This window comes from Salvelinus fontinalis, chromosome 40 (assembly GCF_029448725.1).
Source record: "Salvelinus fontinalis isolate EN_2023a chromosome 40, ASM2944872v1, whole genome shotgun sequence".
Classification (NCBI taxonomy): domain Eukaryota; kingdom Metazoa; phylum Chordata; class Actinopteri; order Salmoniformes; family Salmonidae; genus Salvelinus; species Salvelinus fontinalis.
Window position 1 is genome coordinate 6360739 of NC_074704.1, and position 71576 is coordinate 6432314.

General features: G+C 42.0%; 3 protein-coding genes and 1 long non-coding RNA gene across 7 annotated transcripts; 2 read left to right on the plus strand and 2 right to left on the minus strand.

The window, feature by feature from the left end:
* Positions 1-2646: 2646 nt before the first annotated feature.
* LOC129839214 (uncharacterized) lies at positions 2647-29334 on the plus strand. Its single transcript, XM_055906521.1, has 7 exons — positions 2647-2730; positions 2818-3588; positions 15501-15590; positions 15671-16560; positions 26651-26753; positions 26947-27018; positions 27982-29334. The coding sequence occupies exons 1-7, from the start codon at positions 2649-2651 to the stop codon at positions 28935-28937; spliced, it is 2964 nt and encodes a 987-aa protein (XP_055762496.1). The 5' UTR covers positions 2647-2648; the 3' UTR covers positions 28938-29334.
* A 4576-nt stretch (positions 29335-33910) lies between these two features.
* LOC129839666 (uncharacterized) lies at positions 33911-47118 on the minus strand. 3 transcript variants are annotated; one of them, XM_055907212.1, is made up of 9 exons: positions 46975-47118; positions 41529-41692; positions 37392-37722; positions 37053-37201; positions 36035-36096; positions 35728-35883; positions 35435-35517; positions 35208-35301; positions 33911-35078 (listed from the first exon to the last, which is right to left on the minus strand). In XM_055907212.1, the coding sequence occupies exons 2-9, from the start codon at positions 41690-41692 to the stop codon at positions 34090-34092; spliced, it is 2028 nt and encodes a 675-aa protein (XP_055763187.1). In that variant the 5' UTR covers positions 46975-47118; the 3' UTR covers positions 33911-34089. The 3 variants fall into 3 exon arrangements, with proteins under 3 accessions (XP_055763187.1, XP_055763189.1, XP_055763186.1); XM_055907214.1 differs by lacking the exon at positions 46975-47118 and adding an exon at positions 42998-43154 and having other exon boundaries at positions 35208-35253; XM_055907211.1 differs by lacking the exon at positions 46975-47118 and adding an exon at positions 42998-43150.
* A 1321-nt stretch (positions 47119-48439) lies between these two features.
* LOC129839671 (uncharacterized) lies at positions 48440-51460 on the plus strand. 2 transcript variants are annotated; one of them, XR_008757060.1, is made up of 3 exons: positions 48440-48547; positions 49522-49595; positions 51356-51460. It is a non-coding gene; the product is annotated as an uncharacterized LOC129839671 (long non-coding RNA). The 2 variants fall into 2 exon arrangements; XR_008757061.1 differs by lacking the exon at positions 48440-48547 and adding an exon at positions 48604-49027.
* Positions 51461-52738: 1278 nt separating this feature from the next.
* LOC129839216 (GTPase IMAP family member 9-like) lies at positions 52739-58409 on the minus strand. Its single transcript, XM_055906522.1, has 3 exons — positions 58388-58409; positions 57348-58001; positions 52739-52869 (listed from the first exon to the last, which is right to left on the minus strand). The coding sequence occupies exons 1-3, from the start codon at positions 58407-58409 to the stop codon at positions 52739-52741; spliced, it is 807 nt and encodes a 268-aa protein (XP_055762497.1).
* Between the last annotated feature and the right edge of the window lie 13167 nt (positions 58410-71576).

Sequence of the window (71576 nt, forward strand, 5' to 3'; positions counted from 1 at the left end):
AGTATACTGTACCTTGTTTAGTGCAGAGATAGTGCAGTATACTGTACCATGTTTAGTGCAGAGATAGTACAGTATACTGTATCTTGTTTAGTGCAGAGATAGTGCAGTATACTGTACCTTGTTTAGTGCAGAGATAGTGCAGTATACTGTACCTTGTTTAGTGCAGAGATAGTACAGTATACTGTATCTTGTTTAGTGCAGAGATAGTGCAGTATACTGTACCTTGATTAGTGCAGAGATAGTGCAGTATACTGTGCCTTGTTTAGTGCAGAGATAGTGCAGTATACTGTACCGTGTTTAGTGCAGAGATAGTGCAGTATACTGTGCCTTGTTTAGTGCAGAGATAGTGCAGTATACTGTACCTTGTTTAGTGCATAGATAGTACAGTACACTGTACCTTGTTTAGTGCAGAGATAGTGCAGTATACTGTGCCTTGTCTAGTGCAGAGATAGTGCAGTATACTTGACCTTGTTTAGTGCAGAGATAGTGCAGTATACTGTACCTTGTTTAGTGCAGAGATAGTGCAGTATACTGTGCCTTGTCTAGTGCAGAGATAGTGCAGTATACTTGACCTTGTTTAGTGCAGAGATAGTGCAGTATACTGTACCTTGTTTAGTGCAGAGATAGTGCAGTATACTGTACCTTGATTAGTGCAGAGATAGTGCAGTATACTGTACCTTGTTTAGTGCAGAGATAGTGCAGTATACTGGACCTTGTTTAGTGCAGAGATAGTGCAGTATACTGTACCTTGTTTAGTGCAGAGATAGTGCAGTATACTGTGCCTTGTTTAGTGCAGAGATAGTGCAGTATACTGTATCTTGTTTAGTGCAGAGATAGTGCAGTATACTGTGCCTTGTTTAGTGCAGAGATAGTGCAGTATACTTGACCTTGTTTAGTGCAGAGATAGTGCAGTATACTGTACCGTGTTTAGTGCAGAGATAGTGCAGTATACTGTACCTTGATTAGTGCAGAGATAGTGCAGTATACTGTACCTTGTTTAGTGCAGAGATAGTCCAGTATACTGGACCTTGTTTAGTGCAGAGATAGTGCAGTATACTTGACCTTGTTTAGTGCAGAGATAGTGCAGTATACTGTACCATGTTTAGTGCAGCGATAGTGCAGTATACTGTACCTTGTTTAGTGCAGAGATAGTGCAGTATACTTGACCTTGTTTAGTGCAGAGATAGTGCAGTATACTGTACCTTGTTTAGTGCAGAGATAGTGCAGTATACTGTGCCTTGTATAGTGCAGAGATAGTGCAGTACACTGTACCTTGTTTAGTGCATAGATAGTGCAGTACACTGTACCTTGTTTAGTGCAGAGATAGTGCAGTATACTGTACCTTGTTTAGTGCAGAGATAGTGCAGTATACTGTACCTTGTTTAGTGCAGAGATAGTGCAGTATACTGGACCTTGTTTAGTGCAGAGATAGTGCAGTATACTGTACCTTGTTTAGTGCAGAGATAGTGCAGTATACTGTGCCTTGTTTAGTGCAGAGATAGTGCAGTATACTGTATCTTGTTTAGTGCAGAGATAGTGCAGTATACTGGACCTTGTTTAGTGCAGAGATAGTGCAGTATACTGTGCCTTGTTTAGTGCAGAGATAGTGCAGTATACTTGACCTTGTTTAGTGCAGAGATAGTGCAGTATACTGTACCGTGTTTAGTGCAGAGATAGTGCAGTATACTGTACCTTGATTAGTGCAGAGATAGTGCAGTATACTGTACCTTGGTTAGTGCAGAGATAGTGCAGTATACTGTACCTTGTTTAGTGCAGAGATAGTGCAGTATACTGTACCTTGTTTAGTGCAGAGATAGTGCAGTATACTGTATCTTGTTTAGTGCAGAGATAGTGCAGTATACCGTATCTTGGGTCAACACCCATCATATAGCAGGTTGTTGCTGTGAGGGACACACCTGCAGGTTTTTATCAGTACTGACTAAGGTCACACTGCTTAGACGTTGCATGAATCAACCAATGGTTGACTGACAGATTGCTGAAACACATGATGTGGTTAGCTGATATGTAAAATACCTATCCAGGCGTTGTAAGATCTGGTGTTAGCAACGTCTGAGCAGAGGAACAGAGGAACACATGCTTTGTGTTCAGACATCTCTTGATTTACACATTAAGTACTGGTTTCAGTTATACTGATTCCACTTGTTTATTGTCTGAACTCTTCCTGTCTGTCTACACAGTAGATGTGATGTAATGTAATGTAATTATTGTCTGAACTCTTCCTGTCTGTCTACACAGTAGATGTGATGTTTGATGGTAATGGGACACAACCTCTAACTGGTTTATCTGGTTTTAACAGCAGCAGCCAGGCAACGGTAGAATAGTAGCCATGTTTAGAATGTCATTTGATATGCATGTGGGTAAATTATGTACGCCCTATCTTAGGGAATGTACTGTGTTTTACAACAGAAGTACCGCATATCATTACTCTTTTTATAGTTTATAGTTTTATCGTTTTTATTGTTTAGAAGTCAAATAGCTGAAAAAATTAATAATTTAGTCTTTCCTCATCTGTGAACGTTGGAACTTGGCCAAACGCTTTGGATGAGTCACTGAAGAAATGTGGACTTTGTATTTTGTAATGAGGTCATTGTCTGTTTCCATGTGTTTGATTGGCTGCAGTAGTAGAGATGGAACAAGGGACAGGAGGGACTCTGAAGATTATGTTCCTGTTGACACTCTGTCTGCATGACTTCACTGGTCAATGCCAAGGTACACACACACACATACTCTGCATGAACACACATAGTGTCTTGATAAATGGCTACTGAAAACTATCAACCTTTTGTCTGTTTCCAGTTTCAGGGCATCCCTCTAACCTGAGAATAGTTCTGGTGGGGAAGACTGGATCAGGGAAGAGTACAACAGGAAACACAATCCTGGGTAAAAATGTGTTTAAAGTGGAGGCTTCTCCAGTGTCTGTGACTGCACAGAGTGAGAAACAGAGTGGAGTGGTGAATGGGAGGAAGATTGATGTCATCGACACCCCGGGGCTCTATGACACAAAACTGTCTCAAGAAGAGATGAAAAGTGAAATAGAAAAGGCCATCTACATGTCAGTTCCAGGACCCCACGCCTTCCTGCTGGTGATCAGACTGGGGAGGTTCACAGAGGAGGAGCAGAACACTGTGAAGTGGATCCAGGAGAACTTTGGAGAAGATGCCTCAATGTACACCATCTTGCTGTTCACTCATGGTGATCAACTGAAGGGCAAAACAGTCAAAGGGTTTCTGGCTGAGGGCAAAGCGCTACGGAGACTCATCAATATGTGTGGGGGCAGATATCACTCCCTAATCAATGACAAGAGAAGAGACAACACTCAGGTTAGAGAGCTGCTGGAGAAGATCGAGGAGATGGTGGAGGAGGACAATGGAGGAGAATACTACACCAGTGCTGACTATGAAGAGGCTCAGAGAAAGATCAACGATATTACGTTTTACTGTAAACTGGCAGCGTATGGTGGTCTAGCCGCAGCAGGACTAGGGATGGTGTTTGCTTCACCAGTATTGGTGGCAGCAGGTGTAGCTGTAGGTGTCAGCCAAGGGTTTGAATGCACTAAGGAGATGCTAGGCTTTTAAAACACCAGGGGTACGTTCAGTTGGTCTTAACGTTTTGCTACGTATGGCAACGGTACTTACTGAATGATATAACAGTTCTTTCAAAACCATTTGCAATGTTCTAGATATGCTAGCCGTGTGGCAGGATGGCCCTAGCAGGGTGTGAACGTGGAAAATGTTAACAAAACACTCCTGCTGCACTGTACACAATCACCCTCTCATCACCCATAGTTACAACGTTCCTCAACTCAAATCATGACCGTTTTTGAAAGCAGCCCAGGTGTTGACCATGTTTATCTTAGTGTATTTAGTGTGGATATATAGTATTGTCGTGTCTTTACTATGGATTAAATGATATGACATGCTATTTTATCAAATCAATTCTCTGTAATTAATATTACCTGATTTAACTAATCATGTAAATGTAATTAACTAGGACGTCAGGGCACCACAGAATAATGTTTATAGAGCTGTTGTCTTCCTAATAAACTCTTAAAGACCAGGTAATCTTTTACATCAATAGCAGTCAATTATTAATCGTCACCTTGTTCAGTCTCATCTGAACGTCGAAAAATTATTGGTTATCTTCCCGAAGCCTGGCTAACAAGTTGAATCTGCAATACAACATGTGGTTTAATTATTTATTTACTAAATAACTAAATAGTCACACAGAACGACATATACACAGGATGGATCATACATTGATTACTAATTATGTCATAAAAGAAAACGTCCCAAGCGGATGAATCCGATATGACAGCTAGTTACACAAAGAAAGGGGGTTGGGTTTGAATGAAAGTGCGGGAAGACTGAGGAACAAAAGTATTGGGTCTCTATCAGACCTTTATGCTATCGTAAATACAGAATCTTATGCATTCTAAATAACCGCCCATTCGGAAAAGGAAAATGCAAGAAATATATTTTCTCTAAGCTGTGCTTCGATAGATTGGTCGAAGATGGAAGGCTGGGTTGCCCAGCAGAGATCTCCCTTGTCCTTTGAAGAGTATTTCTGGGCGGATACGTTGTAGTCGTTCGTCTGGTGGTAGAACGGATACGATGTAGTACCCTGTCATTCCTTAGAGATTATCCGTCCCTTCCCAGGCCACACACGTCCACAGCTGCTGCTGAAAACTCGACGGCCAGGATGTATCACTTCTTTAGTGAACATAAGTCCCCCCTTGTTGGGTTCGATCTTGCTATTAACCTGCACGTTGCAAACCAACATAAAAATGACCGTGGGTTGTCCTGGTTGTGGACCATTGTTGTGGTCCCCCTCTGAAGGTTGACCCAGGTAGGGTTTATGCGAATTAAGCAGGCCGCTCCAAGGCTGGGCAGCGGATGTCCAGTTGGTGATCACTGTTGCGGTCCCCCCTCTGGTGGTCTACCTTGGTAGGTTTTCTGGCAGCTGCAAAGCATCATAGGAATGGCCAGGAGATGTCCGGATTGTGGATCGACATTGCAGTCCCCCTCTGGTGGTTGACCCGGGCTGGACTTCTGCAAATGACGAATTCCGCTCCAAGGCTGGGCAGCGGATGTCCGGATTGGGATCGTCGTTCCGGACCCGTCATCTGGTCGTCCAGACTGGAAGATCTGGGCAGTAACTTAAGCAGATGTTAACCTTTCACGGGTCTCTACCCCGGGTCCGGGAGCAGCCCCCACCCCCCCCCCCCACACTGAGTAGCATCGCTAGCATAGCGTCACAATTAAATAGTAGCATCTAAATATCATTAAATCACAAGTCCAAGACACCTAATGAAAGATACAGATCTTGTGAATAAAGCCACCATTTCAGATTTTTTAAATGTTTTACAGGGAAGACAAAATATGTAAATCTATTAGCTAACCACGTTAGCAAAAGACACCATTTTTCTTTGTCCACCATTTTTTCTCAACACCAGTAGCTATCACCAATTCGGCCAAATAAAGATATTGATAGAGACTAACCAAGAAAAAACCTCATCAGATGACAGTCTGATAACATATTTATGGTATAGGATAGGTTTTGTTAGAAAAATGTGCATATTTCAGGTATAAATCATAGTTTACAATTGCAGCCACCATCACAACTCGACTAGAAAAAATACAGAGCAACGTGTATTACCTAATTACTAATCATAAAACATTTCGTAAAAATACACAGCGTACACTAATTGAAAGACACAGATCCTGTGAATCCAGACAATATTTCAGATTTTCTAAGTGTCTTACAGCGAAAACACAATAAATCGTTATATTAGCATACCACATGTGCAAACGTTACCAGAGCATTGATTCTAGCCAAAGAGAGCGATAACGTAATCATTGCCAAAATGTATTAATTTTTTCACTAACCTTCTCAGAATTCTTCAGATGACACTCCTGTAACATCATATTACAACATACATATAGAGTTTGTTCGAAAATGTGCATATTTAGCCACCAAAATCATGGTTAGACAATGAGAAAAGTTGCCCAGCTGGTCAGAAAATGTCGTGCGCCATATTAGACAGTGATCTAGTCTTATACATAAATACTCATAAACTTGACTAAAAAATACAGGGTGGACAGCGATTGATAGACAATTTAATTCTTAATACAATCGCTGAATTACATTTTTTTAATTATCCTTACTTTTCAATACAGGTTGCGCCAAGCGAAGCTACACCTAACAAAATGGCGGCATAAGCGTTTCACATTTTTCGACAGAAACACGATTTATCATCTTAAATATTTCTTACTATGAGGTGATCTTCCATCAGAATCTTGGGCAATGTATCCTTTCTTGGGTCTAATCTTCTTTTGGTCGAAAGATGTCCTCTTGTCTGTCGAAATGCCCACTAACGTTCGACCGGGACCCCGAAACGTGCCCGGCGCTTAAAAGTGCACAACAAAGCAATGCCTCAAAATCGCACTAAACTGATATAAATTGCTATAAAACGGTTCAAATTAACTACCTTATGATGTTGTTAACACCTATAACGAGTAAAAACATGACCGGAGAAATATTACTGGCTAAACAACAGGTTGGAAGGAGGCGAGTCCGACGTCCTTCGTGCGTCAGGCGCAGGCAGCCAAAGGAAGTTACTTCCGGTATTTGGTGATTTATAGAGGCCATGATTGCGCAATCAACTCCATTCAAAGCGTCATCACGTACTGACATCCAGGGGAAAACGTAAGAAGTGTCTGTTTCTCCATAGCATTTACACAGACCTTTAAACCGACCTGGGATCAGGGGCCAAGATGTCTGAAATCTGACTCCCTGTCATGAAAAGTGCTGTAGAAGGAGTTCTGTTCCACTCAGAGACATAATTCAAACGGCTATAGAAACTAGAGAGTGTTTTCTATCCAATAATAATAATAATATGCATATTGTACGAGCAAGAATTGAGTACTAGGCAGTTTAATCTGTAGAGCAAATTATGCTAATGCGAAACAGCACCCCCTATAGTCGCAAGAAGTTAATCACCTAATTGGACTGTATTCTATATAAGTCCATGGTCTTGGCAAAATGACCCTATCGTGGCATTGTCTAATGTCATATCTAGGGCTTTCCTAATTTGCGGTGTGGTACTTAGGGCACTATCCTAAGTTGATAACTATATGATAAGTCTACAGTTGTAAGGCACTAGTTTTGGGCAGTCTACATGGATGACCTATGGACTTCTGGGAAGAAAACTGGTGAGTACTGTAGCTGTAGAGTCAAAGGCCTCAAAGTAAATGTTCAACTTTACTAAGGCTGGTATTTTGCTCGGACCCTTAAGTGATCCTAGCATAAATCCTAACTGGATGTTCCATTGTACATGTGCGTTTATGCTTACACAAGCTCGCATGTCAAGGGAAGAAAACAAAGTATCCTGGTAGACTACGACTTGTTCAGAATGAGTCTGATGTAATCAGGTAATTTTCAGGTCAATGCCTTGAGGTCAGTCAGAATTGGTGTCGAGGGAGTCTGTAGTGGTTTTACTGTCTTCCACTATTGCAGTGGCGGTAGGTATGAAGAAGTCTATTTCATAGCTATGTTATCCACGGAGGAGCTAACCTCACGGCGGAAGTACTCTCTAAGCACTGAACCAGTCGTATGCGGTGTGATCCTGGTTCATGACTTCTAATAACTTTCCTCCTGAATGGAGGGTTCTATTAATTAGTGGCATGTGTGTTGACCATCAGCAGAGTGTTTTGGTAATTCATTTACACGTGTTGCAATCTGAGTGACTACTAACTCCTCTTTCGCTATTATCAATAGAAATTTGACTTGCAAGGACTCTAATCCTCTTACTGATTGTCGCTGGACTGACTGTGGTATTGGTACTGGTACTCAAGGGGACCAGTTGTCCTACCGATTTATTCTGAAATGTTCTCCTGCAGGAACACATGATTAGAGCATTTTACTAGTTGTCTTGTAGTGGCTACTACACATGGCAAGGAATGATTATTGTTGCCATTTGTTTTGGAGGTGGACAAGTCCACTGGACGTCCTTTACGACCAGTGTGGTACACTGGTACACCTCAGTAATATCTTAGATGTGTTCCTCACTGTCAGGGGAGCTCACAGGGGAGTTTACAACTAGATTTGTTTTATGCTCTGGTGGCCTTGTACAGTGTTGCACGTAGTCTCGTCCCTCACACCGGCCTCGATGAGGCTCATCATGGGTTTGGGCTACTATTCCCCCCTTACTATTCCCCCCTTTTGTGTCTCTGGACCCCCCCACCAGCGGGTGGTTTTGGTATCCGAGGCGCAAACAAAAAGGTTGGACCCTATGTACGAGTTGTCAGTGGTCGCACTGTTATGAGAATGGCTGTACCCTTTCAACCAAATCTCCTGGTGTTTGTGCACAACGCTCAGTGGCTGTCGAGGCCTGTCAGTCACCACACCATCGCATGTGGCAACCTCTTCAGTACCTGCGAACTGAGACGAGGATATCTGTCTGTGATATTTCAAGGTGTTTCACCAGTGGGAGTCATCGGGTCAGTTGCTGGACTAACACCGTTAGTGTCATTGTAAGGGGTGACAGTCCCCCACAAAGCAGAAGAGGTATCATCGGAAGCAGAGTACCCTCTGCGCATCAACGTTTTTCTTGCTGAGGTGCTTGCGGAAGTGTCCGAAGGGCAAGAGAAGTTAACTACTGTATTGCATGACTGCAAGGAGGAGGGAAGTTGCTCATTCCCAGATGCAGCTGGCTCAAAATCATGAAAATAATGGTCAATCAGGTTTGCTGATGGGATTTTTTGAGATATCGTAATATCTCCTTGGATCCGATTCTGTCCCAAGAGGTTTCGAAATGTCTTTTTCCCAAGGGGTGATTTCGACAGATACCCCTCGTGGGTGACTTCATTGCAGCTAGCATTAGGAGAAGACAGTGTGGTCAGTGGAGAAGGCACTGTGACCTGTGACCATACATGGTTGGTTTTCCAATCTATTAGTGGGAGTAACCGATCCATCGAGTCTGCTCCAAGTAGCAGAGGTTCAAATTCGAGGCTGGTAACATACACAGGGTGAATGAGCGATACGTCCTGGAAGTGTAGTTTCAGCATGACTCTCAATGTGAAAGGCGATGTAGTCTGAGTGAAACCTCGAAGTGTAGTGTCGCATCGTTCCACTTTTAACCAACTTTTAGTTGGCTTCAACGCCATTTTGAGATCATTGAACAATGTTTGAGAGATGACAGATATTGTCACACCCGAATCAATTAGCGCATGACAAGTTAAGCAGTCCTCCAGGACTGTTTCCAGGTATGGCCGTTTAGAGTCGTGTCTAGTGGACATATTCCCCACAAAGTGGAGTGGTCATTCACAACGACGTGATGTGCAATTTCTGTTCAAGGTGAAAGCAGATTGACTTTCGGATTTTGAGTGAGCTTGGCTTTAACGAAGCTTTTGACCTTTTTCTTTGCAACCTATGTATCAGAGTCTATAGACAAAGCTTATGGGCTTGTTTCTTGATCAAGCGGCCGTGGATAGGGTCTCGAGTGACAGTGGTAGAATTTTTTTTAACGTTAAGATTTTTAACGTCCTTGCTAAGGGTGTTATTTCCTGCGGACCTGGTGTCCGGCAGTTCCCCGTCTAGTCCTTGTGACTTATCTTTTACCTATTTCTCAAAATCTTTCTCCCTTTAGTTCTTCATGCAGTGGAACATTTAGAGAACATTGGTCTATGTTTTGATCATCCTTTAACCCTTTGTTACCCTTGTGCTCTGACACTTTGTGTGGGTTGGGTGCAGGAACAGGTCGATTGTAGCGGTTGTCGTTTCGATGGCGACGTACTTTACAGTTATTTCGACCACGGTGGTTATTGGATTCGTGGTTTCGTGGTAGAAACCGTTGTTGTCTCTCAATGCTCCAATACCTGTTAATGCACCCTTTAACTGGAGTGAGTGCTCCTGGTCAAACTTCACAACCGAGTGGTCAGGGCTCTTAGAGTTGCCAGTTTTTGATGCCTCAAAAGCTGTGCTTGCAAGCTCTCTGAGTTGTAAGATAGGCAAGGCAACGTGGGCTGCAGGGCCCAAGTAGGTAATGAAGGTGGGATACATGTTCGATAGAAACATTTGTTTAAATGGTAACAGCTCTTCCATTCCTGTTTCAGTGAGTAGACCAAAGTAAGCTGAACGAAGCCTATGATAGTAAGCTTTTAGGTGTTCATTCCGAGCTTGTTTGACAGTGTTAGCCAGTGAGCTATCGTGTTTGCGAGTCGCAGAACCACTGAATTCTAATTTGAAAGCTGTGGCAAGTTTAGCGTAGTCATTTAGCACGTGTTGCTATTGTAGACGAATGAACCTCGTCACGTGTCTATTCAACGTTTGCTTCAACAGGTAAACCCTGTCAGAACCCGTAGCGTTCGTGTAGCCATCCAATGCATCCTCTATGTCAGCTAGGAACATCTCAGTATCGTTTGGCTTACCTAAAACGGGGTCAAAGGTGGGAAATTCGTCAAGCGGGCTTCATCCTGTGGGGAAGTTGGTGCCGAAGGGCCAAGAGGAGAAGGAAAGCTTTGGCTTTGTTGGCGAAGAGGCGCCATATTACTCAGTGCCAAGTGGCCAAGAGAAGACTGAGGGACACCAGAGGGAGGCAAAATCTAAAACCTATCGTCTTCCCTCCTTTGAGTACCGGACTTCGGTTGCTTGGTTAGGTAGTCACGCTGTAGCTCGTGAACGTTCTGGAATTCCACCAGGTTGTACCTAAGGGTGGTATTCTGCTGCATAGCAGAGTCCACTTGAGTGCTTAGATTACTGAATTTGGACATGTGAGTGTCGCACTTGCTCCTTTTGGTCTCAGACTTGTCTGTCATGGTTTGCAGATCTAGGTCTTGAGTACGGAGCGAGAGATTCAGTGATGAGATTTCCGCCGCTTTCTTAGAAAAATCCATCTTCATCACCTGAGTTCTCTCATCATTCATTTGGTCAGCGACTTCAATGAGTTCTGTTGATTTGTCATCCAACTTTGTCATTGTGTTCATTAACTGATCGTCTTTGGTCTGTGGAATTTGGAGCAGAACATTGTTACTTTTGGGTAAGAGTTCAAAGTTCATACCAAGTTGCCATACCATAAGCTCATGCTATATTCTGGCTGGTATAGTCGAAATTCATCCCTTCAACGTGTTGATCGTCACCTCCACGTTGAAATTTGTCCTTTTTAACGTATGGACAGCAGTACTCACGTCATCAGGAACATAAGAGGTTGACTTTCGTCAATGCGCATTTGTAGTGGGGAATACATAGTTCACAACCAATGCCTGTTCAATTGGTCGGGGCCACTGTGTGAGCATAGTTCACTTATGAAAACAATTCTCTCATTTAGAAGCTAAAATGACATTTAATCTTTTCACAAATAGTTTAATATTTAAACATTTAAAATGCACAGCAATTTCATGTGAATCTGATAACTAGAATGTGTAGACTTTCCAAGGTACAGTTTATGTCATCCGATCATGAGTAATAATGTCTCAGACGACAACTGATCTGACATCACATTTTCTAAGTACCAACGGATACTTTCAACTGGTTGTTTTTACTGAAATATTGTTTCATTCCCCAACCTTTTGATGTTACCATACTCTCTCTATGTTAACAAAGGGCTTTCCAAGAGTCCATTCGGTAGAGTGGAGAGAAAGGTATTTATGGGGGGGCCATAATACTCCGCCAACAGGGCAACGTCATGACAGTATGTATTAAATGGTAGTGTATGTATTTAGTGGGGATATATTAAATGGTAGGGTATGTATTTAGTGGGGATATATAGTGTATATTAAATGGTAGTGTATGCATTTAGTGGGGTGTATGTATTAAATGGTAGTGTATGTATTTAGTGGGGTGTATGTATTAAATGGTAGTGTATGTATTTAGTGGGGTGTATGTATTAAATGGTAGTGTATGTATTTAGTGGGGATATATAGTGTATATTAAATGGTAGTGTATGCATTTAGTGGGGATATATTAAATGGTAGTGTATGTATTTAGTGGGGATATATTTAGTATAAATTAAATGGTAGTGTATGTATTTAGTGGGGATGTATTTAGTATATATTAAATGGTAGTGTATGTATTTAGTGGGGATATATTAAATGGTAGTGTATGTATTTAGTGGGGATATATTTAGTATAAATTAAATGGTAGTGTGTGTATTTAGTGGGGATACATAGAATAAATTAAATGGTAGTGTGTGTATTTAGTGGGGATATATTTAGTATAAATTAAATGGTAGTGTGTGTATTTAGTGGGGATATATTTAGTATAAATTAAATGGTAGTGTATGTATTTAGTGGGGATACATAGTATATATTAAATGGTAGTGTATGTATTTAGTGGGGATTATTAGAATAAATTAAATGGTAGTGTATGTATTTAGTGGGGTGTATGTATTAAAAGTGTTTTAGATACATTTTTAAATTAAGCTGTTTTTTGATGATTTGAGGTGACAGTTGTAGCCAATGTTGTATCGTGTTTCCATATTGTCAACAAGACTATAATAAAATTAATTGATCTTGTTCTACACTTCCTGTATATACTCTTTGTTTCTTGGTAAAGTCTGTTTGTTCTGAGAGGTGGAGGAAAGAACAGGAGACAGAATGAGTGGAAATATATAGTCAAGAAGAAGGAAATTTAAGATGGCTTGTTGACAGTAACAGCATTTGTGCTGACGGTGGTAGCAGCACCAGTAGTAGATCCCGTTACAGGTGTTTTAACAGGGTATTTTCAGGGTTCAATGTCTTCAAAAAGACTGAAAGACCCTGGCATATAAAGATGTGGAAATTAAGAGGTTGGAGTGGGGAAAACACTCAGTGGTTTAAGTGTAGCAGTAGAGTAGATTAATACTGTGCAATGAGAATCAACAGACGTCAGATACAAATCAAATCAAACTTTATTTGTCACATGCGCCAAATACAACAAGTGTAGACCTTACCGTAAAGTGCTTACTTACAAGCCCTTGACCAACAGTGCAGTTCAAGAAGAGTTAAGAAAATATTTACCAAATAAACTAAAGTAAAAAATTACATAAGTTTGTAACACAATAACATAACAATAACGAGGCTATATACTGTACAGGTCAGTTGAGGTAATTTGTACATGGGGTGAAGTGACTATGCATAGATAATAAACAGCGAATAGCTGCAGTGTACAAAACAAATGGAGGGGGGAGGGGGGTTCAATGTAATAGTTTGGTGGCCATTTGATTAATTGTTCAGAAGTCTTATGGCTTAAGCTGTTAAGGAGCCTTTTGGTCCTAGACTTGGCGCTTGCTGTGCGGTCGCAGAGAAGACAGTCTATGACTTGGGTGACTGGAGTCTCTGACAATTTTATGGACTTTCCTCTGACACCGCCTATTATCTAGGTCCTGGATGGCAGGAACCTTGGCCCCAGTGATGTACTGGGCCGTTCGCACTACCCTCTGTAGCACCTTACCGTCAGATGCAGAGCAGTTGCCATACTTGGCGGTGATGCAACTGGGTCAGGATGCTCTCGATGGTGCAGCTGTAGAACTTTTTGAGGATCTGGGGACCCATGCCAAATCTTTTCAGTCTCCTGAGGGGGTAAAGGTTTTGTCGTGCCCTCTTCATGACTGTCTTGGTGTGTTTGGACCATGATAGTTTGTTGGTGAAGTGGACACCAAGGAACTTGAAACTCTCTACCCGCTAAACTACAGCCCTGTTGATGTTAATGGGGGCCTGTTTTGGTCTGCTTTTTCCTGTAGTCCACGATCAGTTCCTTTGTCTTGCTCACATTGAGGGAGAGGTTGTTGTCCTGGCACTACACTGCCAGCTCTCTGACCTCCTCCCTATAGGCTGTCTCATCGTTGTCGGTGATCAGGCCTACCACTGTTGTGTCGTCAGCAAACTTAATGATGGTGTTGGAGTCATGTTTGGTCACGCAGTCGTGAACAGGGAGAACAGGAGGGGACTAATTATCAAGTATACCGGTACTAAGTATGCCGCCTTATCTCAGCTCACTGGTCACCATAGCAACACCCACCCGTAGCATGCGCTCCAGCAGGTATATTTCACTGGTCATCCCCAAAGCCAAAACCTCCTTTGCTCGCCTTTCCTTCCAGTTCTCTGCTGCCAGTGATGGGAACGAATTGCAAAAATCACTGAAGCTGGAGACTTATATCTCCCTGTATAACTTTAAATATCAGCTGTCAGAGCAGCTTACCAATCACTGTACCTGTACACAGCCCATCTGTAAATAACACACCAAACTACCTCATCCCCATATTGTTATTTTTTTTTTTTTGCACTTTTGCACCCCAGTATCTCTACTTGCACATCATCATCTGCACATCTATCATTCCATTGTTAATGCCAAATTGTAATTATTTTGCCGCTATGGCCTATTTATTGCCTTACTTCCCTAATCTTACTACATTTGCACACACTCTACATGGACTTTTTCTATTGTGTTATTGACTGTACGTTTGTTTATCCCATGTGAAACTCTGTGTTTTTATTTGTGTCGCACTGCTTTGCTTTAATCTTGTCTAGGTTGCAGTTGTAAATGAGAACTTGTTCTCAACTGGCCTACCTGGTTAAATTAAGGTGAAATAAAAAATACAATAATAAAGAAGTACACACTCCTGTGGGGCCCCCGTGTTGAGGATCAGCGTGGCAGACGTGTTGTTGCCTTAACACCTGGGGGCGGCCCTTCAGGAAGTCCAGGATCCAGTTGCAGAGGGAAGTATTTCGTCCCAGGGTCCTTAGCTTAGTGATGAGCTTCGTGGGCACTATGGTGTTGAACGCTGAGCTATAGTCAATGAACAGCATTCTCACATAGGTGTTCCATTTTTCCAGGTGGGAAAGGGCAATGTGGAGTGCGATTGAGATTGCGACATCTGTGTATCTGTTGGGGCGGTGTGCGAATTGGAGTGGGTCTAGGGTTTCCTGGAGGATGCTGTTGATATGAGTCAGCCTTTCAAAGCACTTCATGGCTACCGAAGTGAGCGCTACTGAAGTGAGCGTTAATCATTTAGGCAGGTTACCTTCGCGAGAGAGACAAAATGAGGTTTCAGTTATACTGATTCCACTTGTTTATTGTCTGAACTCTTCCTGTCTGTCTACACAGTAGATGTGCTGTTTGATGGTAATGGGACACCACCTCTAACTGGGCTATCTGATCTTAACAGCAGCAGCCAGGAAACTGTAGAATAGTAGCCACGTTTAGAATGTCATTTGACACGCCCCATATGAGTACATTATGTTCACCTGATGTAGGCTACTTTGTTAGGGAATGTAATTTTTCTTACAACAGTTATACCACATAACATTACTCTTTTTATAGTTTGTAGTTTAATAGTTTTTATCAGTTGAAAGTCAAATAGCTGAGAAAAATATTTAATTTCGTTTATTCTCATCTGTAAACATTGGAACTGTGCCAAACACTCTCAGATGAGTCATTGAAGAAATGTGGACTTTTTATTTTGTAATGAGGTCATCGTCTGTTTCCATGTTTTTGACTGGCTGCAGTAGTAGTAATGGCACGAGGAAGAGGAAGGACTCTGAGGATTATGTTCCTGTTGACACTCTGTCTGCAAGACTTCACTGGTCAATGCCAAGGTACGCACACACACACACACAGTGTTCAGAAGCCTTTTATCAAGACACTATCAACTCAAGCACTTCTTGTCTGTTTCCAGTTTCAGGGCAGCTCTCTGACCTGAGGATAGTTCTGGTGGGGAAGACTGGATCAGGGAAGAGTGCAACAGGAAACACCATCCTGGGGAGGGAGGGGTTTAAAGAAGACTCCTCCCCTGAGTCTGTTACCTCACACTGTATGAAGCAGAGTGGAGTGGTGGCTGGAAAGAAGATTAATGTGATTGACACACCAGGACTCTTTGACACAAAATTGACTGATACGGAAATGAAAAGTGAAATAGAAAAGGCCATCTACATGTCAGTCCCAGGACCCCATGTGTTCCTGCTGGTGATCAGACTGGGGGTAAGGTTCACAGAGGAGGAGCAGAACACTGTGAAGTGGATCCAGGAGAACTTTGGAGAAGAAGCCTCAATGTACACCATCTTGCTGTTCACACATGGAGATCAACTGAAGGGAAAATCAGTGGAGGAGTTTCTGGCTGAGAGCAAAGATCTACGGAAACTCATCAATATCTGTGGGGGCAGATATCACTCCCTAAATAATGACAAGAGAAAACACAACACTCAGGTCCCAGAGCTGCTGAAGAAGATAGAGGAGATGGTGAAGAAGAATGGAGGAAAACACTACACCAATGAGATGTACCAGGCGGCCCAGATAGAGATCGAAGAAGAGGAGGAGAGGAAGAAACAGGAAGAGGATAAGATAGAGAAAGAGAGGCAACAGAACGAGAGAGAAATGATCAAAAGAGAAGAAATATTGTCTCGATGCAAGATATCAGCGTTGGTCAGTTCGGCCGTATTGGGGTGGGGATACAAATTCTCCTCTCCATTGTGGTTAGCAGCAGGGTCTGTATCAGCCATTTTTGAAGGTTATCAATGCATGGACGCCTATTTCAATTGGGGCGGTTCTGACTCAAAAGAGCACGAGGAATAGAACTTCACCATCTCAGATTGTTCTGAAGTTAAGATTAGTTTTCAAGCTATTTTTTGGGGGGGGTGGAAATATAATTTGATCACTGAGAAATTAAGCTAATTGACTGCACACAAATTGGCTATTTTAATTGATAAGATATTCAATAAATATACACTATATATACAAAAGTATGTGGACACGCCTTCAAATTAGTGGTTTTGGCTATTTCAGCCACACCCATTGCTGACAGATTTATAAAATTGAGCACACAGCCATGCAATCACCATAGACAAATATTGGCAGTGGAATGGCCTTACTGAAGAGCTCAGTGACTTTCAACGTGGCACCGTCATAGGATGACACCTTTCCAACAAGTCAGTTCTTGAAATTTCGGCCCTGCTTGAGCTGCCCTGGTCAACTGTAAGTGCTGTTATTGTGAAGTAGAAACGTCTAGGAGCAACAACAGTTGAGGCGCGTCTCTGTCCTCGGTTGCAAAACTCATTACCGAGTTCCAAACGGCCTCTGGAAGCAACGTCAGCACAGGAGCTGTTCGTCGGGAACTTCATGAAATAGGTTTCCATGGCCGAGCATCCGTACACAAGCCTAAGATCACCATACGCAAAGCGTCGGCTGGAGTGGTGTAAAGCTCGCCGCCATTGCACTCTGGAGCAGTGGAAACACGTTCTCTGGAGTGTTGAATCAAGCTTCACCACCTGGTAGTCCGACAGATGAATCTGGGTTTGGCGGATGCCAGGAGAACACTACCTGCCCACATTCTGTTTGAATTTTGTTTGTTTCCATTCCTGTCATAACATTCTTTATCTGACCTGGACTTTACTTGCATAAAAATGTTGGATGTGAAATGGAAGGAATTCGCGTCTCGACATCAACAAAGTTACAGTAACCTATAATCACAAAACATTAAAAATATTCATATCATGTGTAATAGTACAGTATAAACACCATTAATCATATAAACTTTATAAGTCTAAAAACACTATTCTTTACATCTGCCAAGAGAAACAGAGATTCGTCCTCCTCTTTGAAGTGGGGCATCAACAAAAGAATGGCAGAATGGTCTTTTGGCTTTTAAAAATTTTGACAATTCTCTTACTCTTGTCCAGGAGAGCTTGAGTCAGGCGACTGTCAATCACGATGTCAGGGAGGGTTTTGAAGTGGTCGCAGGAAAGGCCACTGTTCCTGGAGGTCACTGATGCTTGGAGGAGGACAAGAGTCCTATCCATTGTTACAGATAATATCCATTCTTCATTTTCTTAAAAAATTACAAAGAAAAAAATGTGCTCCATACCAGCACAACAAGACAAACAAACAATTTAAAGAAACATTTGTATTATTTTGTACTTTTATGTATTTTTGGCATTTCTGTCCTTTTTATTACATTTGTCTCGCTCCCTCATAGCATAAACCATTTATTTTGAGGGCAAACAAATTAACTATTTCCAGAACCTTTTTAACCTTGTGTGTGTGTGTACACTTAGAAAAAGGGTTCTGAAAGGGTTCTTTGGCTGTCCCCATCGGAGAACCCTTTTTGTTTCCAGGTAGAACCCTTTTGGGTACCATGTAGAACCCTCTGTGGAAAGGGTTCTACCTGGAACCAAAAGGGTTATAAATGTAATGTTACCTGGAATCAAAAAGGGATCTTCAAAGGGTTCTCCTATGGGGACAGTCAAATAACCATTTTACGTTCTAGATAGCACCTTTTTTAATAACAATTATGTAAATATGTTACATTCATCAATCAAGATCTCACCTCTTTGGTTGAAGGACTGAAGCAATTCCTGGCACTATATTGGCGTCAAATGGTCTTTTATGTCCTCCGGTTGAACATAGTCAAGGTCTTTAATATTCTCCACTCCAACATTTGCCCTCAGATGCTCTGACAAAGATCTCACCGTCTCGGTCTCCAACTTGGCCAATTGGTGTTTTATTGCATCTTGAAGATCCTCCATGCCTACACTGGTTTAAGAAGAACACACTGAGTGATTCAGGGAAACAGAGAAACCTGAAAGATCAATGCAACAGACCGACATGTCAACTTGGCTACTGTTGGCTAACACAATCCTAACAAGCTAACGTTAGCTAGTTAGTTAGTAGCTTAGTTAAGAAAACCTGCAGTAGGTATATAGAATAATATAGTGTATGGAATTACTACATACTAATCAGCTGCACAAAAATATTTAGGCGACTTTTCCACAACAATAAAATAGCTAGAGTAGAACATAAAGCTTATTTTCTCATGAGTCTTCCCTCACAGACCGTTTGGCGAGGCGCATCGCATTAGTGGAAATCAAGACTTTTCTCAGGGCAGGCCTGGTTGTAGATAGATTCGAGTCGCGTCGGGGACATTGTTAGTATTTTAGCTTTCTATAACCTTTACCTAATTATCCTAACCTGCTGCGTTAATTCTCCTAACCTGCTACGAAAAGTATATTCTGCTAGTCAAATCCGGCAGAGCTGCCCTGAGAACAGTCTTGGTTTCAACTATGAGATTACAGCTCTCTTTCTCTCGCTCACCACCGCCAACTACAGCAGTGTTCCTGCACTACTGTAAAGAAATACAGTAAGTTAGAGTAATTTTTTACAGGAGGCTTACATTTAAAGTTAACAGTAGAGACACCTCCTCCGCTATTCCAGCACCATTTACACTTAAACATTTAAATGTCATCAAATCAACTAGGCTATAATACAGTGAAAACAAACTTTAAAAATACCAAAACAATTTAGTCCAATCAATGTTGCTAAATATCATGTGGCATCCCTTGGTACTGATTTCTGTGTGCGCAAGTAAAACAAAACATGTTGACTCACCCTACTTGTAGACTAGTTGAACGCCAATGTCATCCTCCTCTCTTTCATGTTGGCTAAACGGTCTATGACTCTGTCATACAGTACACCATTCATTTTTTGTTGTCATATGCTACCTAGCTAAAATGCTTGCTAGCTTAAATTCCTCACATTGGCAACAATGAACCAGCTAAGTTAGCTAGCTAGTTAAAGTGAGCCTACTAGGCTACATCTAGGCTAAGATAGAACTTCAATCTTCTTAGGCCAGTGGCACAACATATAAATTTCTGGTTAGATCAGAATGCTGTCATAATCATTGACCTGTACAGAGAATTAAGTCAAAACTAGTCTCCATCCATGGCTTAGGGAAGGGCCAATTTAGCAAGCTAGCTACTGCAGGACACAAACACAAACAGACCAGAAACAGACACGTTTTAATGAAGATTAGGTTTTTCTTAGGATGTGATTTGATTGGTGTATCCCTTGGGGCCGTTTTGCTGCACCAGCACAACCCACATTTCAGCTCAACGCTGATCAGCAAATTATTTTATAATGTTTTTATCAAGAGAGGCTAAATGCTTGCTGGCATCAATCAAATTCTATGGCGGCAACATGTTATATATTCTATTTTGGTCCAGACGGCATCAGACACATGGGCTACACATCCTGAGACAGAGGGGCATTTTACTCGCTCGGATGATTTCTCTGTTGAGATTCAGCCACTTGCAAATTAACGGAAAATTATGTTGACATGGGTGAAAAGTGATTGCATTCGTTTTAGAAGAGGCTGCTTCCCGGGCCTCACTTTCAACAAAAGTGACGAAAGTTATGCACATAGAGTTAAGAAAGATGCCCCTCCTTTTCCCCAATTATCCGTTCACGTCACGGGCCAAAGCCCGATGCACCACGGTTCAGGTTAATCAAACTCCCCCAGTGGAGGACTCAGGGAATCAAGGCAATGTAACTGAAATCCTCCTTCAGAAGTGTGGGCCTTTTTGAAACCAGCACTGCCTATTCTGTCCACCACCTCCACCTCCCTCTTCCTCTATTCTCTTCTTCCTATTCCATCCAGCACCTCCCTCCGCCTCTCTTCCCTCTTATTCCATCCAGCACCTCCCTCCGCCTCTCTTCCCTCTTATTCCGTCCAGCACCTCCCTCCTCCTCTCTTCCCTCTTATTCTGTCCACCACCTCCCTCCTCCTCTCTTCCCTCTTATTCTGTCCAGCACCTCCCTCCTCCTCTCTTCCCTCTTATTCTGTACACCACCTCCCTCCTCCTCTCTTCCCTCTTATTCTGTCCATCACCTCCCTCCTCCTCTCTTCCCTCTTATTCTGTCCAGCACCTCCCTCCTCCTCTCTTCCCTCTTATTCTGTCCACCACCTCCCTCCTCCTCTCTTCCCTCTTATTCTGTCCACCACCTCGTTCCGCCTTTCTTCTCTTCCCTCTTATTCCGTCCAGCACCTCCCTCCTCCTCTCTTCCCTCTTATTCTGTCCACCACCTCCCTCCCCCTCTCTTCCCTCTTATTCTGTCCACCACCTCCCTCCTCCTCTCTTCCCTCTTATTCTGTCCACCACCTCCCTCCTCCTCTCTTCCCTCTTATTCTGTCCACCACCTCCCTCCTCCTCTCTTCCCTCTTATTCTGTCCACCACCTCGTTCCGCATCTCTTCAACACCATCTACAGGACAATAAGAAATACTGCAGGCCAGTTATGGTTTATTTTTCTGTGCTAATTATGATGCCATATTTTTTTAATTTACACAAATAACCTAAATTCTTCAACTGTTGCTCGTGGGCGTGGAGAGGTGTGGCCCTTTCTGTCCAATAAGATCAAATTTCTGGGAACCGATCAAATGAACAGGGTCCCAGTGCTCCTGTCTTGAGGAGCAGACAGATAGGGAAGCCCTGGCTGCACAGACCAGAGTCTGAGGGACCTTTTCCTGTAAACAAACTCTTGTTTTAGACACTTCCCCTCTTTCGGGTCTTTTAGAGGTCACTGTAGAGCGTATGTGTGGTCTTATAGAGGTCACTGTAGAGTGTATGTGTGGTCTTTTAGAGGTCACTGTAGAGTGTATGTGTGGTCTTTTAGAGGTCACTGTAGAGTGTATGTGTGGTCTTTTAGAGGTCACTGTAGAGCGTATGTGTGGTCTTATAGAGGTCACTGTAGAGTGTATGTGTGGTCTTTTAGAGTTCACTGTAGAGCGTATGTGTGGTCTTTTAGAGGTCACTGTAGAGCGTATGTGTGGTCTTAGAGTTCACTGTAGAGTGTATGTCTGGTCTTTTAGACTTCACTGTAGAGCGTATGTGTGGTCTTATAGAGGTCACTGTAGAGTGTATGTGTGGTCTTATAGAGATCACTGTAGAGTGTATGTGTGGTCTTATAGAGGTCACTGTAGAGTGTATGTCTGGTCTTATAGAGGTCACTGTAGAGTGTGTGTCTGGTCTTTTAGAGGTCACTGTAGAGTGTATGTGTGGTCTTATAGAGGTCACTGTAGAGCATATGTGTGGTCTTATAGAGGTCACTGTAGAGCATATGTGTGGTCTTATAGAGGTCACTGTAGAGCGTATGTGTGGTCTTTTAGAGGTCACTATAGAGCGTATGTGTGGTCTTTAAAAAACTTCTTATGGCTGTCTGAATACTTTCCGAAGGAACTGTAAGTATGTTACAACATCTTTGACAGAAATGTCACATATTTTAGGACTCACTGCCTCTTTAAGTGTTAAGAGTTCACATTTTACAATATTCACTACCAAACCTGACAGTAGAGTGAATTGCTGTATGGCTACTGGAACCTGATTTTCATTTCTCAAATACAGGGTTGTATCGTCAACTATCTGGGAAATCTTCACCTCTTTATCACATACAACAGTTCCTTCAAATTGACTCTTGGTGACCATTGAACAAAGAAATTGTGATACTAACAGGAATAGAAAGGGTGATGCTGGACAGCCCTGACGAGTCCCTTCATAATGATCAAGTCTAGGTGAGGATCCATGGGAAAGTTTATTACCACCATAATAAAGAGTTTTAATCGTATTGATTAGAAAAAGACAAATTTGAAAGAGTGCAATGTTTAAAAAATGTACTCATGATGACTAACAGTATCAAATGCTTTTTTGAAATCCAATAATAGAATAACAGGATTGTCATCTAATTAATCGTTATATTCCATCAAGTCCAAGACCTGCCTGATATTTTTTTTTTAGACGCTCTTTCAAAAATCCAGATTGGCACTCATTAATAAAACTACACAGACCAGATTTCTTGCATTTTGCTGGAATGGAAGTGAGCATCTTATCTTTGTTTAGGAGTGTGATTGGGCCTCAAGTATCAAGAAAGAATGTATCCTTATGTGGTTTAGGGGTAAGAGTTATAACACCTTATTTTAATGACGCTGGAAGCTCTCGTTTTCCGATGTCTTTCTTAAATGTGGCAAGTAAGAATTAGAGGTTTGCCCATCAGTACCAGGGGATGTGATATTCTTTAACTGTGTGACATCAAATCTGATCTCCTTCGTGGTCAAATCTTTGCAGCAAACTTTATTGAATTCCTCATCAACAGAATTGCCATCAGGAATGGAGCTGAATGATTGATTTAAATTCAATCAGGCAAGAGTAATATTAGTATGAATTCTTCTAAAAGTTTCCAGTGAAGTCTAATATTGATTTATTATCCAAGGTGACTATGGCATCAATGTTGAGTCTCCTAACCATATTCAGATGACCTCTTCTCATCAATATTGAGTCTCCTAACCATATTCAGATGACCTCTTCTCATCAATGTTGAGTCTCCTAACCATATTCAGGTGACCTCTTCTCATCAATGTTGAGTCTCCTAACCATATTCAGGTGACCTCTTCTCATCAATGTTGAGTCTCCTAACCATATTCAGTTCACCTCTTCTCATCAATGTTGAGTCTCCTAACCATATTCAGGTGACCTCTTCTCATCAATGTTGAGTCTCCTAACCATATTCAGTTCACCTCTTCTCATCAATATTGAGTCTCCTAACCATATTCAGGTGACCTCTTCTCATCAATGTTGAGTCTCCTAACCATATTCAGGTGACCTCGTCTCATCAATGTTGAGTCTCCTAACCATATTCAGGTGACCTCGTCTCATCAATATTGAGTCTCCTAACCATATTCAGGTGTTCTCTTCTCATCAATGTTGAGTCTCCTAACCATATTCAGGTGACCTCGTCTCATCAATGTTGAGTCTCCTAACCATATTCAGATGACCTCTTCTCATCAATATTGAGTCTCCTAACCATATTCAGGTGACCTCTTCTCATCAATGTTGAGTCTCCTAACCATATTCAGGTGACCTCGTCTCATCAATGTTGAGTCTCCTAACCATATTCAGGTGACCTCGTCTCATCAATGTTGAGTCTCCTAACCATATTCAGGTGACCTCGTCTCATCAATATTGAGTCTCCTAACCATATTCAGGTGACCTCTTCTCATCAATGTTGAGTCTCCTAACCATATTCAGGTGACCTCGTCTCATCAATATTGAGTCTCCTAACCATATTCAGATGACCTCTTCTCATCAATGTTGAGTCTCCTAACCATATTAAGATGACCTCTTCTCTTTTACAAAATAAATACCTGCTGTTCTTTTCTAACCACTGTTTTCTAGATCTTATAAAAGCACCTCTATCTTTAAACGTGACATAGGAGAATATAGGTTGGTTGAGATGCACCCAAAGAAAAAAAGTGCAACATCGGAGAATGCAGAGGATTGAGACGCATCCAATGCAACAAAGAAAACATATATGTCTAGCTTAAATTGAGAGATTTTTATGGGGATTTTGGTATTATGCTAATTTGATTTGCGTGGGGCATTGACCTTAGTGGGTTAAGATCTGAAATGGAAATAAAGTGCAATGAATTTAGGAAAATGTAGGAATCAACTGTCTGCCATACAGGAAGTGCACATTACTAATAGTTAATGTAGGAATCAACTGTCTGCCATACAGGAAGTGCACATTACTAATAGTTAATGTAGGAATCAACTGTCTGCCATACAGGAAGTACACATTACTAATAATTAATGTAGGAATCAACTGTCTGCCATACAGGAAGTGCACATTGCTAATAGTTAATGTAGGAATCAACTGTCTGCCATACAGGAAGTACACATTACTAATAGTTAATGTAGGAATCAACTGTCTGCCATACAGGAAGTGCACATTACTAATAGTTAATGTAGGAATCAACTGTCTGCCGTACAGGAAGTGCACATGTCACGACTTCTGCCGAAGTCGATGCCTCTCCTTGTTCGGGCGGTGCTCGGCGGTCGACGTCACCGGTCTTCTAGCCATCATTGATCCATTTTTCATTTTCCATTGGTTTTGTCTTGTCTTCCCACACACCTGGTTACAATCCCATTCATTACCTGTTGTGTATTTAACCCTCTGTTTCCCCTCATGTCTTTATCAGAGATTGTTTTATGTCAGTGTTGTTTATGGTTGTATAGGTGCGCGACGGGTCCTCGTACCCATGTTTATTTTATGTATGTACATATTAGTGTTTGGAGCATGTTAAGTGGACATTTATTAAAACACTCCATTTACACTCCGTTTGACTCTCCTGCGCCTGACTTCCCTGCCACCTATACACACGACTCTGACAGCACATTGCTAATAATTAATTATATCTATATGATGTGTATTTTTAGAGAGAGAGAGAGAGAGAGAGAGAAAGAAAAAAAGAGAGAAAAAACAAAACACACATGTCTAGCTACTTCCCTTACAGGTTCAGCAACACCTACCCCAGAAAGTCAGAGAAGTTTGAATCATCATTTTTTTGATGTAAAATCTTAATTTGACCAATATTACTGTAGCAAAATAACACTGCGGCAACAGGATTTAAAAGTTTTGTCGATAATGTTGCTTGATCGGTGGTTAGGCTATTAGCTGGACAAAAGTACTGTAGTACTGAGCAATAGTGTTAATATGACCATGTGTTAGGGTGGGTTTTCAGTTCATTTATGTTAATCACAAAGCAGGACAATTCTCAGCAACAAAACAGTGATTCAATTAAGATCCTACAGCTATATGCATTGTTGTACGTGGCTGAATCAACTCTATATGTATTCAAATCTGTCAATTTTTTTAAATTAATTCTTCAGAACTTGGCCTACATTGTCACTACCCACCCTCTTGGGTCTCCAGGCCCAGTCCAGATTCAATCAACCCCTAGTCTGGCCACTGCCTGCCCACTACAGCCTGGCCCCTAGCCTGGCCTTGGCATGGCCCCTAGAGCCTGGCCCCTTACAACCAACCCCTAGCCTGACCTCAAGCCTGTTCCTTACAGGCTGGCGCCTTACAACCAACCCCTAGCCTCATTACTACAGCCTACATACTTCCTGTAGATCTGGAGGAGTTGGACAGGTATAAGCAACATGGTAGTGACTCTACCTTGCCTGCTGATAGGTTAGGTTGAACTTCCACCATACTGCTGATACCTACCCAAGCCTTTCAGATCTACTCCAGTCCCTGGGGGGTTGGGGCGAGGGGATGCAGGAGGTAGGGGAAGTTTCGAGAAACAGTCCACGTGTTCGTACCAAATGGCACTCTGTTTCCTATATAGTGCACTTCTTTTGACCAGGGCCCTGTTCTAAAGTAGTAGACTATGAGGGGAATAGGGTGTCGTTTGGGACGCAGGGCATGTTTGTCAGAACTGTAGACAATCCAGGGAAGCAGGAACCTCCCCTCCATTCTGCCAGATGCACAGGATATTCCTTTCTTTGTTTGTGAGAAAACGTCAGTACTCAGACCGCTGGGTTAACGCAGGCAGAGGACCTGAACGAGCTGGTTGAACACAGGCAGAGGAGCTGAAAGAGCTGGTTGAACACAGGCAGGGGAGCTGAACGAGCTGGTTGAACACAGGCAGGGGAGCTGAAAGAGCTGGTTGAACACAGGCAGAGGAGCTGAAAGAGCTGGTTGGACACGGGCAGAGGACCTGAAAGAGCTGGTTGAACACAGGCAGAGGACCTGAACGAGCTGGTTGAACACAGGCAGGGGAGCTGAACGAGCTGGTTGAACACAGGCAGGGGAGCTGAACGAGCTGGTTGAACACAGGCAGGGGAGCTGAACGAGCTGGTTGAACACAGGCAGGGGAGCTGAACGAGCTGGTTGAACACAGGCAGAGGAGCTGAAAGAGCTGGTTGAACACAGGCAGAGGAGCTGAAAGAGCTGGTTGAACACAGGCAGGGGAGCTGAAAGAGCTGGTTGAACGCAGACAGGGGAGCTGAAAGAGCTGGTTGAACACAGGCAGGGGAGCTGAAAGAGCTGGTTGAACACAGGCAGGGGAGCTGAACGAGCTGGTTGAACACAGGGGACCTGACGAGCTGGTGACATTTGACAATATATTGGCAAAGAAGGACAGAACCATGACTGAAGGTAAAACTCAATATTTGGTTTAATATCTCATATTATATAATGAAATATCATATACATTAACTGTTTGAGAAGGATGTAGCAGACTGATCTGTTCATTAAACCTGGAACACGTGTAGCTATCACAATGATTCTGTACTTCAAATTCAGCTGTTTAACATTTAACTGAAATATACTTGTTATGTTATCCTAACAGCTATACCACTCAGAGAGATGGAGCTGAAACGTCTGCCTGAGTCTGATGGGTGTGGCTCAACACATCATGATGGTATGTACTCTGTTTGGACTGTGATGTTATGGTCTCTCATGGTTGAGTCAAATCATGATGGTATGTACTCTGTTTGGACTGTGATGTTATGGTCTCTCATGGTTGAGTCAAATCATGATGGTATGTACTCTGTTTGGACTGTGATGTTATGGTCTCTCATGGTTGAGTCAAATCATGATGGTATGTACTCTGTTTGGACTGTGATGTTATGGTATCTAATGGTTGAGTCAAATCATGATGGTATGTACTCTGTTTGGACTGTGATGTTATGGTCTCTCATGGTTGAGCCACATCATGATGGTATGTACTCTGTTTGGACTGTGGTGTTATGGTCTCTAATGGTTGAGTCACATCATGATGGTATGTACTCTGTTTGGACTGTGGCATGTACTCTGTTTGGACTGTGATGTTATGGTCTCTCATGGTTGAGTCACATCATGATGGTATGTACTCTGTTTGGACTGTGATGTTATGGTCTCTAATGGTTGAGTCAAATCATGATGGTATGTACTCTGTTTGGACTGTGATGTTATGGTCTCTAATGGTTGAGTCAAATCATGATGGTATGTACTCTGTTTGGACTGTGATGTTATGGTCTCTAATGGTTGAGTCAAATCATGATGGTATGTACTCTGTTTGGACTGTGATGTTATGGTCTCTAATGGTTGAGTCAAAACATAACACACTGCACATTACAGCTGGGCAACTTATAATACTAACTATACTAGTAACTTATAATACTAACTATACTAGTAACTTATAATACTAACTATACTAGTAACTTTGAGCAGGATGTTATGGTTAAAATAATCATTGAATGAATCATTGAATCAATTGAATGAATTAAATGAATCAACATACATTATCTCTATTTTACAGTGTGATAGTTGAATTACTTTTAATGTTTTGTTGTTGTTATAGTTACTGGTAGCTACATTGACTTTATCTGTGTGGTTTTTACAGGGTCTGGTTTGACCGCTGACCTGAGGATTGTGTTGCTAGGGAAGACTGGAGCAGGGAAGAGTGCAACAGGAAACACCATCCTGGGGAAGAATGTGTTTAAAGTCGACTCTTCCCCTGCGTCAGTGACCGGACAGTGTGAGAGACAGAGTGGAGAGGTCAACGGGACGACGGTTCATGTGGTTGACACACCAGGCCTCTTCGACACAGCCAGGTCGGACGAAGAAGTGAAAGAGAAAATAGAGGAGTGCGTTAACATGTCCGTCCCGGGACCCCACGCCTTCCTGCTGGTGATCAGGCTGGGGGTGAGGTTCACAGAGGAGGAGAGGAACGCCGTGAGGTGGATCCAGGAGAACTTTGGAGAGGACGCCTCCATGTACACCATCTTGCTGTTCACCTGTAAAGACCAGCTGAAGGGGAAACAGGTGACAGATTCTCTGAAGATGTGTAAAGAGCTACGGAGACTCTCCATCACTTTAGGCGGCGGGTATCACTCGTTCAACAACGACGCCAAAGACGACCCCGCTCAGGTCCCAGAGCTGCTGGAGAAGATCAAAGAGATGGTGGAGCTGAACGGAGGAGAGCACTACACCAACGAGATGTACCAGGAGGCTCAGAGGAAGATCAGAGAGGCGGAGGAGAGGAGGAGGGAGGAGGAGAAAATACAGAGGGAGGAGGAGGAGAGAAAATTAAAAGAAGAGGTAAAAGTAGAGATAGAGAAAGAAAAGGAGGAAGAGAAAAGGGAGAAGGTAGATAAAACGAGGAATCTCCACATCGCTCTCGCAGTAACAGTAGTGTGTGTAGTATTAGGGGTGATCATAGCAGCTGCTGCTGATACCACAGTGGCCCTGGCTCTAGCTCCACTCTTACTGGTGCTGGGAGCAGCCAGTGGAATAACGGCTATCTGCCTGAAGAATGGAAGGTGTGGAGCTAAAACACCTGTCTCTGTAGCTGTATAACAATCACATACTGTATACCTCATTAAGGCTGTTTTTACACAGGCAACCCAATTCTGAACTTTTGCCACTAATTGGTCTTTTGACCAATCCGATCTATTATCAATAATTGGGCAAAATATCAGCATTTGTCTGCCTGTGTAAAGATCAGAATTAGGCTGCCTGTGTAAAGATCAGAATTAGGCTGCCTGTGTAAAGATCAGAATTAGGTTGCCTGTGTAAACGAAGCCGAACAAGACCAAACAACAGAAACATAGATTGAATGATAGATAGGTAGATAAAAATTGTCTTAAATCTGTTCCCTTAAGTATTTCTCTGGGTGTCCAGTGATCTATTTATTTAATCATGTGTTCAGGGATAACATTTATGAACACTTAATAAAGAGAAGTAACGAGTCTGACTGATGACTAATGTTTTTATGACATTTCTCTGATATGCTTTAGAACATGTTTCATCCCTGTATTATGTCAGAGTGACTGTCTGCCTTATAGTTTCACCATCTAGGTTTCAAACCTCGAGAGGAACCAGGCTCTGAGGGGTGTGTCGGGTGGAGATTATAACAGAACATGGCCAAGATGTTCAAATGTTCATAGATGACCAGCAGGGTCAAATAATAATAATCACAGTGGTTGTAGAGGGTGCAACAGGTCAGCACCTCAGGAGTAAAATGTCAGTTCGTTTTTCATAGCCAATCATTGAGAGTGTCTCTACCGCTCCTCTTGTCTCTAGAGACTTGAAAACAGCAGGTCTGGGACAGGTAACACGTCCGGTGAACAGGTGAGGGTTCCATAGCCGCAGGCAGAACAGTTGAAACTGGAGCAGCAGCACGACCAGGTGGACTGGGGACAGCAAGGAGTCATCAGGCCAGGTAGTCCTGAGACATGGTCCTAGGGCTCAGGTCCTCCGAGAGAGAGAAAGAAAGAAAGAAAGAAAGAAAGAAAGAAAGAAAGAAAGAGAGAAAGAAAGAAAGAAAGAAAGAAAGAGAGAAAAAGAGAGAAAGAATTAGAGAGAGCATACTTAAATTCACACTGGATAAGACAGGATAAATACTCCAGATATAACAGACTGACCCTAGCCCCCCGACACATAAACTGTTGCAGCATAAATACTGGAGGCTGAGACAGGAGGGGTCGGGAGACACTGTGGCCCCGTCCGACGATACCCCCGGACAGGGCCAAACAGGCAGGATATAACCCCACCCACTTTGCCAAAGCACAGCCCCCACACCACTAGAGGGAAATCTTCAATCAACAACTTACCATCCTGAGACAAGGCCGAGTATAGCCCGCGAAGATCTCCCCCACGGCACAACACAAGGGGGGGGCGCCAACCCGGACAGGAAGATCACGTCAGTGACTCAACCCACTCAAGTGACGCACCCCTCCTAGGGACGGCATGGAAGAGCACCAGTAAGCCAATGACTCAGCCCCTGTAATAGGGTTTGAGGCAGAGAATCCCAGTGGAGAGAGGGGATGTTAGATATCACAACATATATAGGCTGCTATGAGGACAGCAGGAGGAATGAATGGATATCACAACATATATAGCCTGCTATGAAGACAGCAGGAGGAATGAATGGATATCACAACATATATAGCCTGCTATGAGGACAGCAGGAGGAACGAATGGATATCACAACATATATAGCCTGCTATGAAGACAGCAGGAGGAATGAATGGATATCACAACATATATAGCCTGCTATGAGGACAGCAGGAGGAACGAATGGATATCACAACATATATAGCCTGCTATGAAGACAGCAGGAGGAATGAATGGATATCACAACATATATAGCCTGCTATGAGGACAGCAGGAGGAACGAATGGATATCACAACATATATAGCCTGCTATGAAGACAGCAGGAGGAATGAATGGATATCACAACATATATAGCCTGCTATGAGGACAGCAGGAGGAACGAATAGATATCACAACATATATAGGCTGCTATGAGGACAGCAGGAGGAATGAATGGATATCACAACATATATAGCCTGCTATGAGGACAGCAGGAGGAATGAATGGATATCACAACATATATAGCCTGCTATGAGGACAGCAGGAGGAACGAACACATAAGCTCTAAAGCAGGTCACATCAGGGATATTGTCCCTGCGTATTGAAACAGGTAAGATCAGGGATATTGTCTCTGCGTATTGAAACAGGTTGGTATTGTGGTGAAATGGAAGAGGAAAGACGATGTAACTGTGTAACTGCTGTGAATGTTGTATTGTCAATTTGTTGTCTGTTGAATTGAAACGGCACTTTAAACGTGTACGTGATACTGCAACGTTTCCCCATGGGGACAGTGAAGTCAGTAAAGTGAAGTATATCACCTCGGAGAGATACATTTTCTCCTCTATTGCCCTTTCTACCACAATATACAATGTGAAATATTGTGATTAGTATATCTGTATAATCACGTATTGTTTCCCTATTATACAGTCTGAACGTAGTGAAAAGTGGATCCTTTTTCGGGGGACATTTGAAACTCCATTGGAGCTCACAGGACTATTTATTCTCTCTTTTCTCATACCTTCTCTCTTTTCTCATACCTTCTCTCTTTTCTCATACCTTCTCTCTTTTCTCATACCTTCTCTCTTTTCTCATACCTTCTCTCTTTTCTCATACCTTCTGTCTTTTCTCATACCTTCTCTCTTTTCTCATACCTTCTCTCCTTGCTCATACCTTCTCTCCTTTCTCATACCTCTCCATCCAGAACTGACACCATTCAGCCAGCAGCAAACCACCCTGCATCCCACAGCTGGCTTGCTTCTGATGCTAAGCAGCGTTGGTCCTGGTCAGTCCCTGGATGGGAGACTAGCTCCTGCTGGAAGTGGTGTTGGAGGGCCAGTAGGAGGCAGCCTTTCCTCTGGTCTAAAAAAAAATCCCAATCCCCAGGGCAGTGATTGGGGACATTGCCCTGTGTAGGGTGCTGTCTTTTGGATGGGATGTTAAACGGGTGTCCTGACTCTCTGTGTTCACTAAAATATCCCATGGCACTTATCATAAGAGTAGGCGTGTTAACCCTGGTGTCCTGGCTAAATTCCCAATCTGGCCCTCATACCATCACGGTCACCTAATAATCCCCAGTTTACAATTAGCTCATTCATCCCTGTAACTATTCCACAGGTTGTTGCTGTAAATGAGAATGTGTTCTCATTCAACTTGCCTGATAAAATAAGGGATAAATAAATAAAAGCAGGCAATATTTTAGCTCTGGATATTCAAGATTAGTAACACTGTAAATGCAATTAGGAATGATGAATACATTGTCTTATAAACCAATGTGGGCTGGGCATTCTGAAGACGCTTAATAATACAATCAATCAAATCACATCTACCTTAAGTTTGTGTGTGAGATGAATTCAAACTCAAAGGCTGTCTGTGATGTTCCTGCATCATCATTCCTTAAATCACAGACAGTATTCAGAGCTGGTTACTTGTGGAATAGACACCAACTGGAATGCGGTTTTAACCAATCAGCATTCAGGATTAGACACACCCATTGTATAAAAGGGCATAACTGTCCTGAATCTCTAGTACATCTGTAGTTCTCTGAGTCTCAATAAAATACCAGAGGGGAAAACTCACTAGAATTCTGGATGATTTCATTTGTTTTTACGTCAGCAAGTAGAGAGTGAATTACATCTCATATGTAAATACAAACAAAGTAAGTCTGATGTTGACAAACAAACAGGATGAGACAAGCACAAGTAGCCATGAAACCAGGAAATCAACCAGAAGGTGGGAACCATTCTTTAATAACATTGGTGGACAGTGGACACTAATGAACAGAAAAACATTAGTTTAGGTGGGAGATGGTGCTGGTGACTGAAGCTCAAAGGAGGGTTAGGGTACGTTTATCATTAGCTGAGCCATAAAAAAGATGTCGTGTCTGTGACTATCATTAAATGTGAAGACTGCTTTTTTATCAAATAAATTCTCTATGTGTAATTATTATTACATTGATGATTAAACTAATCATGCACACTTTAATTAACTAGGAAGTCGGGGCACCACGGGAAATGTTTATAGAGTCTCTATTTCCCGAATCGACTCTTCAGATATTTTCATATCTTATCGAGTACAGTCTTGTATTAATGTATTATTATTACCTCATCACTTGTCATTATTGAACATCGCAAACCCATGGATGTCTGCACGAACCCTAGCATAAATTATGAATCAGCGATATACAAATTGGCTTAATTATTTATTTACCGACTAACTAAATAAGCACAGAAATACATAACAAACAGTAGATATTGGTTACTAACACAATGCATTGATAAGTCCCTAGTGGGCTAAACCGGTATGACGGCTTGGTAGACAATGGAAAGGGGTAGGGACAGATAAAAGAGTGGGAAAGACAAAATGGATTCACTACACAGTTGATAATTAATGAATTAAAATGCTAATCGTTTGCACATGAACCGCCGCTCCTTCGAGAATAATTGCAATGTATACATTTACGCCCATATGTCGTTGTTGTCTTCTCTGTTGGAATCCGGTCCGTCTGCTGGAGAGTCAGTTCATCAGAGTCTCTGGTTAACTTCCCCAGAAGTCACAATGTCTTTTGTGGTTGTAACTTCCTCAGTGGCTCTGGATAGTGTACAGTGGGTTAACTGCCTTGTTCAGGGGCAGAACGACAGATGTTTACATTGTCAGATCGGGGATTCAATCTAGCAACCTTTCGGTTAATGGCCCAACGCTCTATCCACTAGGCTACCACACCCCCTTGTGTGTTATTGCTTAAATAACATTGGTGGACAGTGGACAGTAATGACCAGAAAAAAACATTCGTTTAGGTGGGAGATGGTGCAGGTGACTGAAGCTCAAAGGAGGGTTAGGATACGTTTATCATTAGCTGAGCCATATACAGTCATAGAAACAGACAGCATATTTTTTTTATCCAGAGTCAATTACCTTCCTACAGAGAGTAAAGTCTAAAATCAACGACCCAGTTAAGTAATAGTCAGCATGTTTTTGTATTTATTGAATAACAGGGATTTAATGTGAGAGGTAAGTTGAAGATTGGTATGATTATGGAATGTTATGACGGTAAAAGTCTGGTTAATGTTTGTATAAAGATGAAAGTACACACAGTTCCGCTCATTGGGTTAGAGCATGGTGCTGGCCACAACAAGGTTAAAGGTTTAAAACCCGCTCGAACCAATTTCTCCTGCTCCTCTTCCTCCTCTCCTCTTCCATCTTCCCCCTCTCCTCTTCCATCTTCCTCCTCTCCTCTTCCATCTTCCTCCTCTCCTCCTGTCTCTCCTCTTCCATCTTCCTCGTCTCCTCTTCCGTCTTCCTCCTCTCCTCCTGTCTCTCCTCTTCCATCTTCCTTCTCTCCTCCTGTCTCTCCTCTTCTATCTTCCTCAACTCCTCCGCTCTCTTCATTTCCTCCTCTCTCCTCACCTCCTCTTCCCGTTTCCTGATCGCCTCCTCTTGTTTCTTCATTTCTTCCTCTTTTTTCTTCCTCTCCTCCTCTCTCTTCCTTTCCTCCTCCTCTTCGATCTTCCTCTGGACCTCCTGGTACATCTCATTGGTGTAGTGTTGTCCTCCATTCCTCGTCACCATCTCATCTATCTTCTTCAGCAGCTCTGGGACTTGGTCAGGGTTGGCGCTACTGTCACTGTCATTGATGACAGAGTAATATCCACCTCCACATTTGCTGATGAGATCCTGGAGGTTAACACTTTCTCCTACAAACTGCTCAACAGATTTTTTTCTCAGCTGGTCTCCTCCAGTGAACAGCACCATGGTGTACTTTGAGGCTTCTTCTCCAAAGTTCTCCTGGATCCACTTCACAGTGTTCTTCTCTTCAGGTGTGAACCTCCCCAGTCTGATCACCAACAGGAACACGTGGGGTCCTGGGACTGACATATAGAAGCACCTTTCTAGTTCACATTTCATTTTCTCTATAGTGACTGATGTGTCAAAGAGTCCTGGCGTGTCAATCACATCAATCTTCCTTCCATTCACCTCTCCACTCTGTTTTTCACACTGAGCAGTCACAGACTCAGGGGAGGAGTCTTCTTTAAACCCCTCCCCACCCAGGATGGTATTTCCTGTTGCGCTCTTCCCTGCTCCAGTCTTCCCCACCAGAACTATCCTCAGATGAGCTAGACCAGTTTCTGTGAATTAAAAAAAAGAACATAGAGGCACCATTATATGCTGAACAAATTATCAAGTAAAGTATTCAAATAATGTAATTTACAGTACATAGTAATGTTGATGATTATAACAACAAAAAATTTACTTACTCTGTCTCTCTCTCTCCTCCTCCTGTCTCCTCATCCTCTCCTCCTCCTGTCTCTCTCTCTCCTCTTCCTCCTGTCTCCTCATCCTCTCCTCCTCCTGAGAGAGAGAGAGAGAGAGAGAGAGAGAGAAAAGGTGGCACTAAAATGAGGAGTTGATCAGTTCTGTTGCTATAAGTGAATGTTACACATATAGAACGGGAGGCTTTGAATCAGAGTGTCTTGTACAGTACCAGTTTAAGGAGCACTTGATGGACAACGTCGTTTATTGATTGCTTGTGCCTCTCATATGTTCTCTCTGTCACAGTGAGGCAATCTGAATAATAAGCAAAAAGAGTTAACAACCAAATAGTCTCCTGTGACAGACCGCTGACATAAATGTCCAATCAGTATTTGGTCCTGGGATCCAATACGAACAACCAAACAACATACCAATGTATACAAAAAGGTTCATTATCATGATTAATGACACCTGTTACACATCAAGTTACAGGGCAAAGTATAAACAACCTTCCTGTAGTCTCACCCAGGAAATGGGGTCTATTAGAAGGCTGTTGGTCCCAGCAATTCACCATGAGGTCCACCATCTCCCCCAGCCCACTAGCCTGGTCCCTGTCCACTGCCTCCAGAGGGGGCCTGTCGCCCAAGGGGACCCGGAACCTCACCATACTGGACTGGAGATCTACAGGAGAGTGAATTAAGAGAACAAGAAAGTCTAAATAATAGTGAGAAGTGAGGGGTGAGATGGATGAGAGACGGAGAAGATGTGTTAATGTGTGTGTGTTAATGTGTGTGTTAATGTGTGTGTGCTTAACAGTGACACTACCACTTACGAGGGTTATCTGCATAATAGGGCTCTTTTCCAGTGAAGATGGACCACAGCAGTATGCCGTAACTGAGAGAAAAATAGAGAGAGTTATCGAATGCCCACGGTGCTTTCTGAGTGCTGTCTCTCTCTGTGTTGTACCTGTAGATGTCAGTGGTGCTTTCTGAGTGCTGTCTCTCTCTCTGTGCTGTACCTGTAGATGTCAGTGGTGCTTTCTGAGTGCTGTCTCTCTCTGTGGTGTACCTGTAGATGTCAGTGGTGCTTTCTGAGTGCTGTCTCTCTCTGTTGTACCTCTAGATGTCAGTGGTGCTTTCTGAGTGCTGTCTCTCTCTGTTGTACCTCTAGATGTCAGTGGTGCTTTCTGAGTGCTGTCTCTCTCTGTGTTGTACCTGTAGATGTCAGTGGTGCTTTCTGAGTGCTGTCTCTCTGTGTGTTGTACCTGTAGATGTCAGTGGTGCTTTCTGAGTGCTGTCTCTCTGTGTGTTGTACCTGTAGATGTCAGTGGTGCTTTCTGAGTGCTGTCTCTCTGTGTGTTGTACCTGTAGATGTCAGTGGTGCTTTCTGAGTGCTGTCTCTCTGTGTTGTACCTGTAGATGTCAGTGGTGCTTTCTGAGTGCTGTCTCTCTGTGTTGTACCTGTAGATGTCAGTGGTGCTTTCTGAGTGCTGTCTCTCTGTGGTGTACCTGTAGATGTCAGTGGTGCTTTCTGAGTGCTGTCTCTCTCTGTTGTACCTCTAGATGTCAGTGGTGCTTTCTGAGTGCTGTCTCTCTATGTTGTACCTGTAGATGTCAGTGGTGCTTTCTGAGTGCTGTCTCTCTCTGTGTTGTACCTGTAGATGTCAGTGGTGCTTTCTGAGTGCTGTCTCTCTGTGTGTTGTACCTGTAGATGTCAGTGGTGCTTTCTGAGTGCTGTCTCTCTGTGTTGTACCTGTAGATGTCAGTGGTGCTTTCTGAGTGCTGTCTCTCTGTGGTGTACCTGTAGATGTCAGTGGTGCTTTCTGAGTGCTGTCTCTCTCTGTGTTGTACCTGTAGATGTCAGTGGCTCGAGTTGGTTCATATGATGATTCAAAAGCCTCAGGGGGCATGTAGCTTAGAGTGCCTCCTTCTGTCCCAGGCTCCTCTCTGGGCGTCTTCAAAGCACTATGGGAGACTTCAGCAAGGCCAAAATCTGTAAGCTAGAGAGAGAGAGAGAGAGAAAGAGAGTGAGCGTGTGAGAAAGATAGAGAGAGAGAGAGATGGGCTTCACATAGACTAAAGAGAAATAGTCATGTTCAGTAAATATGTATACTGCCAGTTGGTAGTGATGACTGCACATAGTTCAGACGTATCTCACCACTAGTAGAGACTCAGGATCTTGGGACTTGCCTTTGCATTAAGGTTGTCATCCAGCAGCACGTTATTGGGCTTCAGGTCGCGATGCAGAAGTGGCTGAGGGAGGTTGTGAAGGAAGTTAATTCCCAGAGCGATCTGGTGGGCCAGGCGGAAGGCCAGGGGCCAGGGTGGGGGGCCAGAGAGGCTGGCCTGGAGGGTGGCCAGTGAACCTATCTTCATTAACTCCATCACAATACCCAGCTGGGTGGAGAGGCCTCTACCTGGAGATGGAGGGCACCCCTGGTACACCCCCAGAATCCTCACCACGTGGGGGCTCCCTCCCTTCTGCATATTTTTTACCTCCTTAAGCAGGGAAGTGCTAGAGCTGGAATGAGGTGTGTGTGTGTGTGTGTGTGGGGGCGGGGGGGGGGGGGGGGGGGGGGGTGATAAAGACAGGGATTATTGTCCATGAGCCAGACCAACTAGTTATTGATCACATACTGCACACCCTTTAAGAAAGATTTGAGTCACAGCTATCCATCAGACTCATTTTCGGGAAAAGTTCAGGTTACATATTAGAATAACCTGTATAAATTGCTTTAAAAAAGAAACATACATTTTAACTTTGTTTGACAAGTGGTACTGAAAGGTCATGAAATTACCTTTCAAATGATATATAACATAACCCACTTTGAAAGGAGCAGCTACAACTATTGTTTAAAAATCAGCCATATTGTGCCATTGACATTAGAATGTTGGAAGCTCAGCCATAGAATTCCACGAAGAGGGGAAGCTATGTTTTTGGATTGTACACTTTGTCGATAGAGGCACCGCATTTCACACACACGGCTAGAACAGGGTTTAAAAAAAGATTTGTAGATACAGGGCCATCACAGGATTTACACAATAACCCGACAGAAGACTCATTCCGATATGACCGCCAAACAACTCAATGGGGTCTTATTGGATTCATTTTGAATGACCATACCTGTATGAAATATAATTGTAGTACGCCCAATAATGTCTTAAAATGTCCATAGTGATGTAGAACACACAACCACATGACCCAGATATATAAAGATGTCACATTATGATGTCACATTATGATGTCATATTATGACGTCACAGTATGCTGTCACATTATGCTGTCACATTAAGATGTCACACTATGACGTCACATTATGATGTCACATTATGATGTCACATTATCCACAGAATTGTGGTAACAAGGTGTCTTAAAAGCTGTACGAATTGATAACTTCTGAATATTTTCCTTCAAACATTTTAAAATGGATATGTACAAGTGAATAGTCATGGATGTGAGCTTATTCAAATGACATACAATGTTATCCTATCAACTGTTTTCATAAAAGGTGAAAGAAAAGAGCAGAAGCTCTGAATGATCCGTTCAGACTCCAGTTCTACCGACCTACAGGTTATGGAAAATGTGCTGCTTTAATATTTCACCAGTCGGTTTCCTCAAGTAGAAAGCCTGCACTTCTATGTAAAAAAAAACCCAACAACAACTAAAACACTTTAGTGAAAGCTACGGTAATGGACGCAATAACAACAACAAATATTAAATACTACAGTATACTACAAATAGCAAAAACACCACATTAATTACTATGGTATATACTACATTTTCTTTCACTACAGTGTTTATACTCTTAGAAAAAAAGGTGCTATCTAGAACCCTAAAATGGTGCTCTACCGACTGAGCTACACTGGACCAGTTTACCCCAGTATTTCACTGAGCTACACGGGACCAGTTTACCCCAGTATTTCACTGAGCTACACGGGACCAGTTTACCCCAGTATTTCACTGAGCTACACGGGACCAGTTTACCCCAGTATTTCACTGAGCTACACGGGACCAGTTTACCCCAGTATTTCACTGAGCTACACGGTACCAGTTTACCCCAGTATTTCACTGAGCTACACGGGACCAGTTTACCTCAGTATTACACTGAGCTACACGGGACCAGTTTACCCCAGTATTACACTGAGCTACACGGGACCAGTTTACCCCAGTATTTCACTGAGCTACACGGGACCAGTTTACCCCAGTATTACACTGAGCTACAAGGGACCAGTTTACCCCAGTATTTCACTGAGCTACACGGGACCAGTTTACCCTAGTATTTCACTGAGCTACACGGGACCAGTTTACCCCAGTATTGCACTGAGCTACACGGAACCAGTTTACCCCAGTATTTCACTGAGCTACACGGGACCAGTATACCCCAGTATTACACTGAGCTACAAGGGACCAGTTTACCCCAGTATTTCACTGAGCTACACGGGACCAGTTTACCCCAGTATTTCACTCAGCTACACGGGACCAGTTTACCCTAGTATTTCACTGAGCTACACGGGACCAGTTTACCCCAGTATTTCACTGAGCTACACGGGACCAGTTTACCCCAGTATTTCACTGAGCTACACGGGACCAGTTTACCCTAGTATTTCACTGAGCTACACGGGACCAGTTTACCCCAGTATTGCACTGAGCTACACGGAACCAGCAGTGACGATGACCGAAGAAGGTTGGGAGGTAATACAGGCGCCGTTTGATGGTGAGGTATTCCAGATCGAGAGAACAAAAGAACTTGACTTCTTGTACGTTACTACGGTGACTTAATCATGAAACAAACACCTTCTATTCTTTTCCCCCAGAGGGTTCTTTCTTCCTGTCCGTGTGATGGACGGAGAACCCCGCTGGCTGAATGGACGGGGACGGTATATCCGGAGAGAGCCATGATTACGTAAAACAGATTCCCTGATATCTTTCTGTACCCTAGGGGAAAATACTGTACCCTAACCGTAACCTCATTTCTAAGAGTGTAGATTCACCCCTTCCACATATTCTAGACTGACCCTTCAGCCCTGCGTCTACAGATGCTTTTTAAACCCTGTTCTAGCTGTGTGTGTGTGAAATGTGGTGCCTCTATCACCAAGGTTACAATACAAAAACATAGCTTACTCTCTTCGTGGAATGCCAATGGTACAATTTTTGCAATGTTTTAATAGTTGTAGCTGGTATTTTCAAAGTAGGTTATATTACATATAAGTTGAAAGGTAATTTCATGATCTTTTAGAACTACTTGTATGAGGGTTTTTCTTGGTTAAAGCAATTTATACAGGTAATTCTGATGTGTACCCTAGAGGTCAAAGGTAACATTTCTGTTGACCTGAACATTCCGAAAATGTGTCTGACGGATAGCTGTGAATCTTAGCTTTCCAATGATGAGGGAATACGTGATCAGTAACTTCATGTATACTGGCATTGTTTGTCATAGGGTAAAATCCCTATGGGAAAAATGGATGGGATGGATGAATAAAAGAGTGATAACAGAGAAAAGCTCCCATTGCTACACTGCTATCACACATTTTCAAACTTGAGGGAATTAGACCTTCAACAAAAATCTCAGAGATATCGTCACCCCAAGTGAGCCGGTCCGACCCCCCTGGCTCATGAACTAGAGCAGGGGTGTCAAACGCATTCCATGGAGGGCCTAGTGTCTGCAGGTTTTTGTCCTTTCAATGAAGACCTAGACAACCAGGTGTGGGGAGTTCCTTACTAATTAGTGACCTTAATTCATAAATTACGTACAAGGGAGGAGTGAAAACCTACAGACACTCGGCCCTCTGTGGAATGAGTTTGACACGTGGACTAGAGCCTTAACGAATCCTTTACTTCCCCTAGTGGTACCTTGACGTAAATACATTTGACCTAAGATCAACAACAACAACAAAAATATTTAACAAAGACTGCAGGGGCAGCACTTTAAACCAGAAATAAATTACAGATTGCACCTTTAATCAAAATGGTTGACATCATTAACACACTACCGTTCAAAAGTTTGGGGTCACTTAGAAATGTCCTTGTTTTTGAAAGAAAAGCACATTTTTTGTCAGTTAAAATAACATCAAATTGATTAGAAATACAGTGCAGACATTGTTGGACAAATGGACAAAAAATGTGCTGTTCTTTCAAAAACAAGGACATTTCTAAGTGACCCCAAACTTTTGAACGGAACGGTAGTATATATTATTTTTTAAATGTAATTCAGTTCAATTAGTTTTCTTTCATATTGGCCAGGGCCCTTATTTAGAGATTGTGAATGCACCAGAGCAAACAGAATGAACAGATTGTCTTATGTACGGCTGTGGGATGGTCATATTTACCCATCATCATAATGCAGTAACTTGATGGCCACATCAAACCTCCACTTTATATGCCTGGCCTTGTGGATCTGTCCAAATCCCCCTCCACCGATCACTTCCCAGTCCTGCAGGCTGTCATTACCCATCAAGTCCAGTGCCGGGCTGCTGGGCAGTGGCAGCGCCATCTTTCATTCAAAAAAATATTTAAAAACACTGATGTTAAATACTTTAACTCAGACTTATCAAAATAGCATGAAAACATTTACAGTCAAGATATGGAGTTGATACAAAAAGTAGATAACAGACTATTGCAACAGTTATTTGGCCAAATTAGTTTGTTTATATATATATATATATATATATATATATATATATATATATATAGTTTAATTGTTTAGACTCTGTGTTGGGATTCGCATGCCAATAACCTGTGAAATGAACCTTTCGCTTCACTTCAGTATCATGTCCTAAAGGTCGTGTTAACCAGCTCAGCGGTTGCATTCATCAACCAATGGTTGAGTAGCATATCATCAACTGTGCCGTTGGGCACCAGACTGTTATAATATATGATGTGGTTAGCTGATATATAAAATAGCTATCCAGCCGTTGTAAGTTCTGGCACGTGTCAGTAAAGTCTGACCAATGGAACATGACCATAATTTATTTAATATATATATATATATATATATATATATATATATAAAATTACATTCATATTGGGTGGGGGGGTTCTGAATTAATGTACATTTAGAAAATGCAAAAATATAGTTGTTTTAGACCGGCAAACTGTGGAAAGAGAGACATTATACAGCTGGTGGGAGTTGTAGTTCATGTTTGTAGTTCTAAATAAACAAATGTAACTTTTCGGCTTCGCGTTTCTTCTTGGCAGTCAAATACAGAGTTTCGAAACCCAGAGGTGCAAGACTAGACTTCCGGGAAAGATTGCGATACACACCAAACAGACCAGCCCGGGGTTTGGGGTTTCAGAAGTCAATTAGAGAAGTGAAAGATTCTTCCGAAGTTGTTAACTTTCTCGAAATCTAAAGGCACAACCTAGATTGGAGCCAATGTCTTAAGTAGTTGAACATGGTATTACTCCAACCTCTGAAAGTAAAAACGGACACGTTTTCATTTTCGAAAAAACTTTATATTGAAGTAGTGCCTTTGATTTGACGGTCCGCACATGCGCAGTTTGCCTTAGACTAGACTCATCAGTTTGAATAGCTTCATACTGTACGTCTTTGTCAAATACTTTGAAAACCGGCAAATAAAAGTAAATTCACCCGGAAACACTTACACATTTTAATATTTATCTTAATATGATCGCGTTTTCATGTCTTTGACAATGCAAACTTTTAGACTCATTTTTAGCGTACAAAATAAAAATACGGAAGTTACATTTCAGGATCTGACAGTTTCTTCGACGTAAATAATGTAAATGTTGTTCAATAGAAAATGTTATTAGCGATCATTATGAAACAACCACGTACCTGCATTTGGTGTGATTTGTTGAAACTGTTGGACAATCGTGTGCAAATCGATGTAGACTTCTTTGTTCAGTTTAGCGAAGCGTGAATTACTCACTGACAGTTTATTGGAAAAGAGTCTGGCTGCTCTGTCTGGGATTAGGGGGGATTTCCACTCTTATGCCATTTTCTATCACGTCATTTCTGGTGAAATATAATTCTTATAGGATTTACTGATTCTGTTACACATAAAGGCAACAACAATAACAACATTGTTGAGATTTGTAGTGACCTGATATTAGCCTTTAGCTGTTGGGTGGACAGTCCCTGGGTTCGTGCCCCATTTGGGGCTCACTATTTTTGTGTTCATAAATGATTCTTTGATCGTGTATATTTGGTTGATCTAGACATGCACAGTGCTTCGTAATTGTAAAACGTAGATTTTCAGCCTGCGCCTGATATTCTTAGAATTCATTCGTGTTGGGCCGGCCCGGTCTTATGGTTTGCGCATTATTATAGACTATGTTTTTGAGACCAACGCGTAGCCGTTGCTGCGGTGAGAGAGAGATCTATGATCTCGCTCCCTCTTTCTGCTCTAATAGACACGCAACTCTCATCTCTTATCGGTTGCACTTCATCATTTATACACTTATAGAATCATACCGCGGCAAGGTGCTGGAGGAGCTGCAGCACCCCTGATTCATTTAAATACATTTGCCGAAGTTATAAAATTACTGCTTTCTGTTCAGAAAGAAATTCAATTATTCTGAATACTACACCAGGAGTAGGTCTATAATTTAGCCACAGAGGAACAATAGCTTCTTTAAACAATAGACTAGCTGTGGATTGTGTTTGTGTAGCCCAATCATAAGGCATATAGACCTAACCCAGGAACGCGCTGCAAATCTGTCAGTAAACAGCATGCAGCCAGAACAAACCTTTCCCAGTATTTCAAATAGGCTACAATCGCAGGAAAACACAGGTTGGAAAGCAAATGTCTCCTGCTTAAAACAGAAGACTCTACTCTGACTGTAGGCTAACATAATATTGTAAAAACTTCCAAGTAGGCCTAATGAGCAAACATTGTTTTACAAAGTATTACAAAAGAGAGAGGCTTTTGGCAAGAGACTATTGGCCATCTCCAATGAGTGAGCTGTGCATCATTGAGTGAGTCAGTGAAAGTGGAAAGCTTTTCTAGCTCAGGAGGTTGGTGGCACCTTAAATTAGGGAGGACGGGTTTGTGTTAATGGCTGGAGCGGAATCAGTGGAACGTATCAAATACATCAAACACATGGTTTCCAGGTGTTTGTTGCCATTCCATTTGCTCCGTTCCAGACATTATTATGTGCCGTCCTCCCCTCAGCAGCCTCCACTGTTTTCTAGGACTATCATTTCCTCCTCATATTGTACAGTATGTCACACCTAGGCCTAGGTTATTGATATAGTCAAGACAAGTTTACTTTATTGACCTCAGTTTGCCAGTGTCAAAGTAGCCTGTCATTTAGATCTTTATGCGGAGAAAATATTCTGCTCGTCTCCAGCCATATAAAATGAGTTAGAATTGCATGAAATGTGTTCATAAAAGGCATTTCTTCCCGGACCAAAGTAAAAATGTATAAACGCCATGAGTGCAACTTCTGTAAGTGTAACTCTACTTTAATGCTTTATGCCACGATGCAAATGCTATGATGTGCATTGCTTTATTATAAAGGAAATATATTTTTTAATCTGTTCCATTACCTCAGAGCCCCTCAGGTCATTTTCTGTTCTGGCACCACCCGATGTACAACGTAAACACTGGTCATGTTCTGTTCTGGCACCACCCGATGTACAACTTAAACACTGGTCATGTTCTGTTCTGGCACCACCCAATGTACAACTTAAACACTGGTCATGTTCTGTTCTGGCACCACCCGATGTACAACTTAAACACTGGTCATGTTCTGTTCTGGCACCACCCAATGTACAACTTAAACACTGGTCATGTTCTGTTCTGGCACCACCCGATGTCCAACTTAAACACTGGTCATGTTCTGTTCTGGCACCACCCGATGTCCAACTTAAACACTGGTCATGTTCTGTTCTGGCACCACCCAATGTACAACTTAAACACTGGTCATGTTCTGTTCTGGCACCACCCGATGTACAACTTAAACACTGGTCATGTTCTGTTCTGGCACCACCCGATGTCCAACTTAAACACTGGTCATGTTCTGTTCTGGCACCACCCGATGTCCAACTTAAACACTGGTCATGTTCTGTTCTGGCACCACCCGATGTCCAACTTAAACACTGGTCATGTTCTGTTCTGGCACCACCCGATGTACAACTTAAACACTGGTCATGTTCTGTTCTGGCACCACCCGATGTACAACTTAAACACCGGTCATGTTCTGTTCTGGCACCACCCGATGTCCAACTTAAACACTGGTCATGTTCTGTTCTGGCACCACCCGATGTACAACTTAAACACTGGTCATGTTCTGTTCTGGCACCACCCAATGTACAACTTAAACACTGGTCATGTTCTGTTCTGGCACCACCCGATGTACAACTTAAACACTGGTCATGTTCTGTTCTGGCACCACCCGATGTACAACTTAAACACCGGTCATGTTCTGTTCTGGCACCACCCGATGTACAACTTAAACACTGGTCATGTTCTGTTCTGGCACCACCCGATGTACAACTTAAACACTGGTCATGTTCTGTTCTGGCACCACCCGATGTACAACTTAAACACTGGTCATGTTCTGTTCTGGCACCACCCGATGTCCAACTTAAACACTGGTCATGTTCTGTTCTGGCACCACCCGATGTACAACTTAAACACTGGTCATGTTCTGTTCTGGCACCACCCGATGTACAACTTAAACACCGGTCATGTTCTGTTCTGGCACCACCCGATGTACAACTTAAACACCGGTCATGTTCTGTTCTGGCACCACCCGATGTACAACTTAAACACCGGTCATGTTGTTGTTATTGTTGTTGTTACTGTACAAGTGATGGTTTTACAGGATAGAGGCGTATCATTGGCCTGGCCATAACTCCTGTCACACAATATCTGAATACTTTGAATAATTTAATTTAAGTTAAAGGTCGGGTGAAAACACACCGAAATGCCTTTCACGTCATCCACTTTTTACAAAACCAATCGTTGTTTGCTTGAAATGACGTGGAAACAACGTTGATGCAACCAGTGGGTTGAATCAGGATTATCTGATCATGTGTTTTTGGTGAACTAGTCATCAATTCTGGTTAATGTTATTTTTAAGGATTTTACAGGGTAGGATAAAGGCCTTTAATTCAGTGGCCTGGCCTGTAACTCTCGTCACACAATATCTGAATACTTGGTCAGATGAAAATCAGGGAAAGATATTTCTGGATGAATCTCTGTTTTAATCCCTTCATGACTAACAGGGTCAGACCCATATCAGGACTGACTTCACAGAAGTGGGTTAGCACTGGTGATGAATATGAGAGATCCATCTCTCTTTAAAAAAATAATCAATATATTCTCTGTTTCTTTTCTCTCTTTATTTGGATTTTATTCTCTTCCAAATTATTCATAATTAAAGTTTCATAATTGCATCAAGAAACATGATCCATCACCAAAATCCTTCCATGTATATACATCAGAATAGGTCCGTTTTGTGTTTTTGACCTATGAAGGGGGCCTGATAGAAATGGATAGGGGAAATCAAGGTGTGGGATTGTCCACATACTGTATCCTTTAAAAGAGTAAGGTGAAACTACAGTACAACTTTAATACAGGTCATAATGGTTGTCCTAGGATCAGATTACCCTGACTAAATACTAACCAAACCATTCAAGAGTAAGGTGGAACTACAGTACAGCTTTAATACAGGTCCTAATGGCTGTCCTAGGATCAGATTACCCTGACTAAATACTAACCACACCGTTAAAGAACTAAATCATAGCAGATATATAGGGGCCAATATGAAATGTAGTATGTTGCTTTATGATGAGTCACTCACACACTGTAGGTCTCTGAATCACAGGAGTACTCTGTGCAGCTCTGGCCAGCTTCTCTTTGTAGTAAGTCAGCAGTTGTCTCTGGACTCTTTCTCCCATGATCCTTTGCTGATACTCCTCTGGGTTCTCCCCCAGTGAAACTGGCTGGTGAGGTGGGAAATGTAGTCATTGGAGTTTTGTTCTGCTATGTAACATTCTCCACATTGGAGTTTGGCCTGAGCAAGGCACTACAACAGGATATTTAGTGATCTTTAGTATTGTTTAATATAAGGAAATAAGCAAGTCAAGGAAAGTTCAGAACTTACTCTGGTGAACGTCCATCTCAGCTCAGCCGGGGAAAAGGAGACTCTCACAACAAGTAATGTTATCACACCACACTGAGGAAGTTATGGAAAACACTATTACTGAATGAGGAAATCACAAACAGTGGTGTTTCAGGGTTTGTGTGTGAGTGTGTGTGTGTGTGTGTGTGTGTGTGTGTGTGTGTGTGTGTGTGTGTGTGTGTGTGTGTGTGTGTGTGTGTGTGTGTGTGTGTGTGTGTGTGTGTGTAAATCAGCAAGCCGTGCAGCAAGTCAACTAAACACTCACCTAATATTCCTATTGCTGTGTGCTCCAGTCCTTCTCTCTCTCAGGTGAACCAACACTTGTAGGCTACACACATTCTAGACTGGTGCCGTAGTAAGTATGTGAGGTCACCCTCCCTCCCTCCTGGGTCTCTTACCTCAAAGAATCTAAACGTTGTATTATCTCAAATTACCTGTGCCAGTTGTCAAGACAACACCAGATAAAAACCTGTAAGGACACACCCCTCTAATGCTCCAGAGTGAGTTAATATACCATGTGACTACAGATCTCTCTAACAGAATGATATTAATATACCATTTGACTACAGGTCTCCCTAACAGAATGATATTAATATACCATGTGACTACAGATCTCTCTAACAGAATGACATTAATATACCATGTCACTACAGGTCTCTCTAACGGAATGATATTAATATACCATGTGACTACAGATCTCTAACAGAATTATATTAATAGACCATGTCACTACAGATCTCTCTAACAGAATGGTATTAATATATCATGTGACTACAGATCTCTCTAACAAATACAAGAGGAGATAGTGAGTACATGAGAAAAGCAACAAAGTGAAAATAACGTTCTATTGGACATCCCTTCATTTTAGAACAAAAACTGTGACTGAAGGGGACTTCCAGGTTGGTGGAGTCATAACTGTACTGTTTGTGTTTTTATCCTGTGTTAGTAATGGGTTGTATCTGTCACTTAGCAGTAGGTTGGTGTAGTGATAACTGTACTATTTGTGTTATTGTCCTGTGTTAATAATGGTTTGTATCTGTCACTAAGCAGTAGGTTGGTGTAGTGATAACTGTACTGTTTGTGTTATTGTCCTGTGTTAATAATGGTTTGTATCTGTCACTAAGCAGTAGTGAACTATGAATGGGGGTGGTGCCTCTCATCTTGGTTTCAGGTCAGGGAAAATGAAACTTAAATCTTCACCATCACAATATCATCAACTGAGGCAGCAGAGACAAACGAGACAAAGTAACGGGTAGGTGTTGAATGGTTTAGTATGATTCATTTTTTTAAAAATGGTACCAGTTACTTTAGATGAGTCCCGTCACATACCATCGTGCTTGTGAGAATCTCCCCTTGCCATAGTGGAGTCATATTAGTTTGTAGTCCAAACCATTCAGACGCTACAGACAGAAGTTGGCACATCGGCGGTACAGACTTCAGGCGAGTCTGGTAACACTTGTGGGGGTCGTAGAGCAAAACGAAGAACATCGTTTGTAAGCCAAACCGTTCGGACGCTACAGCCGTTTTAGTGAGAAGACCGATTTTCGCGATGCCTCATGGTCTGGTCTGACAAACATCGCTGTATCTCGGCCACCTTCCTCCACCGCAGATGCAGAAATCCGATATAGCCGGATTTGGTAGATTGAGAAGCAGTGGAAAACAGAAAGGAAAATGCTGCACACTTTTCCATGAGTTTGCCTACAACTCCAGCGCCTGCGGAAAGTGCTTGGACGTGCGTATGTTCTTCCGTTTTGAGTTTGAGAAGCAGCCCATACAAAACAACACACACAGTATCTTTAACTTAAACTGAAGGATTTTAATGGGGATTTTTAAATTATTTTTACTTTGATTGAAGCAAGGATGAATCAATAGACTCGTTGTTTATTGTGAAACAGTCTGTTCTGTTTAAATCTGTTATTGTGTTCTATGTTTATTCTGTTCCATATTTATTATCTTCTGTCCTGTGTTTATTCTGTTCTATGTTAATTATGTTCTGTGTTTATTATGTTCTATGTTTATTCTTCTCTATGATCTATGTTTATTCTGTTCTATTTTCTGTGTTTATTATGTTCTATGTTCTATGTGTATTCTTCTCTGATCTATGTTTATTTTGTTCTATGTTTTATGTTTATTCTGTTCTGTTTTCTATGTTTACTCTGTTCTATGTTCATTGTTTAACTAGTAAACAACCTCACTTCGTTGTCTAATTTCTGTGCTTTATTGTAGACACCCTCTTCATTGAGTTGAATTGAGTTCAGGATCAACAACAGAGGAAAAGTACAACAACATGACGACTTCAGGTGAGTGCTTTACCCAAACGTCCCTATCCTATAGGAGAGGACAGTTCAGTAGTGATGCTGTACTATTGCAGTGTAACAGCTTCCCTATCCTATAGGAGAGGACAGTTCAGTAGTGATGCTGTACTATTGTAGTGTAACAGCTTCCCTATCCTATAGGAGAGGACAGTTCAGTAGTGATGCTGTACTATTGTAGTGTAACAGCTTCCCTATCATAGAGGAGAGGACAGTTTAGTATTGATGCTGTACTATTGCAGTGTAACAGCTTCCCTATCCTATAGGAGAGGACAGTTCAGTAGTGATGCTGTACTATTGTAGTGTAACAGCTTCCCTATCCTATAGGAGAGGACAGTTCAGTAGTGATGCTGTACTATTGTAGTGTAACAGCTTCCCTATCCTATAGGAGAGGACAGTTCAGTAGTGATGCTGTACTATTGTAGTGTAACAGCTTCCCTATCCTATAGGAGAGGACAGTTCAGTAGTGATGCTCTACTATTGCAGTGTAACAGCTTCCCTATCCTATAGGAGAGGACAGTTCAGTAGTGATGCTGTACTATTGTAGTGTAACAGCTTCCCTATCCTATAGGAGAGGACAGTTCAGTAGTGATGCTGTACTATTGTAGTGTAACAGCTTCCCTATCCTATAGGAGAGGACAGTTCAGTAGTGATGCTGTACTATTGTAGTGTAACAGCTTCCCTATCCTATAGGAGAGGACAGTTCAGTAGTGATGCTGTACTATTGTAGTGTAACAGCTTCCCTATCATATAGGAGAGGACAGTTCAGTAGTGATGCTGTACTATTGTAGTGTAACAGCTTCCCTATCATATAGGAGAGGACAGTTCAGTAGTGATGCTGTACTATTGTAGTGTAACAGCTTCCCTATCCTATAGGAGAGGACAGTTCAGTAGTGATGCTGTACTATTGTAGTGTAACAGCTTCCCTATCCTATAGGAGAGGACAGTTCAGTAGTGATGCTGTACTATTGTAGTGTAACAGCTTCCCTATCCTATAGGAGAGGACAGTTCAGTAGTGATGCTCTACTATTGCAGTGTAACAGCTTCCCTATCCTAGAGGAGAGGACAGTTTAGTATTGATGCTGTACTATTGTAGTGTAACAGCTTCCCTATCATAGAGGAGAGGACAGTTTAGTAGTGATGCTGTACTATTGTAGTGTAACAGCTTCCCTATCCTATAGGAGAGGACAGTTCAGTAGTGATGCTGTACTATTGTAGTGTAACAGCTTCCCTATCATAGAGGAGAGGACAGTTTAGTAGTGATGCTGTACTATTGTAGTGTAACAGCTTCCCTATCCTATAGGAGAGGACAGTTCAGTAGTGATGCTGTACTATTGTAGTGTAACAGCTTCCCTATCCTATAGGAGAGGACAGTTCTGTAGTGATGCTGTACTATTGCAGTGTAACAGCTTCCCTATCATATAGGAGAGGATAGTTCAGTAGTGATGCTGTACTATTGTAGTGTAACAGCTTCCCTATCCTATAGGAGAGGACAGTTCAGTAGTGATGCTGTACTATTGTAGTGTAACAGCTTCCCTATCCTATAGGAGAGGACAGTTCAGGAGTGATGCTGTACTATTGCAGTGTAACAGAATGGGGAACATAGAACTGACAGAGATGCCAAAGGAAAAGATAACCACTTGTTTTGTTTTTATTCTTTCAAGTATCATTAAATGACAGATCTGCTGTATACTGTAAAATGCATCAGATTCTAAATGATTAATACTCGGTGTGTATGTGTGTCACAGCTCCTGATAAGCCAGATTGTGGGCCGATGGTGATTACTGTTGGATTGTTGACGTTGGTCATTGGAATCGCTGTTGGAGTGAAACTGAAGGTGGCCACAGACCGTTTCGTTCGGAAGGTCTGTGGAAGGTTTATGTCTTTGTCCCTGTTTTATTTTTTGCTTCTATCATGGTGCTTCTGAACTTGAAGAAACAGGAAGTATAGAGGGATACTGAAGCATGACTCCTACAATTAGCAAACACTTCTCAGTCAGTCACACACAAGTATTGAATGAATGACTGATTTGTACGTTGTTATGTACATTTGTTACACATAGCAGTAAAATACTTTTCCAAAAATGCATGTGTCCATTGTTGATGAAAAGGTGGCGGCAGGTAACCTAGCTGTTGAGATTGTTGGGCCAGTAACTGAAAGGTCGCTGGTTTGAATCCCCAACCCGACTAGGTGAAAGATCTGCCGATGTGCCCTTGAGCAGGGCACCTAATTCCTCCTGCAAGTCACTCTGGATAAGAACATCTGCTAAATGACTGAACTGTAAACAACATTTGGAAAAAGTGATTCATAGTTGGCTAGATGTATTTGTCTAAGATTGTATTTGTCATCCCATTTTAATGTGAAGAAGATCCCTTTCCATCTCTGGCCATCTGTGTACTCGTACTTTTCTTGTACTTTGTCACTATGTGTGATTTATAGTTGCCTTGTAGATCAGTTGAACATGGACTTAATATGTTTTCTAACCACTCAGTTGAATGCATGTTTCTCTTCAACTCATTTGTTTCTGGTCATCAACATGTCAGTATCTCCAGGGCTCAATGAAACAAATAAAGCAGATTTTAACTAACGCGGTCTATTATTTTAGATATTGACCTTTAAACTTCAACCCAGTGACTAAAGAGATGTAGTAAAAAAAGCATTTCAATTCTAAAAACACAAATACAAGTATAACAGTATCATGTAGAGTGTGTATCATAGTTTAAACACAATAAACACACGTTGCATTATTCTGACAAGACAAACTCATAGTTGATGATTTGTTAGCACACACACTAGGTTATTTGTTTCAGGAAACAGAAATATACTTGAGAAGTTGTAAATGAAACAAAGAAAATAAACATTTTGGTTGAGGACTGGCTTGAAACTACAGCAGATGGCATCATATACAATGACTTGGGAAAGGATTCAGACTCCTTGACTTTTTTCACATTTTGTTAGGTTACAGACTTATTCTAAAATTGATTAAATTGTTCCCCCCTCATCAATCTACACACAATACCCATAATGACAAAGCAAAAACAGGTTTTTAGATTTTTTTGCTAATTTATTAATAATAAAAAACTGAAATATCACATTTACAGAAGAATTCAGCAATCACAGCCTTGAGTCTTCTATCTTGAGTCTTCTACAAGCTTGGCACACCTGTATTTGGAGAGTTTATCCCATTTTTCACTGCAGAGCCCCATTTTCCCATGCTTCACCGTAGGGATGGTGCCAGGTTTCCTCCAGTTGTGAGGCTTGGCTATCAGGCCAGAGAATCTTTTTTCGCATGGTTTGAGAGTCTTAAGGTGCCTTTTGGCAAACTCCAAGTGGACTGTCATGTGCATTTTACTGAGGAGTGGCTTCCATCTGGCCACTCTGCCATAAAGGCCTGATTGGTGGAGTACTATAGAGATGGTTGTCCTTCTGGAAGATTCTCCCATCTCCACAGAAGAGCTCTGGAGCTCTGTCAGAGGGACCATTGGATTCTTGGTCACCTCCTTGACCAAGGCCCTTCTCCCCCGATTGCTCAGTTTGGCCTGGCTGCCAGCTCTAGGAAGAGTCTTGGTGTTTCCAAACTTCTTCCATTTAAGAATGATGGAGGCCACTGTGGGACATTCAACACCTTCAGGCAGTTTCTGGTTCCCTTCCCCAGATCTGTGCCTCGACACAATTCCAGTGGGTCAGAAGTTTACATGCACTAAGTTGACTGTGCCTTTAAACAGCTTGGAAAATTGTCATGGCTTTAGAAGCTTCTGATAGGCTAATTGACATAATTTGAGTCAATTGGAGGTGTACCTGTGGATGTATTTCAAGGCCTACCTTCAAATTCAGTGGATCTTTGCTTGACATCATGGGAAAATCAAAATAAATCAGCCAAGACCTCAAAAAAAAAATTGCAGACCTCCACAAGTCTGGTTCATCCTTGGGAGCAATTTCCAAATGCCTGAAGGTACCACGTTCATCTGTACAAACAATAGTACTCAAGTATAAACACCATGGGACCACGAAGCCGTCATACCACTCAGGAAGGAGACGCATTCTGTCTCCTAAAGATGGACGTACTTTCGTGCGAAAAGTGCAAATCAATCCCAGAACAACAGCAAAGGACCTTGTGAAGATGCTAGAGGAAACAGGCACAAAAGTATCTATATCCACAGTAAAACGACTCCTATATCGGCATAATCTGAAAGACCGCTCAGCAAGGAAGAAGCCACTGCTCCAAAACCGCCATAAAAAAGCCAGACTACGGTTTGCAACTGCACACGGGGACAAAGATTGTACTTTTTGGAGAAATGTCCTCTGGTCTGATGAAACAAAAATAGAACTGTTTGGCCATAATGAACATTGATATGTTTGGAGGAAAAGGGGGAGGCTTGCAAGCCGCAGAACACCATCCCAACCGTGAAGCACGGGGGTGGCAGCATCATGTTGTGGGGGTGCTTTGCTGCAGGAGGTACTGGTGCACACAAAATAGATGGCATCATGAGAAGGAAAATGATGTGGATATATTGATGCAATATCTCAATACATCAGTCAGGAACTTAAAGTTTGGTCGCAAATGGGTCTTCCAAATGGACAATGACCCCAAGCATACTTCCAAAGTTGTGGCAAAATGGCATTAAGGACAACAAAGTCAAGGTATTGGAGTGGCCATCACAAAGCCCTGACCTCAATCCCATAGAACATTTGTGGGCAGAACTGGAAAAGCGTGTGTGAGCAAGGAGACCTACAAACCTGATTCAGTTACACCAGATCTGTCGGGAGGAATGGGTCAAAATTCACCCAACTTATTGTGGGAAGCTTGTGGAAGGCTACCCAAAACGTTTGACCGAAGTTAAACAATTTAAAGGCAATGCTACTAAATACTAATTAAGTGTATGTAAACTTCTGATCCTCTGGGAATGTGATGAAAGAAATAAAAGTGGAAATAAATAATTATTTCTAATATTTTTTCTGACATTTCACATTTTTAAAATAAAGTGGTGATCCTAACTGACCTAAGACAGGGATTTTTTACTGGGATTAAATGTGAGGAAGGTGTACGTAAACTTCCGACTTCAACTGTAAATGTAATATTTCTGCATTTCGTTTTTAATACATTTGCAAAGATCTCTAAAAACAAGTTGTCACTTTGTCATTGTGGGGTATAGTGTGTAGATGGGTGATACAATTTTCAATTCAGTTTTTAATACAACAAAATGTGCAATACCTTCTGAAGGCACTTGTTCCCCATTTTCACAAGGCTACCAGGCTACAAGGCTACTAGGCTACAAGGCTAATAGTCTACCAGGCTAAAAGGCCACCAGGCGACAAGGGTACTAGGCTACTAGGCTACAAGGGTACCAGCTTACTAGACTACAAGGTTACTAGGCTACTAGGATACAAGGCTACTAGGTTACTACGCTACCAGGCAACCAGGCCACTAGGCAACAAGGCTACTAGGCTATTCTTGTCTTCTTGCAATGAAATACTTCTATCACTAGAAACTGTGCATATACATGGTGTAAAGTTTGGGGGGAGGAAAGCACATTCTCACATTCTCATTGTGTTTAGATGGGTGAGAAAATGTTTTCATCCATTTTGAATTCAGTTTTTAATACAACAAAATGTGGAATAAGTCAAGGGGTATGAATCAATTCTAAAGGCACTGTATTCCCCATTTACACAAGGCTACCAGGCAACCAGGCTACTAGGCTACAAGGGTACTAGGCTACTAGGCTACTAGGCTACCAGGCAACCAGGCTACTAGGCTACAATGCTACTAGGCTAATAGGCTACAAGGCTACAAGAATACCAGTTTACTAGATTACAAGGTTACTAGGCTACAAGGCTACTAGGTTACTAGGCTACCAGGCAACCAGGCCACTAGGCTACAAGGCTACTAGGCTACTAGGCTATTCTTGCCTTCTTGCAATGAAATACTTCAACCACTAGAAACTGTGCATTTACATAGTTTAAAGTTTGCGGGGAGGAAAGCACATTCTCACGTCAAGTTCACATGTTATAAATTACAACTTTTACGTGAAAACCAGGGCACGCACATTTTGGGGTCTATGTTGTGCATACGCACGGTTTATAAATGAGGCCCCAGCTGAGGAAGATAGAGGAGATGGTGAAGCAGAATGGAGGACACTATTACACCAAGGAGATGTACCAGGAGGCTCAGAGAAAGATCAGAGAGGAGGAGGAGAGGAAAGAGGAAGAGGAAGCTAGATAACAGGAAGAGGACAGGAAGTTAAGAGAAGATCAAAATAAAATGTTAGAAAGAGAAAGTCGAAGTTTCTAAGTGGAAATTATAAACTTTAGAAGCCTTTTTAAAACTGTATTTAAAAATACACTACAAGTTTGCAACAAAAGAGTGATCAAATGAAGATCCTATATCTGTACATAGATAAGTTGTCAAAGTAAACCATGTTTCAAATAGTAGACTGGTTTAATTAAAAACCACTGTCCTCGCTGTTAGAACATACAAATGATTCTGGGAAATCAGACATCAGTAAAGAATAGGAGGAACTATAGAGGTGTGGTTTGCATGTTTCTGGAGGAACTGGTTTAATGGTGACGACATAGCAGAGGTGGCCAACAACTCTCACATTATTGAGCTGCCGGCTAGACACACATACACACACACACACACATGCATTCACACACACACACACACACACACACACACACACACACACACACACACACACACACACACACACACACACACACACACACACACACACACACACACACACACACACACACACACACACACACACACACACACACACACACACACACACACACACACACACACACAGAGTTTAGGAAAACCCCTAGCTTTGCCTTATTAATAATCTTGTGGTATCTACCTGTAGAGTCATTGTTAGGCATGACAGCAGCATTTCAAGAGAAACAAACCAAAACATTTGTCACATACTCATTTGTGTTGCCTTTAAGTTTGCTACCAACGTGTCAGATGTTTCTGGGCTGATTTTGTTAAAATTACAAAACAAATATGCCTATTTTATTTGAAATGATATCCAATATCAATGACTAAGGAGATGCAGTACTACATATTCTCTATTGAAGAAAGACATGTTTTGTCGTGTGTCAAACACAAAAGTGTTGGTAGAACATGAAACCGTTAATCTGACATAAATTCATATCATACTACATTTGAGTCATTTAGCAGATGCTCTTTTCCAGAGCGATTTACAGGAGAGTTTTGGACTAAGTGCTGTGATCAAGTGATCAAGGGCATATCGACAGATTTCTCACCTAGTCGGCTCAGGGATTCCAACCAGCGTCCTTTTAGTTACTGGCCCAACATTTAACTGCTAGGCTACATGTCACCCTCATATCACAATACCTTAAATATCCATACTTTTATATGTCATAACATCTAATTCCTATATACCTTATTGATGGGAACAAAACATTTCATTGGTAGCTGTGGTCAGGAGATGAAACAGTCAATCAGTATTCAACCAAAAACACCTTCTTCAATCTATTGTTTGGCCAAAAACAATGCTGCAGCTAGTATTGCTAACCCACCTGCAACCGTTGCTAATAAGAAGAGTTCCCCCTCCTCATGTATCTTCTTCTCTTCTATTTTCTTCTGCCCCCTCTCCTGTCTCATCTTCTTTTCTATTTTCTTCTGCTCCCTCTCCTGTCTCATCTTCTTTTCTATTTTCTTCTGCCCCCTCTCCTGTCTCTTCTTCTCCTCCTCCTCTCTCTGTGCATTACTTAACTCTTCCTTCATCCACACCACTTTCTCTCTCCTCTCTAATTCCCTCTCCCTCTCATTCATCTCCTTTCTCTTCCGGTACCTCTGCTCTAGGTCGTGCCCTCCTCCAGTCCTCTCCACCATCTCTTCTATTTTCCTCAGCAGCTCTGTGACCTGAGTGGTGTGGACCTCTGACTTACTGTTGAGAGCATAATACCCTCCTCCACACACACTGATTGGTTGTTTTGTTGTTTCAGTCCTCTCAAAGTCCTTCCATTGCTTCCTGGTTAGTTTTTCTCTTCCGGTGAATAACACCATGGTGTAAGTCAAGGCCTCCTCGCCAAAGTTTTCCTGGATCCATGACAAAGTATTCCTGTCTTCCTGTGTGAATCTCTCCAGCCTGATAACCAGAAGGAACACATGGGGGCCTGGAGAAGAGAGAGAGATGCACCTTCTCATTTCCTCATTCAGTTGTTCTTCAGTCAGTGTTGTGCTGTAAATACCAGGAGTGTCAATCACAGTGATGCTCCTCCCCTCCACCTCTCTTTTCCCCAACACACTCTTCCCTGATCCAGTCTCTTCTCTAAACACCTCTCCCCCCAGGATGGTGTTTCCTGTTGCACTCTTCCCTGATCCAGGCGTACCCAGCAGAACTATCCTCATGTTGGTGGAATCTGTTGTGGGACCAGTTTATGAAAGAACATTAACCAAGTTATGTAATCAAACCTCCTGAATGATCAGTAGACGTTCACAATGCAATACTATAATATAGTACTATAATACTCTAAGGCAATGTGACAGGTATGAACAGGTCAATGTGACAGGTATGAACAGGTCAATGTGACAGGTATGAACAGGTCAATGTGACAGGTATGAACAGGTCAATGTGACAGGTATGAACAGGTCAATGTGACAGGTATGAACAGGTCAATGTGACAGGTATGAACAGGTCAATGTGACAGGTATGAACAGGTCAATGTGACAGGTATGAACAGGTCAATTGGAAATCATTATGTTTTTTCAAAGGCAACACTTAAGTGAACTACAAACTAACACGTACCTTTGCTGCATGTTTCCGCCATCTTGTCTTGTGGTCAGATGAGAATAGATGAAAAAAGTCCAGCAAGTTCTGCTGTAGAATCTGATTATTGCCCGTCTTGGACTGCTGAGGTAACAAATGTATTATACACAATACACAAAGGTGTTGCTGCTTGGCATCTCACATCTCTCTCTCTCTATGACAGCACAACAGCGATTCCTGGAAATCACAGACTAGAAAAGAAGAGGAGGAGTTATGCAGATTAGGTGTTTTTCCTGTAGCTATAGCGACCTGTACCTGAAGAAGGGCAGAGTATAGTGTTACATACATTCCTGCCATGCCAGTGTCTAATTGGGTGAAGTCGGCACACAGCAGTGATGGCCCTGATGAATCATCTGTGCTTTGTGGTGACTTTAGTGTTAATCTCGCATTAAAGGGGCAATCTGGGATTGGTACATAAACCAAAATATTAGCGATATTTGACCGACCGGCTCGATTCGGGAAAAAAATGAAATTATGTTTTTTACATTGGATAAAGGTAGAGACTCAGAGCTAGAAAATGCTATATCATACACTACAGTTGAGGAACAATGGGAAAGTAATCCTGCTTTCAAAGTTGATAAACGTGTAAAATCACTTTTGAGAAAATGGCCCTTGAATGCTTTGGTGCATATACTAGAAAGCTCCTCTTTGTCTACACCCATTCAGAATCGTTCACAGCCTATTAAACTTTAACCCCACCCATCTCTTTAAGGACTCACATGTGAGACCTTGTACTAAACAAACAAAGATATCAAGACTAAAGGCTGGTTTATACTACGGTTGTGTTCGTAAATTTAATCTGGAGTGCCAGTGTTTTCTGGGCATTCATAAACTCAGAGCGTTGTCAGATTGTCCCTTCATAAACTCAGAACATTGTCAGATTGTCCCTTCATAAACTCAGAGCATTGTCAGATTGTCCCTTCATAAACTCAGAGCATTGTCAGATTGTCCCTTCATAAACTCAGAGCGTTGTCAGATTGTCCCTTCATAAACTCAGAGCGTTGTCAGATTGTCCCTTCATAAACTCAGAGCGTTGTCAGATTGTCCCTTCATAAACTCAGAGCGTTGTCAGATTGTCCCTTCATAAACTAATAGTGTTGTCAGATTGTCCCTTCATAAACTCAGAACATTGTCAGATTGTCCCTTTATAAACTCAGAGCATTGTCAGATTGTCCCTTCATAAACTCAGAGCGTTGTCATATTGTCCCTTTAAAAACTCAGAGCGTTGTCAGATTGTCCCTTCATAAACTCAGAGCATTGTCAGATTGTACCTTCATAAACTCAGAGCGTTGTCAGATTGTCCCTTCATAAACTCAGAGCGTTGTCAGATTGTCCCTTCATAAACTCAGAGGGTTGTCAGATTGTCCCTTCATAAACTCAGAGGGTTGTCAGATTTTCCCTTCATAAACTCAGAGGGTTGTCAGATTGTCCCTTCATAAACTCAGATGGTTGTCAGATTGTCCCTTCATGAACTCAGAGGGTTGTCAGATTGTCCATTCATAAACTCAGAGCGTTGTCAGATTGTCCCTTCATAAACTCAGAGGGTTGTCAGATTGTCCCTTCATAAACTCAGAGCGTTGTCAGATTGTCCCTTCATGAACTCAGAGGGTTGTCAGATTGTCCCTTCATAAACTCATAGTGTTGTCAGATTGTCCCTTCGTAAACTCATAGTGTTGTCAGATGGTCCCTTCATTAACTCAGAGGGTTGTCAGATTGTCCCTTCATAAACTCAGAGGGTTGTCAGATTGTCCCTTCATAAACTCATAGTGTTGTCAGATTGTCCCTTCATAAACTCAGAGCGTTGTAAGATTGTCCCTTCATAAACTCAGAGTGTTGTCAGATTGTCCCTTCATAAACTCAGAGCGTTGTCAGAATGTCCCTTCATAAACTCAGAGTGTTGTCAGATTGTCCTTCATAAACTTAGAGCGTTGTCAGATTGTCCCTTCATAAACTCAGAGCGTTGTCAGATTGTCCCTTCATAAACTCAGAGTGTTGTCAGATTGTCCTTCATAAACTCAGAGCATTGTCAGATTGTCCTTCATAAACTCAGAGTGTTGTCAGATTGTCCTTCATAAACTCAGAGCATTGTCAGATTGTCCCTTCATAAACTCAGAGCGTTGTCAGATTGTCCCTTCATAAACTCAGAGCATTGTCAGATTGTCCCTTCATAAACTCAGAGCGTTGTCAGATTGTCCCTTCATAAACTCAGAGCATTGTCAGATTGTCCCTTCATAAACTCAGAGCATTGTCAGATTGTCCCTTCATAAACTCAGAGCATTGTCAGATTGTCCCTTCATAAACTCAGAGCGTTGTCAGATTGTCCCTTCATAAACTCAGAGCGTTGTCAGATTGTCCCTTCATAAACTCAGAGCGTTGTCAGATTGTCCCTTCATAAACTCAGAGCGTTGTCAGATTGTCCCTTCATAAACTCAGAGCGTTGTCAGATTGTCCCTTCATAAACTAATAGTGTTGTCAGATTGTCCCTTCATAAACTCAGAGCATTGTCAGATTGTCCCTTTATAAACTCAGAGCATTGTCAGATTGTCCCTTCATAAACTCAGAGCGTTGTCAGATTGTCCCTTTATAAACTCAGAGCGTTGTCAGATTGTCCCTTCATAAACTCAGAGCATTGTCAGATTGTCCCTTCATAAACTCAGAGCGTTGTCAAATTGTGCCTTCATAAACTCAGAGGGTTGTCAGATTGTCCCTTCATAAACTTAGAGGGTTGTCAGATTTTCCCTTCATAAACTCAGAGGGTTGTCAGATTGTCCCTTCATAAACTCAGAGGGTTGTCAGATTGTCCCTTCATGAACTCAGAGGGTTGTCAGATTGTCCATTCATAAACTCAGAGCGTTGTCAGATTGTCCCTTCATAAAATCAGAGGGTTGTCAGATTGTCCCTTCATAAACTCAGAGGGTTGTCAGATTGTCCCTTCATAAACTCATAGTGTTGTCAGATTGTCCCTTCGTAAACTCATAGTGTTGTCAGATGGTCCCTTCATAAACTCAGAGGGTTGTCAGATTGTCCCTTCATAAACTCAGAGGGTTGTCAGATTGTCCCTTCATAAACTCATAGTGTTGTCAGATTGACCCTTCATAAACTCAGAGCGTTGTCAGATTGTCCCTTTATAAACTCAGAGCGTTGTCAGATTGTCCCTTTATAAACTCAGAGCGTTGTCAGATTGTCCCTTTATAAACTCAGAGCGTTGTCAGATTGTCCCTTTATAAACTCAGAGCGTTGTCAGATTGTCCCTTCATAAACACAGAGTGTTGTCAGATTGTCCCTTCATAAACTCAGAGCGTTGTCAGAATGTCCCTTCATAAACTCAGAGTGTTGTCAGATTGTCCCTTCATAAACTCAGAGTGTTGTCAGATTGTCCTTCATAAACTCAGAGCGTTGTCAGATTGTCCCTTCATAAACTCAGAGCGTTGTCAGATTGTCCCTTCATAAACTCAGAGTGTTGTCAGATTGTCCTTCATAAACTCAGAGCATTGTCAGATTGTCCTTCATAAACTCAGAGTGTTGTCAGATTGTCCTTCATAAACTCAGAGCATTGTCAGATTGTCCCTTCATAAACTCAGAGCATTGTCAGATTGTCCCTTAGTAAACTCAGAGCGTTGTCATATTGTCCCTTTATAAACTCAGAGCGTTGTCAGATTGTCCCTTTATAAACTCAGAGCGTTGTCAGATTGTCCCTTTATAAACTCAGAGCGTTGTCAGATTGTCCCTTTATAAACTCAGAGCGTTGTCAGATTGTCCCTTCATAAACTCAGAGTGTTGTCAGATTGTCCCTTTATAAACTCAGAGGGTTGTCAGATTGTCCCTTCATAAACTCAGAGGGTTGTCAGATTGTCCCTTCATAAACTCAGAGGGTTGTCAGATTGTCCCTTCATAAACTCAGAGGGTTGTCAGATTGTCCCTTCATAAACTCAGAGGGTTGTCAGATTGTCCATTCATAAACTCAGAGCGTTGTCAGATTGTCCCTTCATAAACTCAGAGGGTTGTCAGATTGTCCCTTCATAAACTCAGAGCGTTGTCAGATTGTCCCTTCATGAACTCAGAGGGTTGTCAGATTGTCCCTTCATAAACTCATAGTGTTGTCAGATTGTCCCTTCATAAACTCATAGTGTTGTCAGATGGTCCCTTCATAAACTCAGAGGGTTGTCATATTGTCCCTTCATAAACTCAGAGGGTTGTCAGATTGTCCCTTCATAAACTCATAGTGTTGTCAGATTGTCCCTTCATAAACTCAGAGCGTTGTCAGATTGTCCCTTTATAAACTCAGAGCGTTGTCAGATTGTCCCTTTATAAACTCAGAGCGTTGTCAGATTGTCCCTTTATAAACACAGAGCGTTGTCAGATTGTCCCTTTATAAACTCAGAGCGTTGTCAGATTGTCCCTTTATAAACTCAGAGCGTTATCAGATTGTCCCTTCATAAACTCAGAGTGTTGTCAGATTGTCCCTTCATAAACTCAGAGCGTTGTCAGAATGTCCCTTCATAACTCAGAGTGTTGTCAGATTGTCCCTTCATAAACTCAGAGTGTTGTCAGATTGTCCTTCATAAACTCAGAGCGTTGTCAGATTGTCCCTTCATAAACTCAGAGCGTTGTCAGATTGTCCTTCATAAACTCAGAGCGTTGTCAGATTGTCCTTCATAAACTCAGAGCGTTGTCAGATTGTCCTTCATAAACTCAGAGTGTTGTCAGATTGTCCTTCATAAACTCAGAGCATTGTCAGATTGTCCCTTCATAAACTCAGAGCGTTGTCAGATTGTCCCTTTATAAACTCAGAGCGTTGTCAGATTGTCCCTTTATAAACTCAGAGCGTTGTCAGATTGTCCCTTCATAAACACAGAGTGTTGTCAGATTGTCCCTTCATAAACTCAGAGCGTTGTCAGAATGTCCCTTCATAAACTCAGAGTGTTGTCAGATTGTCCCTTCATAAACTCAGAGTGTTGTCAGATTGTCCTTCATAAACTCAGAGCGTTGTCAGATTGTCCCTTCATAAAATCAGAGGGTTGTCAGATTGTCCCTTCATAAACTCAGAGGGTTGTCAGATTGTCCCTTCATAAACTCATAGTGTTGTCAGATTGTCCCTTCGTAAACTCATAGTGTTGTCAGATGGTCCCTTCATAAACTCAGAGGGTTGTCAGATTGTCCCTTCATAAACTCAGAGGGTTGTCAGATTGTCCCTTCATAAACTCATAGTGTTGTCAGATTGTCCCTTCATAAACTCAGAGCGTTGTCAGATTGTCCCTTTATAAACTCAGAGCGTTGTCAGATTGTCCCTTTATAAACTCAGAGCGTTGTCAGATTGTCCCTTTATAAACTCAGAGCGTTGTCAGATTGTCCCTTTATAAACTCAGAGCGTTGTCAGATTGTCCCTTCATAAACACAGAGTGTTGTCAGATTGTCCCTTCATAAACTCAGAGCGTTGTCAGAATGTCCCTTCATAAACTCAGAGTGTTGTCAGATTGTCCCTTCATAAACTCATAGTGTTGTCAGATTGTCCCTTCGTAAACTCATAGTGTTGTCAGATGGTCCCTTCATAAACTCAGAGGGTTGTCAGATTGTCCCTTCATAAACTCAGAGGGTTGTCAGATTGTCCCTTCATAAACTCATAGTGTTGTCAGATTGTCCATTCATAAACTCAGAGCGTTGTCAGATTGTCCCTTTATAAACTCAGAGCGTTGTCAGATTGTCCCTTTATAAACTCAGAGCGTTGTCAGATTGTCCCTTTATAAACTCAGAGCGTTGTCAGATTGTCCCTTTATAAACTCAGAGCGTTGTCAGATTGTCCCTTCAAAAACACAGAGTGTTGTCAGATTGTCCCTTCATAAACTCAGAGCGTTGTCAGAATGTCCCTTCATAAACTCAGAGTGTTGTCAGATTGTCCCTTCATAAACTCAGAGTGTTGTCAGATTGTCCTTCATAAACTCAGAGCGTTGTCAGATTGTCCCTTCATAAACTCAGAGCGTTGTCAGATTGTCCCTTCATAAACTCAGAGTGTTGTCAGATTGTCCTTCATAAACTCAGAGCATTGTCAGATTGTCCTTCATAAACTCAGAGTGTTGTCAGATTGTCCTTCATAAACTCAGAGCATTGTCAGATTGTCCCTTCATAAACTCAGAGCATTGTCAGATTGTCCCTTAGTAAACTCAGAGCGTTGTCATATTGTCCCTTTATAAACTCAGAGCGTTGTCAGATTGTCCCTTTATAAACTCAGAGCGTTGTCAGATTGTCCCTTTATAAACTCAGAGCGTTGTCAGATTGTCCCTTTATAAACTCAGAGCGTTGTCAGATTGTCCCTTCATAAACTCAGAGTGTTGTCAGATTGTCCCTTTATAAACTCAGAGGGTTGTCAGATTGTCCCTTCATAAACTCAGAGGGTTGTCAGATTGTCCCTTCATAAACTCAGAGGGTTGTCAGATTGTCCCTTCATAAACTCAGAGGGTTGTCAGATTGTCCCTTCATAAACTCAGAGGGTTGTCAGATTGTCCATTCATAAACTCAGAGCGTTGTCAGATTGTCCCTTCATGAACTCAGAGGGTTGTCAGATTGTCCCTTCATAAACTCATAGTGTTGTCAGATTGTCCCTTCATAAACTCATAGTGTTGTCAGATGGTCCCTTCATAAACTCAGAGGGTTGTCATATTGTCCCTTCATAAACTCAGAGGGTTGTCAGATTGTCCCTTCATAAACTCATAGTGTTGTCAGATTGTCCCTTCATAAACTCAGAGCGTTGTCAGATTGTCCCTTTATAAACTCAGAGCGTTGTCAGATTGTCCCTTTATAAACTCAGAGCGTTGTCAGATTGTCCCTTTATAAACACAGAGCGTTGTCAGATTGTCCCTTTATAAACTCAGAGCGTTGTCAGATTGTCCCTTTATAAACTCAGAGCGTTATCAGATTGTCCCTTCATAAACTCAGAGTGTTGTCAGATTGTCCCTTCATAAACTCAGAGCGTTGTCAGAATGTCCCTTCATAACTCAGAGTGTTGTCAGATTGTCCCTTCATAAACTCAGAGTTTTGTCAGATTGTCCTTCATAAACTCAGAGCGTTGTCAGATTGTCCCTTCATAAACTCAGAGCGTTGTCAGATTGTCCTTCATAAACTCAGAGCGTTGTCAGATTGTCCTTCATAAACTCAGAGCGTTGTCAGATTGTCCTTCATAAACTCAGAGTGTTGTCAGATTGTCCTTCATAAACTCAGAGCATTGTCAGATTGTCCCTTCATAAACTCAGAGCGTTGTCAGATTGTCCCTTTATAAACTCAGAGCGTTGTCAGATTGTCCCTTTATAAACTCAGAGCGTTGTCAGATTGTCCCTTCATAAACACAGAGTGTTGTCAGATTGTCCCTTCATAAACTCAGAGCGTTGTCAGAATGTCCCTTCATAAACTCAGAGTGTTGTCAGATTGTCCCTTCATAAACTCAGAGTGTTGTCAGATTGTCCTTCATAAACTCAGAGCGTTGTCAGATTGTCCCTTCATAAACTCAGAGCGTTGTCAGATTGTCCCTTCATAAACTCAGAGTGTTGTCAGATTGTCCTTCATAAACTCAGAGCATTGTCAGATTGTCCTTCATAAACTCAGAGTGTTGTCAGATTGTCCTTCATAAACTCAGAGCATTGTCAGATTGTCCCTTCATAAACTCAGAGCATTGTCAGATTGTCCCTTAGTAAACTCAGAGCGTTGTCATATTGTCCCTTTATAAACTCAGAGCGTTGTCAGATTGTCCCTTTATAAACTCAGAGCGTTGTCAGATTGTCCCTTTATAAACTCAGAGCGTTGTCAGATTGTCCCTTTATAAACTCAGAGCGTTGTCAGATTGTCCCTTCATAAACTCAGAGTGTTGTCAGATTGTCCCTTTATAAACTCAGAGGGTTGTCAGATTGTCCCTTCATAAACTCAGAGGGTTGTCAGATTGTCCCTTCATAAACTCAGAGGGTTGTCAGATTGTCCCTTCATAAACTCAGAGGGTTGTCAGATTGTCCCTTCATAAACTCAGAGGGTTGTCAGATTGTCCATTCATAAACTCAGAGCGTTGTCAGATTGTCCCTTCATAAACTCAGAGGGTTGTCAGATTGTCCCTTCATAAACTCAGAGCGTTGTCAGATTGTCCCTTCATGAACTCAGAGGGTTGTCAGATTGTCCCTTCATAAACTCATAGTGTTGTCAGATTGTCCCTTCATAAACTCATAGTGTTGTCAGATGGTCCCTTCATGAACTCAGAGGGTTGTCATATTGTCCCTTCATAAACTCAGAGGGTTGTCAGATTGTCCCTTCATAAACTCATAGTGTTGTCAGATTGTCCCTTCATAAACTCAGAGCGTTGTCAGATTGTCCCTTTATAAACTCAGAGCGTTGTCAGATTGTCCCTTTATAAACTCAGAGCGTTGTCAGATTGTCCCTTTATAAACTCAGAGCGTTGTCATATTGTCCCTTTATAAACTCAGAGCGTTGTCAGATTGTCCCTTTATAAACTCAGAGCGTTATCAGATTGTCCCTTCATAAACTCAGAGTGTTGTCAGATTGTCCCTTCATAAACTCAGAGCGTTGTCAGAATGTCCCTTCATAACTCAGAGTGTTGTCAGATTGTCCCTTCATAAACTCAGAGTGTTGTCAGATTGTCCTTCATAAACTCAGAGCGTTGTCAGATTGTCCCTTCATAAACTCAGAGCGTTGTCAGATTGTCCTTCATAAACTCAGAGCGTTGTCAGATTGTCCTTCATAAACTCAGAGCGTTGTCAGATTGTCCTTCATAAACTCAGAGTGTTGTCAGATTGTCCTTCATAAACTCAGAGCATTGTCAGATTGTCCTTTCATAAACTCAGAGCGTTGTCAGATTGTCCCTTTATAAACTCAGAGCGTTGTCAGATTGTCCCTTTATAAACTCAGAGCGTTGTCAGATTGTCCCTTTATAAACTCAGAGCGTTGTCAGATTGTCCCTTTATAAACTCAGAGCGTTGTCAGATTGTCCCTTTATAAACTCAGAGCGTTGTCAGATTGTCCCTTCATAAACTCAGAGTGTTGTCAGATTGTCCCTTCATAAACTCAGAGCATTGTCAGATTGTCCCTTCATAAACTCAGAGCATTGTCAGATTGTCCCTTCAGAAACTCAGAGCATTGTCAGATTGTCCCTTCATAAACTCAGAGCGTTGTCAGATTGTCCCTTCATAAACTCAGAGCGTTGTCAGATTGTCCCTTCATAAACTCAGAGCGTTGTCAGATTGTCCCTTCATAAACTCAGAGTGTTGTCAGATTGTCCCTTCATGAACTCAGAGCATTGTCAGATTGTCCCTTTATAAACTCAGAGCATTGTCAGATTGTCCCTTCATAAGCTCAGAGCGTTGTCAGATTGTCCCTTTATAAACTCAGAGCGTTGTCAGATTGTCCCTTCATAAACTCAGAGGGTTGTCAGATTGTCCCTTCATAAACTCAGAGCGTTGTCAGATTGTCCCTTCATAAACTCAGAGTGTTGTCAGACTGTCCTTCATAAACTCAGAGCATTGTCAGATTGTCCTTCATAAACTCAGAGCATTGTCAGATTGTCCCTTCATAAACTCAGAGCGTTGTCAGATTGTCCCTTCATAAACTCAGAGCGTTGTCAGATTGTCCCTTCATAAACTCAGAGTGTTGTCAGATTGTCCCTTCATAAACTCAGAGCGTTGTCAGATTGTCCCTTCAGAAACTCAGAGCATTGTCAGATTGTCCCTTCATAAACTCAGAGCATTGTCAGATTGTCCCTTCATAAACTCAGAGCGTTGTCAGATTGTCCCTTCATAAACTCAGAGCGTTGTCAGATTGTCCCTTCATAAACTCAGAGTGTTGTCAGATTGTCCCTTCATAAACTCAGAGCATTGTCAGATTGTCCCTTTATAAACTCAGAGCATTGTCAGATTGTCCCTTCATAAACTCAGAGCGTTGTCAGATTGTCCCTTTATAAACTCAGAGCGTTGTCAGATTGTCCCTTCATAAACTCAGAGTGTTGTCAGATTGTCCCTTTATAAACTCAGAGGGTTGTCAGATTGTCCCGTCATAAACTCAGAGGGTTGTCAGATTGTCCCTTTGTAAACTCAGAGGGTTGTCAGATTGTCCCTTCATAAACTCAGAGGGTTGTCAGATTGTCCCTTCATAAACTCAGAGCGTTGTCAGATTGTCCCTTCATAAACTCAGAGTGTTGTCAGACTGTCCTTCATAAACTCAGAGCATTGTCAGATTGTCCTTCATAAACTCAGAGCATTGTCAGATTGTCCCTTCATAAACTCAGAGCGTTGTCAGATTGTCCCTTCATAAACTCAGAGCGTTGTCAGATTGTCCCTTCATAAACTCAGAGTGTTGTCAGATTGTCCCTTCATAAACTCAGAGCGTTGTCAGATTGTCCCTTCAGAAACTCAGAGCATTGTCAGATTGTCCCTTCATAAACTCAGAGCATTGTCAGATTGTCCCTTCATAAACTCAGAGCGTTGTCAGATTGTCCCTTCATAAACTCAGAGCGTTGTCAGATTGTCCCTTCATAAACTCAGAGTGTTGTCAGATTGTCCCTTCATAAACTCAGAGCATTGTCAGATTGTCCCTTTATAAACTCAGAGCATTGTCAGATTGTCCCTTCATAAACTCAGAGCGTTGTCAGATTGTCCCTTTATAAACTCAGAGCGTTGTCAGATTGTCCCTTCATAAACTCAGAGTGTTGTCAGATTGTCCCTTTATAAACTCAGAGGGTTGTCAGATTGTCCCGTCATAAACTCAGAGGGTTGTCAGATTGTCCCTTTGTAAACTCAGAGGGTTGTCAGATTGTCCCTTCATAAACTCAGAGGGTTGTCAGATTGTCCCTTCATAAACTCAGAGGGTTGTCAGATTGTCCATTCATAAACTCAGAGCGTTGTCAGATTGTCCCTTCATAAACTCAGAGGGTTGTCAGATTGTCCCTTCATAAACTCAGAGCGTTGTCAGATTGTCCCTTCATGAACTCAGAGGGTTGTCAGATTGTCCCTTCATAAACTCATAGTGTTGTCAGATTGTCCCTTCATAAACTCATAGTGTTGTCAGATGGTCCCTTCATACACTCAGAGGGTTGTCAGATTGTCCCTTCATAAACTCAGAGGGTTGTCAGATTGTCCCTTCATAAACTCATAGTGTTGTCAGATTGTCCCTTCATAAACTCAGAGTGTTGTCAGATTGTCCCTTTATAAACTCAGAGCGTTGTCAGATTGTCCCTTTATTAACTCAGAGCGTTGTCAGATTGTCCCTTTATAAACTCAGAGCGTTGTCAGATTGTCCCTTTATAAACTCAGAGCGTTGTCACAATGTCCCTTCATAAACTCAGAGTGTTGTCAGATTGTTCCTTTATAAACTCAGAGCGTTGTCAGATGGTCCCTTCATAAACTCAGAGGGTTGTCATATTGTCCCTTCATAAACTCAGAGGGTTGTCAGATTGTCCCTTCATAAACTCATAGTGTTGTCAGATTGTCCCTTTATAAACTCAGAGCGTTGTCAGATTGTCCCTTTATAAACTCAGAGCGTTGTCAGATTGTCCCTTTATAAACTCAGAGCGTTATCAGATTGTCCCTTCATAAACTCAGAGTGTTGTCAGATTGTCCCTTCATAAACTCAGAGCGTTGTCAGAATGTCCCTTCATAACTCAGAGTGTTGTCAGATTGTCCCTTCATAAACTCAGAGTGTTGTCAGATTGTCCTTCATAAACTCAGAGCGTTGTCAGATTGTCCCTTCATAAACTCAGAGGGTTGTCAGATTGTCCATTCATAAACTCAGAGCGTTGTCAGATTGTCCCTTCATAAACTCAGAGGGTTGTCAGATTGTCCCTTCATAAACTCAGAGCGTTGTCAGATTGTCCCTTCATGAACTCAGAGGGTTGTCAGATTGTCCCTTCATAAACTCATAGTGTTGTCAGATTGTCCCTTCATAAACTCAAAGTGTTGTCAGATGGTCCCTTCATACACTCAGAGGGTTGTCAGATTGTCCCTTCATAAACTCAGAGGGTTGTCAGATTGTCCCTTCATAAACTCATAGTGTTGTCAGATTGTCCCTTCATAAACTCAGAGTGTTGTCAGATTGTCCCTTTATAAACTCAGAGCGTTGTCAGATTGTCCCTTTATTAACTCAGAGCGTTGTCAGATTGTCCCTTTATAAACTCAGAGCGTTGTCAGATTGTCCCTTTATAAACTCAGAGCGTTGTCACAATGTCCCTTCATAAACTCAGAGTGTTGTCAGATTGTTCCTTTATAAACTCAGAGCGTTGTCAGATGGTCCCTTCATAAACTCAGAGGGTTGTCATATTGTCCCTTCATAAACTCAGAGGGTTGTCAGATTGTCCCTTCATAAACTCATAGTGTTGTCAGATTGTCCCTTTATAAACTCAGAGCGTTGTCAGATTGTCCCTTTATAAACTCAGAGCGTTGTCATATTGTCCCTTTATAAACTCAGAGCGTTGTCAGATTGTCCCTTTATAAACTCAGAGCGTTGTCAGATTGTCCCTTTATAAACTCAGAGCGTTATCAGATTGTCCCTTCATAAACTCAGAGTGTTGTCAGATTGTCCCTTCATAAACTCAGAGCGTTGTCAGAATGTCCCTTCATAACTCAGAGTGTTGTCAGATTGTCCCTTCATAAACTCAGAGTGTTGTCAGATTGTCCTTCATAAACTCAGAGCGTTGTCAGATTGTCCCTTCATAAACTCAGAGCGTTGTCAGATTGTCCTTCATAAACTCAGAGCGTTGTCAGATTGTCCTTCATAAACTCAGAGCGTTGTCAGATTGTCCTTCATAAACTCAGAGTGTTGTCAGATTGTCCTTCATAAACTCAGAGCATTGTCAGATTGTCCCTTCATAAACTCAGAGCGTTGTCAGATTGTCCCTTTATAAACTCAGAGCGTTGTCAGATTGTCCCTTTATAAACTCAGAGCGTTGTCAGATTGTCCCTTCATAAACTCAGAGGGTTGTCAGATTGTCCCTTCATAAACTCAGAGCGTTGTCAGATTGTCCCTTCATAAACTCAGAGTGTTGTCAGACTGTCCTTCATAAACTCAGAGCATTGTCAGATTGTCCTTCATAAACTCAGAGCATTGTCAGATTGTCCCTTCATAAACTCAGAGCGTTGTCAGATTGTCCCTTCATAAACTCAGAGCGTTGTCAGATTGTCCCTTCATAAAC

Bases quoted from the DNA above. Each gene is read 5' to 3' on its own strand.
- LOC129839214 (XM_055906521.1), top strand. From the start codon at position 2,649: ATGGAACAAGGGACAGGAGGGACTCTGAAGATTATGTTCCTGTTGACA. The intron at 3,589-15,500 runs GCTTTTAAAACA...GACTGGCTGCAG, and splicing joins ATGCACTAAGGAGATGCTAG to TAGTAGTAATGGCACGAGGA. The intron at 16,561-26,650 runs TAGAACTTCACC...AGAGCTGGTTGA, and splicing joins ACTCAAAAGAGCACGAGGAA to ACACAGGCAGGGGAGCTGAA.
- LOC129839666 (XM_055907211.1), bottom strand. The intron at 36,097-37,052 runs GTACAACACAGA...TTTTTCTCTCAG, and splicing joins CGAGCCACTGACATCTACAG to TTACGGCATACTGCTGTGGT. The intron at 35,518-35,727 runs GTGAGACTACAG...CTTATTATTCAG, and splicing joins TAATAGACCCCATTTCCTGG to ATTGCCTCACTGTGACAGAG.
- LOC129839216 (XM_055906522.1), bottom strand. From the start codon at position 58,409: ATGGCGGAAACATGCAGCAAAG. The intron at 58,002-58,387 runs GTACGTGTTAGT...GTCCCACAACAG, and splicing joins GGCGGAAACATGCAGCAAAG to ATTCCACCAACATGAGGATA. The intron at 52,870-57,347 runs GTAATGCACAGA...CTGGCCTGATAG, and splicing joins GTGGATGAAGGAAGAGTTAA to CCAAGCCTCACAACTGGAGG.